Source organism: Aythya ferina (genome assembly GCF_964211825.1).
Source record: "Aythya ferina genome assembly, chromosome: 14".
Taxonomy (NCBI): Eukaryota; Metazoa; Chordata; class Aves; order Anseriformes; family Anatidae; genus Aythya; species Aythya ferina.
Genome location: NC_140312.1, coordinates 6,512,907 through 6,584,995, shown reverse-complemented (window position 1 = coordinate 6,584,995; position 72,089 = coordinate 6,512,907). Strand labels below are relative to the sequence as shown.

At 39.6% G+C, this 72,089-nt stretch overlaps 1 long non-coding RNA gene across 1 annotated transcript; it reads right to left on the bottom strand.

Annotated features, from left to right (window-relative positions):
* Positions 1-26,386: 26,386 nt before the first annotated feature.
* LOC311444363 lies at positions 26,387-66,490 on the bottom strand. The gene is made up of 5 exons (XR_014697847.1): positions 66,242-66,490; positions 66,059-66,119; positions 39,382-39,566; positions 27,188-27,302; positions 26,387-26,534 (listed from the first exon to the last, which is right to left on the bottom strand). It is a non-coding gene; the product is annotated as an uncharacterized lncRNA (long non-coding RNA).
* Positions 66,491-72,089: the final 5,599 nt, after the last annotated feature.

The following is a 72,089-nucleotide window of genomic DNA, read 5'->3' as shown; positions in this document are numbered from 1 at the left end:
TGCAGGTTGTCCTCTCTCCTTCCCTCTGTCGCTGTGAGATCAGGCATTTGTACACGCTTCCTGCTCTTCGCCCACTCTGAGGGAATTACCCCTTCAGCTTCTCCAAGAGTGATCCACTAACTTGGCGACATATGGTCAAGCACAACTCTGCCAAGTATGCAGAAAAACCACACTCCATAAGATTTTCTCCCTGAACAGAAGGAAGTTGCACATAAGGTGCTTTAGACTGGAGGTTTCTGCATCCCTTCAGGGATTAAAATCTAAAGAATAAAGAACTGCAGAGCTTCTTTGTGCACCTAGGAGCTGTATGTGAAAGAAAACTTGGACCCAGAGGCCTGTGGCTGCATGTCTGTGTGTGCGTCTTTCACAGCCTGTTCCCAGCTCCTTGGGCATGTCCACAATGTGTCCCCACATGGAACAGAGGCCCGGGTGATCTCTGTGGGCTCCTGGCAGGGATGGGGAAGGATTTGGCCAGACCCAAGTTTATCATATTGGTGTGGGCTCCTGCAAGGCCTCACCAGCAGAAGTAGTGCTGGTGGTGGTTGCCATTTTGAGCTAAAGAACTCCTGGATCCAATGGCAGCCACTGTGAAGCAGCAGAAAGAGGTGGAGAAGAACAGAGGGAACAAGCAGGTGAAGGTGACTGCCTCTGTTTTTTAGTTATGTCTAAAGACTAAAACTAACTGGTATCTCAATCACTAGCACCTAAGAATATCAGTTCTTGTGTTCAGCTGTGCTGCCACATTGTAGAATGTCTCTGAGTGACACATTTCAGAAGTCTGAGGTTTTGAGAAGCCTTCAGAAATCCTGGGCTTTCTTGAGGCAGCAGAAGATACCGAGGGCCCCATCACTTATCTTCCTCCTCTAATTAGCTCCTATGTCAGCATAGCTTCCTCTGTTTTTCAAATCCTCTCCACAATCCCAAGATCACTGTCAAGTTAGAGCAGCATAGAAAGTGTGTTTGTCCTCTTAATTTATGTAAAACTGAGTGGTTGCTTCTCTGCAACATGATAAGGGAGCTAAAATGCTAGAGGTTAGAAACAAATTGAGGGCACCCCCTGACTTTTCCACTCTGCTGCACTAAGGAGCAGGAATCCATTACCCAGCACACCAAAAATATCTCACAGTCCCACACAGATTAATTTTAGGTTGGTCGGCTCATTGCTTTTACACCTTGTGTGCAGGTGTAAAGCTTGATCTACAGCATTTAAATTTAAACAGCCTGTATTGCCATTTCCTGTAGTGGTACTGATAGACACACAGGATTGTCAACAAATAGTCACATTACTTTTATATCCAATCCAAACACATCATCTTTTCTGACTTCCTCCCCTTAACCAGATCAAAAACCAACCTTTAAATTTTATTTTTTCAAATGGCAGGCTGCCAGTATTGTGTATGGATCTGATTTCTATTTCAGACTCCAAAAGGGAATTCCTGAGATGCTGAACAGGAGGATGAATTTTAAAAAAAAAAAAAAAAAAAAAGATATAGGATGTGGTATGTGAAGTTGACTGGAGGGCATTTATTTTATTTCATGGCAAATCTGGAGGTTTTGTTTAACTCTGGAATAAGTACTGAAGACCTTTTGAATGCAAAAGCCAAACTGAATGCAGCCAGTGGGGATATATTTTAACAAGAGGACATGTGCTAGCTACCCATCTGAAAAAACAAAAACCAACCAACCAATCAACCAAAAAAAAAAAAAAAAAAGACAACTCTAATCTAGCAACTGCAATTTCTGTAATCCCAGACCTCAGCCTGAACCACACGGCTCCCTGACTGAACGAACAGCCCTTTGTAACTTTTTGGACACTTATGCACCAACAAGAAATCCCAAGATCTTCTATAAGATAGATGCCTTGAATCCATGCTCTTCCCTTTTGGGAAAGGGGTTAATCACAAGCCAACATTCAACTATAGCTCCAGGGTAATCTGACTAGCTGGGCGACAGCTGCAGATGGGGGCTAATGTGTGTTGGGTTTAAAAGCAAGAGTGTGGCTTTACATTTTTACTAGATAACATGTCAAGGCTGTACTGTTTGGAGACTTTTTTTTTTTTTTTTTTTCCTGAGTTGAAATCAGCATAAGACCTCAAAGAAGCCTGTATTACAGGTTAGGAAAAACAGTTCTATGTCTTCTGTGCTCTATCCTGCACTTACTCCTCCATACTTCAGCATGAAATGTTACAAGCAATGCAGAATATGCAAATCTCAGTCCTGTCATGATGGGTCAGGGTGTCAGTGAAGCAAAAGAATTTTTTTTCTTGTTTCATCCAGCTGTAAGGCAGATTGTGACTTCTTTGCAGGGAAAGTTGCATGGCAGTGTCATCTGTAAACTGCCTGAAAAAATCTCCTGCAGCAAATCCCAGCTGCACCTCTGCTAATGTCTTCTTGCAGGACCTGGAAGTTCTACCAAAGCCTGTGGGAAGATCTCCTGGCTCTGAATGTTACAAGATAAGGAGCATGCAGGTCTCTTCACACTGCTGTCACAGCAGCTTCCTGAAGTGCTATCTGAGTTAGTTTTCAACTAACTGATCTGGGATTTAGTAAGAGAGAGCAATTAAAGCAGGATGGAGTTCAGCAGAGTAAATTATCCCTCCCTACTGCTGTGACCTGATGTTACCCCTATCCAAGGTATTAAAAACCCAGCACTCCTCCAGGACTTTGCAGACACCTGCAGTACATCTGTTGTTCAAGTTTAGGAATGCCTACAGAAACAGAGAGCTCTGGCTCCTAAACAGAAGCAAGCAGAGACACTTGCAGCAACCCTCCAGGTTGCTGTGCACGAAGGGCAGCAATGGACTTTATTTCCTGAGCTTTTCATCATCTTTTCCTTCCTATCCCTACTGCCATGCCTGCTAATGCCTATGCACATTAACCATGAAAACAGTGCCCATTTGTCTCCTTCTCCACTGTGCCTGAAGTATTTTTGGACTCTGGCCAACAGGAGTAGCGATTCAACTGACACGGAGCATTGCATTGAGCGTATATTCACAAGTGCGTGTTAATGCAATTACAAGCCCAAATGAAACTCTTCTCCCCTTCATAAATAGCTTCAACCCTGCAATCCTAAATCACCAATTCAGTAAATTTGGGGGAAACAAAAGGCTTCCTTAATAGGAAGATGCAGCTTTCTTTCTTATTATTTTGTTTCTTCAACTGTGTGTGTGATGCTAAATGGCTTTAAACAGCCATTTAGCCACCCACAGAGAGAAACTAGGTTTACAGATTTTCTTGTTGCATAGTTTTGCTACGTGTGCTCCCCAGAGTATTGGCATTTTGTTTGTTTTCCTGCTTAGAGAAATGGATGGATCCAATTTGCAACCCCAACAAAAATGAATAGAAGTTAATTCCTCCCTCCCCCCTGGTTTTACAGTCTGCTTTGATGGAGATAAAAAATAAAATAAAATAAAATCAATCTGAAACAGAAGATGCAATGTACAGAAGACAAAAACAAGAGGAGCCCTGTTATTGCAAGAGTAATCCTGGAAAGGAGGATGCCTTTCTTGTGAGTAAAGGAAAATAAATGAGAATGGCAAGAACAATCAAAGTGTAAGCAATGTGACCCTGAGGAAAGACCAGATGAGCTGAGGGTTTCAGCCTGAAGAACAGAAGATAAAGGGGTATATCATAACAGCCATTGTCCTTAAAGAAGCATTGAACTGTCCCCTTGCCTAACCCACACTAGGCAGGACTGGAAATGATGGGTTTACACACTGTAGCAAGGCAGATTTAAAGCAGAGATCAAGAGAAAAAGAAGTGCAATAGCAAGGACAACAATCACAGAAGTCTGTGGACCACCTGGAGAGCAGAGACACACTGAAGAAGGCCAAGAAGCCCCCACAGCAGCCACTCATTTTTCAAACACGGGACTGATCCTGTTTTGGGTTGGGGGAAGCTCCTAACATTGTCTTCCTGCTTTGGTAGGGATTTCTTACTAAAAAGATCTGTTTTTTGTGACCCTGTGATAAGAAAACACCTGAGAGCCTGCCTGTGGTTGGTGGGTGCAGCTCCATTCTCCTTCACAGATGTCTTTGCATGTAACACCTTTTTTCTCTCCCTGTGCCCAGATACTTTCTGTCTCTGCTGTTCATCATCCGGAGTTAAAAATTCAAGGGTTGGTTTGATTATCTTATTACCATGGTGACCAGGATGACTTTCATGCCCATCTGCGCATGGCAAGATGCTACAAACCTTTACTTCAGTGCAAACCAAGAGAATTGTTATCTGCATTTTTCTCTTCATAACTTAGGGCCATCTTAATGCAGTAGCTGGAACTGCTGCACAATGCAGTTACCTGGTAAATACCAGGTTTTTAGGGAGCACCAGAGAGCTAGAATCTGCATGGAAATCTTTTGTTTACCAGATGGAGAGCAAGATTTCAGTTTGAATTGACATTTCCTAAAAGCCGAAGTGGTGCCAGTCCCAAGGGATGAATATATCCCTATCCTTAGGGTCCTGCAGAAGAGAATAGTTTGTCATGTAAGGAAATATGTAAGCCCAAATAGGGCTAAGAGTTTTCTCTAAGTACAATAGAAAAAAAAAAAAAAAAGAAAAAAAAAAGAGAGAGAAAAAAAAAAAGACAAATATTAAAGAAACAACCATCAGGATTGTTATAAGATCTGGGAGATGGATAGGATTTTGGAAACAGCCTCCAAGCAGTGCTTAGAGCAAAGGGTTTAGTATCTGGCTGTCTCCATTTCATTACTGTTAATGGAATCTCCTATGTCCAAATGAAAGACTAATTTAAGTCTTACTTAAATATGCCTTGAGTCATTTTAGTGCATTTAAGTCTTAATTAATCTTCCTTAACTCTTTTTGTCACTTCCTTTGAAAGGAAGATGAGTTTAATTAAAGGAACTGTCAACTTTATTTTAGTCTTAAGATATTTTTTTTGTCTTAACTTTGAAAGGTCTGGTCGTTATTGCAGTCTAAGATCTAGTAGATTAAATGTTCCTGTATCTTAAGGACAAGTCAGTCCACCACTTGGAATACTTTCATTGTGCTTAGCTACAACATTTGGACTGACTTCAAGGCTTTGTTATGATAAGAAATATTAAGGTTTAATTAAAGCTGCATGCAGAAAATATCTTCCATTTAAAAACATTTTATTATTATTATTATTCCAGACTAAGCCCCAAGCTTTGTAGCACAGATACTTAATTCAGATGGATTTGACATGGGTAACATCATGTGTACTGTCTCCATATAATCAGGATTGGTCTGCTAGAGCTCATGTGTGTGGGGCACAAATAGGAGCACCCTCCTTTTCTGGAAGAACTATACAACAGTAACTGAGCTTTATGCTGCTTGTGTCATATGCAGAATCATCTAACTGTCTGTGGGAATGATTCAGCAGGTGACAGTACCCAGCAGGTCAGCAATAATCCGTCCACAAAAAGGGGTTCAGACCCCGAAGAGGAAGCACAGCATTGTGCTGCATCTGCCGCTACAGTTTTGATGCTGCGTGAGGAGACGAGGTCTGGAAATTCAGTCCTCCCAGCCTGTCACATGAGTAAACTGCTGAATGGTTGTATAGGCTGAAGTTGTGGTTTCACCAGTGCATTCTGCAAATTTGCTGGTTCTGCTGCAGTGTCTGCAGTCCCATCATGTCTTAGACCTGATAGGACAAAAGTGCAGTGCCATAGAGGATGGAACATGTTTTTTCATGGCCAAGTAACTGCCTGTCTGAGCAAGATGCTTCAAGAGAAGCAGCTGGAAAAAGAAAACTTCTTTTTACACTAGCAGCTTGTTTCATCCAGCTGAGAGAAATTCAGCAGAGGAAAGGAACCAGGCAGTCTCAGGGAGAAAGTCGTGGAGATCTGTGTAAAAGTACAGGTGAAAGACGTTGAATGTTACTGACCGCATGACTGGGAATTTCCTTCCACTGACTGCCTTCAAAGACTGGGATGTCCCTGCACCTGCAGTTTTGTGTTCCTCAGGTCTCAATCCTGGAGGAAATGAAGGATAAGTCCCTGGCTCCATGGGGCTGCCCCTTCCCTGCTTGTAGGCTTATTTCTCCCTCCATCAGCTGGATACATTTGTCATTTCCAGCTTCAGCCAAACAAATTCCAATCCACTCTTGTTTACTTTTGATTGCTTTGTCCTTAATGTAGCATACAAGGATTTTATGTGCTTCTGTTTCATCAATGTAATTCTTTTGTTGCTATGGCAATCAGCTTCAATTTTCTTTCGTTCTGGCAATTGTATTTTTATAGTCTCCTGCTCTCAAAGAGATAAGATGCCTTGTATATCACACAGACACTAAGTATTGCCTCTATATAGACACAGCCAACCTTTGCTTTAAGACTTCCTTGCTGTTATTTGCAACAGTAGTTTACTGTTGCTGATGTCATTTTTATTCCTTTTTGTGGGCTCTGTTTCAAAAAAGCCGTTTGCCCAAATTTACTCATCTGTGCTACTGCTGAGGAAATGCAGTAGCATAAGAGGTGCATTCCTGCTGGCAGTCGGTGACTATGGAGAGCACACGTTCAAACCCCAGGCTTGAAAAGAGAGATGAACACAGTAGTTACAGCAGAATAAGGATCACCCCAAATTCTCTGCAGCTTTTTTTTTTTTTTTTTTTTTTTTTTTTTTTGATTATGCAGAAAATAATAGCAGAAAGATTAAGTATCAAAGAAAATAATTCTTCAAATTTACCAATGCATCTTACAATCATATTTTCCAAAATATCGTAGGAGAAGTTTTGTGGGCACTCCATCACCTTGAGTCACAGAAACACTGCATCAGAGGTTCAAGGCTACAGCTTGTGATGGATAGCAGGATGTGAGAGTAGGAGGGTGTCTGGGCAAACCTTGCTGTGGGAAGAAGCCAGCCCCCAGGACAGACAAGTCCAGCTCTATGGAATGGTCCTGATTCCCCTCCACCATGTTAGACAACCTGCCCTCACTGACTCTTGATGGCCAAGAAAACACCAGTAACCATAAGAGGCCCAAGATTTCCACAGTGTTGTGAAATATGCTCAGAGGCTTTGTGCAGGATCATTTCATCTCTGTATAAACGTATACCAAGACCCACTTCCTATCCCAGAGAGAAAGGGGGAGAATCTAAGCATGGGGAGCTTTAATAGTATGCCTAGGTCACACAGAGAAAACATTGCAGGAATAGAAATTAATCTGAGATCTCTCAAGTGCCAACTGTCCCTAGTCAAATATACAAATGGCTAATCAGCACATTTTTTGCAACCTGCTGATGTGTTTGAAAATCTGTGCCTATTTTTTTCTCCCCTTAGAAAGCTAGTGCCATTCATTGTTAGGCTCTGGAAACGCTCCATACTAAAGTTATCAAGTCTGTCATCTCTTCAACGTGGTGAAACCAGCCTCCTCACTATCCTCTCCACCAGGCAGAGGGTGGAATAGGAGACAGAATTAAGAGAGTCATTCTGCCAATATGCTGAACTACGTATTGCATTTGTTAGGCCATATGGCTTTCTGATCATCCCTAATGAACATTAGGTAGTGCTTAAAACTGGATAACATATTAAGGAGCAGAATCTGAGAAATCACACCCACTTGTCTCTGCAGCTTCCCTGTGGCATGCTAAGGCTCTTCCCTGCTGACAGCCATGGCTTCTATACGCACGCAAACCACTGAAAAATTCATGGCATGACAAAGTGGACATAGGAATCAACATTGGCTGGATCGGTCCTGTTCCCAGCAATTTAGAGTGACAAGGTTTTACTATTTGATAAGCTGCAGTCCTATTATGCAAGAAGATGTCCGTTCATTGGAGTGAAGTCCATTATAAATGACATGGAAGTATTTTTTTTTTTCCCTACAAAAAACCTTGCAACCCAAATGCAGGGAATAAATCATGCAGTCCCTGGGGAGATGATTTGCCTCAAACAATCAGGCTTCCTAGGATCGCCAGTCAGAAGTGGTTAGCATATGAGTAGCACTGCTGTGTGCCTGCTCTAGAAGAATATTCCCAGTTGCTTTGGGAGAGAAGGGGCTGCACCAGATGGCAATTAATTAAAATGGAGCACTGAGAAGCTGATTGAAGATCTAATGAGTGCTATTTTATTGATTTGACTTTTTTTTTTTTTTTTTTGTAAATTAAAATTATTATTATTATTTAATATGTTTTTGTACTTTTCAAAGAAGCTGCATTCTTCAACATCCTGTGAGGGAGGAGTTATTATCCACTTTCTCAGACAGGACCCAAAATAACTGCCATTAGTTTAGAGCCAAGAGAACTGGACACTTTCAGACTGAGAGTTTCAAACCCCACTCTAAAACAGGGACTTGAAACCCACTACTTCTAGATCCCAAGTGGACTTAAGCAGCAACTGCTCTGTTCCAAAACCAGGAGCATGCTGTCTGTGCTGAGCATACAGACATGTTCACGGTCCCATTGCTGAGGGTGTCATTGCTGAATGCATCCCAAATGGAAATGGAGAATCAAAGCTCCCTGTCCGTGAATGCATGTGATGTGGGAACACATCTCCCAATGACTACAGTTATTGCAAAAGGCTGCTCGTTCTCCTTTTCGGGAAATCCATATCCATAGCTAATCATTGTTAATTTTTTAGAATTGAGCAAATGAATGACCACCATTTCAGTGATGTCCATCTTCATTTCACTGATTTAATCACAAGTGGCTGAGCTTCCATCTGTTCAAGCTAGATAATGACAGAAGTCTGAGATATAAACTCCCTTCCTACTCCTCCCCCCCAAAATTATTCCTATAAGTGGCTCAGTGCTTCAAAAAAGGAAACATTTCCCTTCATTAGTATTTATTTTCAGATTAATACAAATTCATGAAAAAAAATAAGAAGTCTCACTACCTGTACAGCTTGTCTGCCTGCGTTGGGATGAAGCATTAACTCATCATCCTGACTTTGCATGTAAATCTCAGTGCACACGGGGTAACATTTATGCCTTAGTTCAGTCTAGCACCACTGTCTGAACCTGGTAGGAACTTTAATTACTATTTTTGAATCTCAATTTTAAGACTGATTTATTTATTTATTTATTTATTCCTTGATTCACTTCCCAACTAGAACGTGTCAGGTTTGGAACACTTTTTTTCCCTGATATAGAAACAAAATTACTGATGAAGAAAAGGTCATGTATTTATTTATTTATTTATTTATTTATTTATTTTGGTGGAAAATTCAGAATTGTCAAAAATGTCTTGATATCTCCCATGCCAACTCTTTGACCTATACCATCTCCATCTTACAAAAAAAGAGAAGGCCAAATTTGAAGTTTCACTGCTACTGTGTGGTTATACTACCCAGGCCTTAGTTCTGAGTGCAAACACCATCATTTCTGGTTTATGATTTACTGCCAGGCTGTTGAGGTTTTTGTTGTTGTTGTGGTGGTGTTGTTTTTTTTTCTTAAGGTGTTTTAGGAGACTTTTGTAGTGATAATTACTCAATGTCATGTTAAGCTTTCATCCAGTCACGTTTGTAATGTTTTAAGCCTGCTTTATCATCCCAGTTATTGCACTACATTGATCTGTGCAAACCAAGTACATTGCTTTAGTATTGCTGTCTTTCAATTCCCTGTAGAAATGCCTCACATTTTAAAACCATTTCCTATGGCCTCAGGGAAGTAATGGATTTATAATAGTCTAAGTACAAATGCACACAATCATTTAATAAGCGTATAACTATAAGCACAACTCATGCAGACTGTAAGTGTCAAAGCTACATCCTGAAGTGTATGCTACCTGCAAGAAGTAGAGGAAGAAGAGAATTGCAACCACATACAGCTCATGCAGCAAACAACAGCCTTTTCTCTGATGGTGAATTGTTGTCAGACTGATACAGGTCTTCTCTGTAGGTCTTTGCTAGATGAAACTGCCCCTCACCCATTTTTAAAGAAAGAAAAAAAAAAAAGAAAAAAAAACATCATCCACAGAACTGTACAGTGTCTATGTGTGCAACCTCAAGAGCCCCTGAATTGGGCTGCTGAGCTGAGACTGTGATATTGGGTCACTTTCTCTTCCGTGTTGCAAATGACTCATCTGAAGCTCTCAACTCTCCCTGCTTGCTGCCTCAGCTGTCTGCATCCCTTCCAAAAACCTCTCTGTATTTACCAGAGTCATCTACATCAGGAGGCAAGTCAATGAAAACAGCTAAGGGTACTATAGGGCACCTTAGCATCATTCTGGTGATGCTCTGCTCACCTCATTGACTATAAAAAGTAGCTCAGCACCTTACTGAGCTCCAGTCTGCCAAAGCATCTCTGTCCTGAATTTGTTGTGGTACCAAAAAACACGTGTCAGTAGTCAACAAGGGAATCCATTGGAAACAGCAAGCAGATCCATCATTCAAGAAGGAAAAACTGTGTTCAGTTTTGGGCCCCTCGCTACAAGAAGGACATCGAGGTGCTTGAGCGGGTGCAGAGAAGGGCGACGAAGCTGGTGAGGGGCCTGGAGAACAAGTCCTACGAGGAGCGGCTGAGGGAGCTGGGCTTGTTCAGCCTGGAGAAGAGGAGGCTCAGGGGCGACCTTATCGCTCTTTTTAGGTACCTCAAGGGAGGCTGTAGCGAGGTGGGGGTTGGCCTGTTCTCCCACGTGCCTGGTGACAGGACGAGGGGGAATGGGTTTAAGTTGAGCCAGGGGAGTTTTAGGCTAGATGTTAGGAAGAACTTCTTCACTGAAAGGGTTGTGAGGCACTGGAACAGGCTGCCCAGGGAAGTGGTGGAGTCACCATCCCTGGAAGTCTTCAAAAGACGCTTAGATGTAGAGCTTAGGGATATGGTTTAGTGGAGGGCTGTTAGCGTTAGCGTTAGGTTGGAGGTTGGACTCGATGACCTTGAGGTCTCTTCCAACCTAGAAAATTCTGTGATTCTGTGATTCTGTGAAAAAAAATCTTTTTTCTATAGTGGCTAAGAGACATATTTAACAGAGGTTCAAGTCCATTACAGGATGATCAGGAGGGCATGTCAGAGGGGAAAAGAAAGGAAATCAGAGAGTGAACTACAAATCTATATATGGCACAAAGGAATCTGGCGGCGGAAGGTAGGGAGAGATAACTCTCAGACATACTGAGCAGCAGATGTTTAGATGTGTTTTAGTTTATGCTAGTGTAGAAATATCACTCAAGCATTTAGGTCTGGCTGAAATGTTTGAGTCAAAGGAGCTCCTTCCAGATTACTTCTGCACAGAGCCAGAAAAACATACAACTTCAGCTGATCTCAGAGATGGTCTTCGCCTGTGAAAATAGCAGCAACGGAGTTATGCTACAGTGATTTCACTACTTCTGGCCTTGCCCAAATTTAATCTGAATGTTAGCAACTCTGTGAATTTAGGGGAAAAAAAAAAAAAAAGACTGGATGGAAAAGGCACTAACATTCTTTGAGAAAGATAGTCTCATGCCATGAGGAAAAAAAAAAGAGAGAGAGAAATCTGAGAAGTTTTAGCTAGCACACATGCACAGCAGAATGCCAGCAGGTTCTGATCAACAGGTTGTAATTTCCAGAAGAAAATGTGGGCGGGCAGTCAATTGTCAAAACATCCCATGGTAGAAAAAATTATAAACATGATTTTTTACTTTAAAAATGGTATTTTTTCTTTTCACAGTTTTCTTGATTTCCTCAACCATTTTTTAAAAAAAACTTTTTCCAAGTAGAATAGGCAAATCTCCAAACTGAATGTTTCTTCATTTAAATTTCCCTAGAGCAAAGGAATCATGAAACTCTTTCTTGACAAAAAATCCAGCTCCTTCAGTGATATCATTTTTTTATTTTTTTTTTGCATGTCTTGGTTTGTGATCCAACTGGAATATGTTAAGAGTAATAGCACTAAACTTCAAGGATTAGCTCTAAGTTGGCAGTGATGCATTATGTTCCTTGGTTAATTCATTCATAACATCAATATGTCTGAAACAAGAACAGAGAGAAACATAATTACTTATGGCAATATTTGGTTGAAGTGAGACTCATTTGTGCTGTACAGATTTTTTGCCCTTTCTCTTGCGGTAGGACTTACATTGTGATGGAAGGAATAAAGAAGGAAGAAAGTGAAAGAGGGAAGAAAAGGGTTTTTGATATATTCTGATTGAAATGTTTTCCAGAGAAAAGTAGTCAAGATGCTTTTAAGTAATTCTTGAAAGAGTGGCAGCTGTATCGGATATCCTCCCTCTCAGAAGTGACCAAGATTCGTTGTTGTTGTTTTTTTCTCCATCTCCTGCTGAATTAGAATATTCCCCATACTTGCTTTAGCCATCCAAGCTTCTGCCAACATTGCCTAGGCTTACATTAAAATTTAGGGGAGGAAGTGTTGCTCTGCTCCCTGAGGATTTGATGGAAATTTTGTTTTTGAATCAAACACTCTTGGCAAAAAGCTTCAGATTATTTTCTAGCTTCATCATTAAAAGCTTTGTGATTCTTCCACTGTAAACTGATTTTTACCCAGAAGTAGCACTTCCTCCTTTGATGATGCACTGACATAAGAACACTTTATCAAAGCAGTTAGGCAATGATGTGTTCCTGCGTGGGGTAATGATAGCACAAGGGTTACTTTTTAAATGGAAAAGATTGAAGGGCAAGGGATCAGTCACAGCTGAAGTTCAGTGAATACAAGGAAGCATCCATCCTGGTTTTCTTTCCTGCATTTACTACTTGCCTTGGAAAAGGAGGAAAATAGAGAGATTTTCTTTAGGGGTCAGGTTTCCATGAAAGGAAATGGAGCTGCAAAGCAGGCCCAGGTGCAGTGATGTTTTTCACTACCGCCTTCAGTGCATTTTCCCCCACGCTAAAACAAAATGTAAGTCTCTGCTTTGGTGCTCTTCTGGACTGACATTTGACCAAACATTAACCCTGTCCCGACAGCCCTATCAACCAGCAAAGCATGTCTTGCCTTGCTTTCACATTTCTGTGCTTATTTCACCATTTAGCCACGCTTCCCTCACAAAAATGACAAGGTTGAGTATTTCCATACATACAAATGTCTCCTAGTCTGCACAGAGTAGTGAAAGTAATGCTAATGGAGAAATTGCAGATATACTCACGGTGCTGATACTCGTGTTTGGCATCACAGGCTGTGATGGACAGCTGGACCCTGTCTCCTGTGAGCAGCACTGCCATGGGGCAGCTGAGCTTGGGTTGCAGCCATGGTCATCATGGGGAAGCTTTGTTCTGAGGGCTAGCTGGGGCCTCCTGAAGCTTTCTGGATTTGAAAGGCGCATGAGCACTTGGTGCATGCCACAAAATGTCTCCCGGCACCCACCCCTTTCATCTTGCTCCACATCAGTTAGCAGCTGGAAGGAGAAGATGGAGATTTTGTCATGGCAGCCAAAGCAGAGGGGGGATTCTGAGCAGCCAGACGGGGAGATGTTATCTGTACGAGCACTGTGCTTCCTCATCCCTTAGCACTTATTTGCAGCTCCCTGGTATCCAATAATTATTGTCTTGGAGCCTTTCCAAGAGCACTTTGCTGTGTGTGAAATTCAGCTAGACACATTCTGGATGGCACTGTCCCCCGGCTGGATGAATATCACTTGTCACATCAGGTCTCTGGCAGAAATTCTGAACTCCAAATTATTGTTTCTAACAACTCCTCTGAAACTTTGGCTTGAGATCTGCCATTCCACCCAACTTTCCTGCAGGGCAGTCCATTTGCAAGAATATGGAGGAGAGGGAATTCAGAAAGGATGCAAGAAAAGTATGCTCACCTAGGCCTGAATTTCAAAAAAAGCACTTAAGCGTTGGCCTAGAGTTTTCAGTAGGATTTGAATGTGCCTTCTATGTTGTCCGGAGTAAGAACCATCAAAAAATTGTTCTTAAAACCTTTACAGTAGCATTTCTACAGCTCTCATTGCTCTTCATAAGTGCCAGAAAAATAAAGGAGCAGTGAGGGAGAGGGAACACTGGGACATGGAATTTTATAGAGAAAATATAAATAAATTATATTGTCCTGTGCAATTAAAAAAAAAGTTATTGCTAAATAATAAATAAATACTAAATAATACATTATTTTTTTTTAAAGGTTAACAGCTGATTTCTGTAGGGAAGCCATGAATTAAACATCACGCAAAACAATTAAACTCTGGGAAATAGGATTTCTGATATAGTGGTCAACAATTAAAAATGAATGTGCTGTTTCACTCCAGGGAAAAGCAGTAAGATGTCATGCTTTCATGCCATGGGGAACAAACGTACCATGTGTCTCCAGCTGAAAAGTTCTGCAAAATAGAAAGAAAATACACAATGAGTGGCAGAGACTTAATCTGAGACACTTCTACACAAAAGGTGCAGGCTGCAGTCGTTATTTCTGAAGGAGAGACGCCACTGAGAGACACTCACTCCTCCCAGCAGCAACCTTCTAAATTCTCCACCTGCACTTGCAAATGCAATTCTTAACAGCATGGGCATCTTTACAAGCAAATCCTGATTCAGGTCCACCAGTTGTGACAGGTTTGTTGAGAAATTGATTGCTGTAAGTGTAACCAAACCGCAGCCTCCTTTCATAGACAACATCTATGGCCAGAAGACTGCAGTAACAGCCCAGGAGAAGGTTTAGCTAAACACATATAAGAATTCATGTGTTTCTTTGCAGCTGTCTCTGAGCAACAGAGTATGAACACAGTATGAAAAGCTGCTCTAATGTAACCTTGCAGCTTCTGAATGGAAGCCTATAACTATCCCCTTTACTTTTTATTCTATTACATCTCCCCAGAAAGATGTTGCTTGGGCATCATACATATTAAAGAAATTAAAGAAATAAAATGCTATTGTTTAAGCTAAAGCTAAATATCTTCTGATACGATCATTAATGCTTTCTTAAATTCATTTCTGCTGGAAGCACCCTGGAGAGAGTTCACTTTGGTGCCAACAACGTGTTGTCCACTGCCTGTACCCAAGCTGTGTGAAGAGACAGAATCTATTACCAGTTGCCTCCCCATTCCCATTGCTTGGGGAATAGTGTGAAATGTTTATCATGGCCACTGTGCATTTGAACAGATGGTAAATATCTGAGTTCCTGCCAACAAGAGTTAAGAGAAGCCACTAAAATCCATTTAGAACCGGAAGCGAATAAAATAAAAAATACCTAGCTGAGAATTTACCCAGGTCTGTTGCAGGTGAAGTCTGTTGGCTAATGGGTAGTTTCAAAGTGCTTGTATGGAACGGTTCATTAGAAAACTTGTCTCTGCCTCCCGTGCTGATAGGAAGAACCCCAGACGGGTACTTCTCTTCAGTGATAAACAGGTTCTAGTTATAATCTGAAAGAAATTTGATATGTTGTAGGGGCAAGTTGAAAAGAGACACTGCATTTTCTATCTATTTTATATCAGCAATGCAAGCTATTATGGAAATTATTTTAGACTTGGCAGAGCTTTCCAGAGAGAAGCAATCAAGACATAAAAGCTCACAATGGTTTGGCTCGCACAGCCATTTCTTTCAGCTCAGGCAATCTCGTTTCTTTTCCCTCTCTACACTGTAGGGCTTCATGGTTATCAAATACAAACAAGTGACTGAAAAATGGGTCATCGCTTTGCAACACATCTATTGGAGATGCCAAGAAACTTTTCCAGGATCTTTCACATAGCCGTTGCTTGTGGCTTGATTACAGTGAGTCACAGGCTTGTACAGAGCTGGTGCCCCTGAGACAGTAAACTTCCACACGAGGCAATGTGAATGGTATATTCAAACGTATTTGTTCTCTGTAGGATAATCTGAAACACTTTAGCTCTTTTTTCCCTCCAGTCCTTGGCTGTTACATTGTTTTCACCTAGCTGGTTGGAAGATGGCTATGGGGAACGCACCCCTTCTTTTTCTGTCACGGTATAGTGCTCATATTTATTTCCCTAGACAGCAACATAGGGTTGGCGTATGCAACCTCACATCAGTGACCAATTCTTTTGCCTATGGCTTTGTCGCACCGCTTCCATCTACAACCTCACTTCTTGAACTGCTTTCTGGCCTCAAGTCCTCATATATGAGTGATATGATGCCACTTGAAGCCATCTACTACCCCTAGTTAAGAAAACTCCCCTCTCCATTTATTATTTTTCACTTAGTTAATCCAGAACTCCAAAGATGATTTCAAAGACTGGATTTGGAAAGCAATATCTTTTGCTCTGGTGTGAACATTATACCCCTTAGGTACCCATGGACAAAAGACTAATGAAACACCCAGGACTGAACATTCTCCAAGAGCTGGACTGAAATTCTCCTAAGTTATGGAAAAGAAAAAACAACACTGAAGTGACATTATACGACTAAATCCCCCTATTATTTTTTCTTAACCCATATTTCATCAGGATATCGATTGCTGATACAGACAAAGTTGTTATGGCTATTTAATCCAAATGAGAAAAACATCAGTAAAACTTCCTTGTTGAATTTACAGAGAAAGTTTACATCTCCAGGACTACTCCATGTTGAACAAAGGAACCTACATACAAAAGACTGGAGACAAATGAAAGAAAAAGAAGAAAAAAAAAAAAAAAAAAAGAAAAAAAAAAAGACTTTGTGAAAGGAACCATCTCTCTGACCTGATATTCTGTGTCCCTCAAACGCAGTTAAATATTTGGACAACATCAGTTTAAGCTGGAGTATGGGTCTGGTAGGGACAATCTGAAACCTGGAGGTTCTGCACTACTTCTGTCTCCATTAAAGAGCAGATGGATTTCACTACATCCTGGCAATAACAAAGACAGCATTACAGAACCAGCATTTTTTTGTCAGTGAATAATTTGCCACAAGGTGGCTATGATGTAGAAAACACTCTTGTATGTTCTCATCCTTGGATAAATACGCAGCAACTTGTCCCTAGGCCCAAATCCTCTAACAAGGCTCAGGCAGGTTCTAAATTCTTATTCCAACCTTCAATATTCCACTTACCAACACAGGCTGTATTTCTTGACTCATTACATTGCAGAAAAGATAGTCGTCAGTCCATTGGAAAAATGGTTGAGTGGATTTTGAGCCTGGACTGGTAGATTTTCATGCCAATTTTTAGGACTAGATTTACTGTCTTGACAGGGAGTAGGCGTAACATTTCTGTCTAGTCATTCAGTATCCTGTTTGCTCCTGAATTGAATCTAGCATCTTGCATACTCATTCTGTGACTAACTATGAGAGTTTGGCCAATTTTTCCATCCATTGTCCAATTCTTAATTCATACTTCTTTCCTGTATAGTGTAGATACACCTATTATTACTCTAAGAAGAACTTAAGTGTGGGACAGGCACTGGGGTCATTAGTATTTTCAATGTAAGCCTAAGGGGGTTGGGGAAAATAAGCCTCCCATGAGGACAAAACTTGGGCCAACAGTACATTATAGTCAAACAGAACTTCCTGGAAGTGAATTTAAGCAGCTGACTCTCAAAGCTGTGGTTTAAACAAGCTGCACCAGACCAGTCCACCCCCAGAACAATCTCATTTCTAGTTTTCTTTCAAAACAGGAAGTGCTTCTGCCATTTAAATGAGATCAGAAAACTGCTATCATAGTGTCAAGGAATTTACGATGGGATTCTCTGCTCTGAAATGTACAGTCTATGTAGTAAGTTTGTACAGCATAGAGAGATATGATGCAGTTCAGATGTGTGTATGGAGGTCAAGATTTCCAGTAAACCTTGCAAAAATTCAAAAGAAAGGTGACACAACCAAGTAACACTTGGCAGGAAACAAAGTACACGTGGTCTTCATGTTTGTTTTATTTATCTATATTTTTATTTTTCCTTTAACGTAGGCATTTGGAATCGTATCAAAATGGGTTCTGTAAGCAGCACTTTTCCCAGCATGTGTGCTTGGTGCCTCTCACCAGATGAGGTGTGCTTTTCCCTGTGGCACATCTGCCAGTGCTCCCTTCAGAGCCATTTCCAAACACAACTAGCATCCCCTTCCCTACATAGCAGGAATGGGATGAAACAAAAGGATACTTGAGCTCTTCTATGCAGCCAGCCAAAATCTCAGAGGAGCCCAACATTATTATAATGTTTAAATCTCACAGAGAAAAAATCTACAATCTTTTCAAGCTTTTATCCTTTTATCCCGAGTACTGGTGCTTAGAGTCACAGAATTTCTTACACTGACACCTACCAGGAAGGCCAAAAAGCTTTTCTTGGTCAATCTAGTTTTTAGATGAGATGGTCCAAAAACAATTCAGTTTTTATTGTGCCCAAATTCAGCCTCTCAAAACAATCAGAGCTTTGTTGTGAGAGATAGTAACTTAACCACTGTAAAGAATGATGCTTCTCAATGTATCATATTTGCAGAAATGTTTATCAATTTTGAATCAGCATAGTCTTGGTAATGGGAATCCCATATACACTCCAGATCATGTTCAAGTTTGTAGAAATTAAAAAACAAGCAAACAAACAAACACCTCCCCTGGGTTCACTGTAGCTCAACAACATATACAAAAATGTTCAGGAGACCATTGTTATCCTCAGTGTTTAGGCGAAGAAATCAGAAAATCATTTATCCTTTTGTTAAGTTTACATTATTTTCTGGTCACAGAGACAGGAGCTCTAACTCTTGTGTGCTTGAAGTCAAGGAAATAAGTTCTAACTTTAGAGTTTGATCTACCCTTGTGGTGTTACAGTAGGAAATCAATGTAGCAGCAAGGGTTTAAAATTGAAGAACTGGTGTCATCAGCTGAGCCTACTGACACAGTTGTTATAAACAAGGAATTAGGTATAACACCAGGCTTGGCCAGAACAGCCCTTCACCTGGTCGTCTACATACACACCACAGCTGCTATATCTTCCCCCTCCTCACTCATGCTCATAAGCACTGCAGGCATCTCAAATGTTCAATCTGCATGTCAGTTTGTGAACATTTCACCTCACAACTCCAATTAATGCCAATAATGCTAATAGAAAATACCTTATTCTCCGAGGATGAATATCTGATGCCCAAGTCTGTAAGACTATGCTTTCAAAGGCAAGATGTCCATATGTTGATTTTAGCTCTAAATGTCATAATTACACAGCTCCACACAAATGCCAAACCATTTGCTTATTATGGTCAGATTTATCATCTTCGGTTACATTCTCCCATTGCTAGGGCACCTTTGCAATCAAAAGATAAGAATCTCTTATTTGCAGGTCTCTTCTTCCCAGTATTTTAAAAAGAACCACTGGTAGCTCATTCCTTAACTCAGCTGTCTAGACAGCTTTATGCTCTCTCTTCTCCTGCCTGAAAAATATATAAATATATATTTTCCTAAGTTAGATAAATAAGTTCATATATAGGTTAATGTGAATGTTTCTCTAGATATGAATGTTGTGTGAACCTATTTACATTTCTCTGTCTGTCTCAACTATATATAAGAGAGGGTAGGAGCTTTGAGAATAAATAGAAAATTAATACAAGTGTCTAAAAAAGGAGATTGAATGAGAAAGAGTTATTTTCTCCCACATCCAACAGTTCTATGAGTGTTTCTTAGCCCGTGTACAGAGAACTCTCAGATATTCCTTACAGAGGCTGCACCTGCATTTATAGCCAAGAAACAGTGAACCTGCTTCTCCGGATGACTGTGTGTAATGGATTTTTAGCAGCACTATAAATACTTCCATATGAGTTCCCAGTCTGCAACCTGGGTTCATTTGGAACCCTGTCCTGTCTGCTTTTCTTTTGGTGTACGACTGCGACGGACTTCTGCAAGAGCTCTGGTTTGTGCCAGATTAAACACAGACTGGATCTGTAGCAGCCTCATGCAAAGGTTGTGCCCATGAGATGCCTGAGAGCACATGCCTAAAAGCAGTCCTGCAGTTTCATGCACAGCTACTGCTGCGGACCAAAGTTCCATCCTAAAGAGCCATGGAGTAAGCACTGAAATTACCTTCCAAATGCCTGAAGGGCAGCACCTCACCCACCAGAGGTATTTCTCCTGTTCTGGTCTTTGGCCCTATTCATTCTGGCTTTCCAGACTTCTGTCTGGTAATCATGGATTGTGTTGCAAATTGTTGGGCCAACAAGTCAAAAGTCCATTACTGAGAACAGACCATGGACGCTACAGTTTATCAAATATAGGAATAAAAGTAAGATGAAAAGTCTCTATATAATTAGAAATGCAGGGCATGAACATCAATTTTATATATAAATACATATCTATTCCTAAGTATTGAAGTAATTAGAGGTGCTTTCCATCACCCTGCCCATTCTCTCAAGTCTCTTGAATGTGCAAGTATTCTCAGAGTTCTGATTAATGCAGCTTTGAGAAAATACTTAAGAATCTTTAAATAAAATGGCTTTTCCTAAGTGCCTTGCAACACTTTCTGACAGGGACATAAATAAGCAAAGCAAAGAGGTGATGGAGTAGGAAACACTGGTCACAATGTCAGCCCGCTCTCCTCCTCTTTCTGCACTCCCTACAGATTTTAAAGGTCAGGAAAACGTAGAACAATTCCCATGTCCTAAGAAGAATAAGAAAGGAAGGTTAAAAAAGTTTTCTTACCAATGAACTTCAGGAATTTTGTTCCTTTTGCTTCACAGAGCACTGAGCTGTCTGGGTTACGTGAGACTGAGTACTTTACGGTTAACATTTGCTGTGATTGGTCGAGCCACTGTATAAAATTGAAAGGAAAGTTCACCTTTAAAATATATATTTTTAGCAACTGACCCATATGGTATAAAATGCTGTCCAAAATGTATTTTTGTTGCAAGAGGCTTTAAAGAAAAGATAAGGTTTTATTTGTTAAAAAAAATTCACATCAAATGATGGCAACATTTCCCAAGTGCTGGGCAACACCACTCTTCTTACCTCCTGGTAGGAGGAAACCTTAAAATCAGAGAAATGCTTTTTCCTCCTCCCTTATCCCCATACACATTTTCTCTACTTTTTATAACTTATTCCTGTTTCTCTGTTCTTCACAAAATAAATCTTCTGGCACCTCAAACATATACATTTTAAAGAAAGCTATTGTTTAAAAATAAAATAAAATCATCAGCCAGATGACATTGACCATAAAGGTTCTGTATCCACAAATCTGAAAACAGATACAACTATTGAACAATGGACTTTTCTTTATGCATCTTTACAACAGCAGAGACAATGAGGATCTGAACAGATTTGGGGTTGTACTTTAATCATAAATAAAGTAATGCCAATAAATATTGAAGTAAACATGTTTGCTTATACTGCTTGGGCACAAACCAGCTGGCCTGTGTTGCATACCCCAGTGAGCTGAAGTGACAGAAAGCCCCAAGAGTGGCACATACGCAGGAGATGACAACAACCTCCCAGGGTTTTAGTGATGGAGTGATGCTTGCCCATGCATACCTTAGGGTCCCATAACCTAATGGCAACCCCCATAGGCCCTGGTGCCTACCCTCCTGCAGCAGGGAAGGACTCAGGGTGCCTGGTAGCACCGTCACAGCACAGAAATACAAAGCCAGAAGGCACTTTAAATGAGTTGCCCTGACCATGGCTAGGGAAGGACAGACCAGCCATCCTTGAGAGATGTTCATCCAGCTGTTCCTGGAGCCTCCCCAAACAATCCTACCACTTCCCTTTGAACCTCAATGACAGGGAAAACTGATTACCGCCGCGCTCCTCGCAGCAGCTTCACATCACACCTCTCTGTTGTGGAAGCTGTGCTAAAACTGTTCCGAAGCTGTGTGTTGCTTAAGAGACGCGTTTTGGCTGCCCCTGTTCTAGCATTTATATCTCTGTTACCCAGCAGGTGTAGTGTACTCAGGCCCGCATCAGTCCTCTGTTTTGCCTTCCTACCAAGCTATCAGCCCCAAACTGCAGCTGCACTACCTGTTTGGACTGAAATTAATCCAAATCTTCTGTGCGTCAGTGTGGGGGCAGAATTGCCTTTGCTCAGCAGGCTGCAAATGCACTCTTCAGTCATTCAAAGCTCTGCCTACAGCCAGCTCTAATTTTACTCTATTTTGTTTATGCTGGAGTGGCTGGGCTGGTATTTTTTCCTTCCCTCCACTTAATCTACCTTTGTCTTTCTAATAACATCTTCTAATAATATCTTCCATCCTGATTTATTTATAGCTACTGCCCTTTTGTTCAGGTATTACTACTGAAAGTGGTCTAAAATTGAGTCCAATTACTGTGGAGGTGCCAGGGGTAAGTCACTTATTTGTAGGTTAAGTTTTAGATTTGAAATACTATTGAGATAGATGGATTTTCTGTGTTGTTCCTGCTCCTAGTCACAGTGCAGTCTGGATGGCAAGGGAATGCAGTGAGGGGAGCAGCGTGGGTGTGCGCCAGCATTTCTTTCTGAAAACTTATGATCTCAGAGGAACAGTGACTGATAGATTATCTTTATTTGCCTGGCAGGTGGTACTTAGCATAGGGAAGTTGCATTGGGCAAGCTTGGTCCTTTCACGCTCCAATTGAAGGAAATAAATGGTCAACAAAAAGCACAGAGAGAAATCCATTCCAAAGATGCTCTAACAAGCTGTATCAGTTTGCAAACACTACTTGCTTATTTCTCTCCTCTTGAAACAACAAATCTCCTTGTAAGATGTTACTGTGATGTGACAGAACAAAGAGGAGCCCTGCACACTGGAAAATGGCATCACTGGCAAAGCCCAGTGACACAGGGTGGCAAGCAATGTGATGCGAGCTGTGGGTATTCAGTATGTCCCCGTGCTGTGCCACCAATGCTGAAGATGGAAGCAAGGAGGAGCTGTATCCTATGGGGGGCTGAAGGAACCCCCCTGTGCCTACAGCTCTACCCAGGAAAGCCGTATCTCAGGTAGGAGTGGGAACTTCACATTGGTCTCACATCCAGGCTAGAAGCTAGCTTCTCCTTCTCCTGACATTGTGCTCCACATTTACCTTAGAGACGTAAAAGAGAGAGCATGAGGAACCTCGTGAGGCCTGTAATTTCTCCTGTCTCAAACACAAACTCTAATGAAACTGAATTTAAACATTTGCTTAGCCAGATCTTGAGAAACCTCCAGAGGTGCATTTTCAACACCCTTTCCATGTTTTCAGCCTATCAGTCTATTTCTATCCATCCTTCCCACTGGAATGTATTTATTTTATTTTGTTTTTGTTTTATTTTGTTTCATTTTTCCTCCCTAATACCTAACTACTATTGCTTTACACTACTGGATGTTGTTAGCTACAAAGTCAGCTCCTGGTCCTTACTTATGAAGCAAATTCAGCAGCAAAACTGTGTGAAGAAGTCATTTTGCTTCATCTGTTGAATTCCAGCATGAAACATTTGGCATGAAATAAATATATTTATTTTTTTAATTTTATTTTCCACACTGATGTATGGCATGTAGGCTACTATAAAAACTAGCTTTCATATAAAAATACTTAATTACTGCATAGCAGCTTCATGTCTGCCAGGGTCAGTCAGAATGAATGAAACAACATCTTTCTATAGAGTTTTGGCACTGGAAGTATGAAAAAGAGCCCAGAATTCCCATGTGGGGAATCTTATATTTCTGTTAACATGGGTGCTCAATTCCCTCTTGAAAATCAGTAACGAAAATAGTTCTTGCAGTGGGTTATACCAAATTGATTCTGTATATGTAAAGCACATAAGAAATTAAAACTCAAAAGAAAAAGAAAAAGAAAAAAAAAAAAAGAGTAAAAAAAAAAAAAAAAGTAGTGCTATAGATTGCTTGTGGACACTAAAGAGAAAACTGTGTGGGTGGAAAGCAAAGGAGAAATAAGGAACCAGCTGGCAACACAAGGGAGGTCCCAGCACATGGGGAATACAGTGGTGGGGAAAGTTTTATTTAAAAAAATAATAATAATTAAAAAAAAAAAAAAAAAGGAAAACTGAAAATAAACTCCACAACTGCAAGAATATGTTGGGCTGCCAAACTTCTAGTGAAAAGTGGCAACTGAATTCTGTCCTTGCTGAAGAGTTTGGACCAAGTTAGAAAGGAGCCCATCAAATAACTCCAGCGAATGCAAACAGATGTGGTGAGGCAGGAATTAGACATTTTCTAGCCTAGGGAGAGCAGAGCTCTTCTGGCATAGGAAAAGAAAAGCAGGGAAAGGCTTTTGTGTGGGTTCTACTCTGGCCAGCTGTGAGAAGCAGCAGGAGACACCACCAGGATGTAGCCACCATGACAAGAATCACAGTGCTCAGCTTGTACTGAGAGTTTCTCCAGGGGCCAATTCACCAAAAGATTTCTCCCCAGGGCCCCATTTAGTGCGTGCTCTGAGTCCACCAGTGGCAGAGGAGAGCTACCAGTCAATGCAGGTCAGCCAGCCAAAGCTGTCTCCTTGGAACCCCACTTACACTGGTGACAGCCATCACATGCCGACTGGGACTTTGTGTCTTTCTCTCCCTTCCCTTCCCCAGCACCTCATCTCTTCCCTCTTCGCTCCAAGTTACTGCCAGTCACTCCCAGGCAAGCATTTTCTTTTCATTTACAGGATGGATCCTTCTTTTCCCCATTTCTATGATTTTCAGTGTGATAAAATGACAATTCTGACAAGCAAACCTTCCTCTTCCCCCACCTCCCCTTGTTCTGTGGATGTTTTCTTTGCCAATTAATCTAACATAATGTACCATTTAGGTTTGAGAGGCTGGCATGACTCCTGAAGGAGACAGAATGTGCTGCTGGGAACAGAGGGGTGGGGGTGATGGAGAGGACCGCGAGGAGGCTCCAAACTGCCTGGAATTACTCATCAGGAGGGTGGCAACATGGGAGCCTGGAACATCTTCTTGTCTCCTTCATAACAGACATCTCAGACACACAGCTGTCAAAACGCCACCGAGTCATTGTGTCTGCATGTGATGAGAAGAGGGACAAAGTTCTGCTGAAACCCCATCAAGCAGGTATTATGGATGTGTCTATCAGACTCTCTGAAGATTGCCTCACATAATTAGCAGGTAGCAATGATGCAAAATACTAGCTGGCGAGGGATTGCTCTTTCCCTCTGAACATGCCTCTCTAAAAAGAATATCCACATTTTTGAGATCAAAATAAGTAATTTGATAAGAGAAAGAAAAAAAAAAAAGAAAAAAAAAAAAAACAAAAAAAAAAACACAAAACAGCATCCTTCCTTTCCAGTCACATATTTCTGCCAATTCTAAAAATCTTTATGCTAGAAATGCTACTGAGTCACATGGAACAACATATACAGAACACTTGAAATTGCAACTGAATTTCTGAAACAATTTTTCTACCTGAGTTCTGAATTTTTTTTTCTTTTGTTTGTTGTTGTTGTTTGTTTGTTTTCTCCCAGAACTTAATTCCATTTAGTTTTAGTTTGTTTTGTGAAAAGCATCGTCAGCTTGCCTTCAGAACATACTGCCCTATAATTTTTGTACTTTCAAATTTTGTTCCTGGGTTTTGAGTCTTTCAAATCCAACAGAAATGCTCTCCCCCTGCTTTATGTTAAATCTCATGGTCTCCCATAATCTTGCAGTTCTCCACATTGATGTAATGGGAGAATTAATTGTGAAAAAATCACAAGAATCAGCTCTTGAAACATGCAAAAAATGGTCTCTGACTTCTTGGAGCATCTTTTTTTTTTTTTTTTTCTTTTCAGGGTAAGACAGAAAAAAAATCCCCAAACCAAACAACAACAACAACAAAATAGTGTAAAAGCAACATTGGCTCATTGCCACCCAAAGCATAACAAGAATCATGGGATATTAGCAGTGTTCTCTTGGATGCCACGGGTTGTTTGATGATCCCAGTCTGATCGCTTTATGGAACTTTCTTGCAAGCAATACTGTCTTTAGCCCACTTAGCATCTGCCTGAGTGTAGTCCTGTCTACGAGACTCATAGCACTTCTGCTGTAGAGCTTCCCAATACTTTTTCTTTTCTTTTTTTTTTCCCCCCAGTTAGCTTACAATGGATTACTGAGTGAAAAAAAAAAATGAAGGATTGTGCGCTATTGTGTAGGAAGGAGCTTTAAGGAAGTGAATGCTAGCATGTTAAAAGACTTCACAGACTGTACTACAGTGGCATCAGCCTGTTGCACTGCTACCAGTTCCTAATATCAACTCGTCGAATTCTCTGCTCCTGGCTCCTCTTCTGAAATGACAAAAGATCTTCTGCTTGGTGTGTGAACCTTGAGAGCAATCTGGCTTCAAATGCAGTGGGAATGTCCTGTCCTTTTGCATTGGTACAGGCAAACAAAGCTGTGAATCTGCTATGTGTCTCTCTAGCTAAGAACTGAGAAGGATGCTGAGCAGGGAGGTGTACAACATTTTAAGGAGGAAAAGAAAAAGTGAAGTGATATTTTTCTAACAGTTTTGCAAAAGAGGAAGGACAATAAGTTAATCTTCACTTGTGTGGCTTAGAGAGATTTAGCTTCAGCCCAAGGCAGTGTGTTCCATTAAAATTAAAGAAAACAATTAACACTGTTGGCCAAAACATTGCTGCAGAATCCAACAGAAGATTTTCCTCTTCTTATCATGAGACATTGAATAAACAGACAGAAATAAAAATAAAGTTCTCCTTTTCTGTATTATTTTTGGCTTCTTGAAGGGGTTTTAAAGCCAATTTTTAAATATATATATGATGATGTTTAATTTTTGTGCACAACATTGGGAATCTGTCAAGAGGAATGGATGCCATGGCCTTTGCTCCCAGGTCCTGGAACAATGGTCTGTGAGACTACAGAAGAGCCCGGGTGACTCTGACATGTCTTTCATTACCCACTGCAAAAGAAAATAGATGTTGTGTAAACTAGAAGCTTGTAGGCGCTAATGGCAGATTTTCACATGGGATAAACATATGTTCGCTTTGCTAAGAGCAAGTGAATTTCCCATTTCACTACAAAGAAATAAAAGCCTTATTTTAGCTGATGAAAATTTTACCCTAGAACACTCTGGTAATTACTCACAAAACTCAAATCTCTGCTTTTGGATGTTCAAGAGGGTGATAAGAAGAACAATGCGAAATTCTGGCTACCTCCTAATATTACTATCAATCTTGAAAAATACCTGAAGCATTCAAGTTTTTTCCTTTTGTGGATTAAGATTCAATGTCAAATTTGAAGATTGCTGAAGAATAAGACATGACTAAAACTTGAAAGGATCAGCGCTTAGCTGGAGAACAAACCAAGGGAAGTCTGGATGTGAATTCCATTTACTTTTGTGCTGGAAGATAAAACCTGGTTCAGAAACCTCAGAAAAATAAATTCTCCCCTACCCCCTTCTGTTGTTTCAAAGACATCTTGATGTTTAGCCTTCAAACTGCATTACAACAATGCTTCTCCTGTACCAGCATTTTGGTTCCTGCACGTTAAGCCAACCCAAAATTGCACAAGTGAAAGAAGGAAAACAAAAAGTGGAAAAAAATTATTTTCTACATTACGTTCTCCAGGGTTTGGTCTGTTCCAAATAGAAAGGGGTGACAGCTTCTCTCTGGGTGCCTTATAAATTTTCAAATTATGTCCCAGTTATTCCCTGCATCCCTTAGCACTCCTGCAATTAGAAAAAGATTGAAAAGTCGGCACATCTTGGTGGTTATTTCTGAGAACAGTGTAACAGCTACTAATGCTGCCATTCAGTGTTTCACCCTGGAACTTAGACAGTTCACATGAACAAAGGCAGCTCCAAACTCCAAATTACTGTTTCAGACTCAAAACTCAGGCAGGCATCAAGATCTAATGATTTCGATACCCAGACCTTGAGACTCCAGTCCTGACAGAAACCTGGCTCTGCAAAATGATGCTCCAAGCTTTAACAAATATTTCGTAGCATCTTTTGGCCTAAGCTTTATTTGTTAAGTAACACACACATAAAGCTAGAGCCATTTAAGCATGGTATGCCGCAAAAACAGAACTTTCCTGTTCACATAGCAGCATTCAAAGCCTATTTTATGCCTGTGCAGTTGGAATCAGTAGAAAATGAGACCCAGTCACAAATAAGGTGAAAGAAAGTGTAGACTAGAGGGATTTGCTAGTATACCTAAAGCAAGCTTTCATTTCAGGGACTGACAGCCTGAAATTCTTGTGCCAATGTTTTTCCCCTTTATAATTTTTTTCATGTGGTTTCTCACCACAGGAGTTTTGTGACACACAGCAGACACTGCATGGCTGCCAGATTCAGCATGACACAAAACCAGCAGTGAATCAAACATCAACACATCCTAGTGTTCCTTCTCCCTGACTTGGCACATGGTCATGCTGAAAGGCATCTCACTTCGGTTACTTAATTCTTTTGCTGCATTCATCATTTTCTGGCACTGATTCCACACTCAGATTTTCTCTCTCCCTCCATCCTCCAACAACATATCCCCTTTGTTCAAAGGCAGCTCGATTTTTTTTTTCCTTTTTTTTTTTTTGACTATGCACCTGTCCCCTCTAGTTCTCCCATCTTAGAGCATTAATGAAAAAGAGGTACCATTGACTATTGCTTTGTTGCTGGAAGAGGCATCAGTAATGCCAAGATCTAATTTTGGGGAAAGTTTACTAGCTTTTAAAAAAAAAAAAAAAAAAAAAAAACACAACAAAACCTGAAATGCATTTTAAATATTTTTAGAAAACCATTGAGACTTGGAAGTGATATAAAAGCCCAAAGACAGATAAAAGGCAGAGCAGAATAGGAGGGAGAACTGCATTAATGATAATAAATCTTGTGTAAGAAATTACTTGAGTTGAGAAAACATTGAAGAATACCAAAAAATAAAAGGAGACCCTCTAGGTATGATTTTTACAATTTTAACTTAGGAATCAATAGCTAGTCATGTCATACTGCTAGCTCACGACATGTCACTGTATGTCTCCTACCATATTTCTCTTCATAATATACACTTGCCAGTTAAACAAAGATTTCCTTCCTGATATAAACGAGTTGCCGAAGCAGTGGAGTAAGTTTGCAGTCAGCGATGAGTGAGAATGGCATTAAAGTAAAGGCTATGCAGAGATGTGAACATGGAGCCCTTCAGTAGTACTAGCCAAATGGCAGATCAAAGAGGAGAAAAATAGATATGGGAATAAACTGAAAATAGGTAAAAACAAAACAAAACAAAAAGTTATAGTTGAATTGGGAAAGAGCCCTAGAGGATTGTAAGGTAAAGGGGAAGAAGGCGGGCTACTACATTTGAAGGACAAAATAGGGAGGACTCGATTCAGTATTGGAGCTGAACTAGCTTGTGTTAGCCCAGCAGAGCAAGAAGTTGGGTCTTGCAATGTGATTATTGATCTCTTCCTTTCATGCTGCTCAGAGCTGAAATGCCCTGAATACAAATGGGAGCTTTTAATGGATTCCAGTTATTTTAAAGAAAAGTTTTAAATGTATGGTCACTTCTGAGACACCCACATGAGCATCCTGTGAAACCAATACCAGCAGATATATCCCTATCCCCACGGAAAGGAAAGGAAAGGAAAGGAAAGGAAAGGAAAGGAAAGGAAAGGAAAGGAAAGGAAAGGAAAGGAAAGGAAAGGAAAGGAAAGGAAAGGAAAGGAAAGGAAAGGAAAGGAAAGGAAAGGAAAGGAAAGGAAAGGAAAGGAAAGGAAAGGAAAGGAAAGGAAAGGAAAGGAAAGGAAAGATGAAAAACATTGAAGAAAAAAAGACAGATTTCTTTGCTTGGCATTTGCTTTTGTTCTGACAGGACCATGTGCCCAAATCCCCAGATCCTGTTCATGACTGATGGAAAAGAAAATGCCTGATGGATTCTGACATGGAGGAACCATCTGGGCAGAGTTTGAACTGAGGCTCATAAAAGCCACATGAGAAAATGAAATTTAGATATGAAGAACCCCTGCTATTGCCACACACAGAGAATGACTTGCAAGACAAAAGGCAGTGACAACTCCAACAAAGATGTTTCCATAGCAGAATGCAGCAAGTAGCCAGTTGAGGAAAATTTGGGTTGAAAAGAATTGAGCCACCAGATTGGCATTAATTCAGCTTCAAGATACTCTTCAAATCAACTGTATCATTTTGAACACCTAATATATTATTACTATTCCATATGGATACTGCAATAGTTTTAAGACACTGTGGGCACTGGGAGCTGCATGGATTCATAAGGAAGCAATGCTCTCTGTGGGACCAAATTTAAGGATGCTGAAATGCAAAAAGGATAACAGAATATCAATTGGAGACAGAAGTCCACGACAGGTAAAATCCTCATCCCCACTCACTGATGAAATCACTAGAAAGTGAACCAGCTTCCTCTGAATTGATTCAAAGATTCTTCTTTATTTCAATGTTGTTTTGGTTACACATTTCCTGAATCTAATATCCTCATCTTTCTCTCTCTGTCTCTGGTGATAGAGATAGTTACATTGATGCACAGTTGGTATCATTATTTTTCTCTAGAAAGGCTTGACAAAAACAATCATTCTTTGCCATTTCCTGTCTATAAAATAGAGCTAACGCTGCTTGCCCTTCTGACTTCCTTTCTCATATCCATTTTCTTTTCAATTCTTCAGGGCAAAGATTTCCTCCTTTTATGTCTTCTGCAGCATTAAAACAAACTAATAGCTTCTATTGCCATGAAAATGTGCCTTAAATGAAGAAAACAGTAGTTATCTTCTCTTTTGAAAGGTATAGTAGGGATTTTGCTATTTTGTGTTGTTTCAATAAAAACACTTTGAGCATTAATATAAACTTTCCAGGTCTTGAAGTACCAGACAATACCATTACACATACCAGACCAGGCTGAGATCACGAAGTATTTTTGCAATCTAAGCTGTGTCTCTTATTCTGTTATTCTTCACCCCTTTTAAAAGCATCATTTGTTGTGTTTGCCAGCCACATGGAGAAAACAGTTTGCAACCTTGCTTCTTGGATTACACTTCTTCCTGCAGAAGTGGCTAAATAGCTCAGAAAACAAATTTTGGTTTTATTTTTTATTTTTTTTTGGCATGATTTCTACTTGTTTGAGAAAGTAAATGCTTTGACATTATTTCAGTGCGGGCACTACAGGAAATTACAGCTGAATGAGTGTCTGAGCATATATGCATCATAACATAATGAAGAATTGGCTGCCACAGCATCATTTTGGGGAATACTATACTTCAGGACTTAAAAAAAAAATAAAAATTAAATTAAAAATTATCAGGTCTTAACAAGTTACAGCTTCCAAACTGGCCAAACTTAAAACTTCCAAACTCAAATCCCCAGCATTTATTTCTTCCCATAGAAAAATTATTTGCAAATATCATGGGATGTTTTGTAGCGCATAAGAAGTTACCTATCTCTTGATAACTTTTCTCCTATTCAACCTTGATGAACATCTTCTACTACTGATAGAGTAGAATATTTTTACTTACAAATATAGATTCCCTTCTCTCCCCTTCTGAATAACCTTTGTAGCAAAGCTTTCAATAAGGAAGTAGTAGCCTGAGGTAGATGAACATCATCTTTTCTTCTCTGCTTGCCTAGTTAGAAGGCTGCACAGAAGAAAGAAAAGACCAAAGATCAACACTGTTTACACAGCCTAAATGTGGTATTGTTTATCAACTTCTCTTCTGAAGTCATCACCACCTTTGGGATGGGACTGCCAGAAGAATAGTAAAACAGATGGTAAGAATAAGGAAACAGAAAAAAAGAAAAAGGTAATTTCAGCAGAGGAATATACAATGCAAAAATTTCAAGCAAAGGTATAAGTACTGATTTGCAGGACAAAATGCTTTTCTACCTCAAGACACAGAATGGTCACTGAGATAAGCAGATACCAACAGAGAGAAAAGCAATACAGGTAAATTGATGGGCCTCAGAATTTGCTACATTATCACCTTTAAATCACAAGTTCATTTTCAAATGCTCTGATTGAGAAAGGATGGCATGGACTATACGCTTCTTTTCTTGGAAATTCTGCAAGTGCATCAGAAGAGGTTTAAAGGGAAAATAAGACTGACAACATGTTAAACTGGATGAACAAAGAATATTACTTTTGCTTTTGGTACCATAACCATAGATGAATTCACACACACACAAATAAATTATTCACTTATGGAAGAAATATCCAGAGATTACTAAAAGGAAAGACACCCTCCTAGCTCATAGTGATCCCAAGTTATAAATTTCTGGAAGCTGAAAGAAGCACTACTCTGTGCTTGTCATGCTTCTCTACTCAAAAGAGTAGAGTCCCTTGCTGTTCAACAGTCTACTTGACTAGTTGGACTTTCAGTCCATAGTTCTTACATTTTGTTATGTTCTTAACTAGCGGAAATAGAGAAAGAAGTTCATAAAGCTAAAAAAGTCACTTACATAAAAATACTATAAGCAAAAAGAAAAATAATAATAATAAAAAAAAAAACATCATTTCTAATACTTACTGGACTGCAAAATGCATTCTTGTTGGAATGCATGCCACGGTATGTGCCCAGAAGAGATTTCTCTGTAGAGCTCCCTGGGTTGGAAACTAACAACAATAGATATACACTTCTACATTATACCTGTTTCTAAAGAACATGTAGGTAGGGGGGAGAAAACAAAAACAAACAAACAAAAAAAAATCACCAATATTAATGTACTTGTTCTGTGTATTCCCCCATTACTGTTGACAGAAAAATCCTATATGCATGGAAGGAAGGAAAAATGAATCCTTTTGTTGCTAGGTAGTGGAGCTGAACAAATTATTTACAATGAATAATTTATCTGACTAAATTAGATGCTTTCTGCTTGCTGAAGACCAAAGTCTTCTGTAATATATATATTTGAATATCTGAATGTCAGACAATTCCTCTAAGCGTACGGTACCTACAAGCTGGTAGTGAGCAGCTCTCTGACAGTAATGGGCTACACTGGCTGAGCTCTGTACAAGGTCGATGCAGCCTGGTTGCAGGATGCCAGTTGTCCCATCCAGTTCCACAGGGAGCTTTTTTGGACCTGCAAGTAGGATGCAAGTGGGGAAGCACTCTGGGAGGCACGGTGTCTGTTCTGGCTGACTGCGTCTTCGAAGTGCTCCCAGTTTGCATATGTATAATTCAAGTCCTGTGTATACCAGCTGTGACAGTCTGGGTTACTATTTGCAAAGAATCATATTTGACTGGGAAATGATGAACTATTTTGATCCATCTGTACATTTTGATATATTGCCAAATGAAGAATTGAGGCTGGTCAGAAATGTAAATAAAAGGTCTGGGCCAAGGCCCAGTATTGGCTTATATTTGAGACAGTTTAATTAACTAGGTGATTAGCTCCAATGCTAATGTCCAGAAGCGATCAAAGAACCAAACGCTGAGACAGGACTTACTCTGTAATTCCCATCACCACACGAGTCCTTTCCAGGAAGATGTCGAAAGAGAGCTTGTCCCTGACTGTGGCGGCAGAGTGATGGAGATGGAGGGCAATGGGGTCGTAGGAGCCCGCGGGTCACGTCAGTGCACTCGGACAGCTCGGGAGCTTAGATGCACACATCAGCAAAGAGTTTCCAACTCAGTAAGCAGGGGATATGATAGATGTGATGAAGGACAGTGACTCAGGCTGCCATGTTTGGGGTGGAGAGAGAAGCAAAGACATGAGTCACCCATCAAGCCAGGCGGGAAGGGCCAGCTTTCCATCCAGAAGATTAATTTGAGACTGACTCATTTCCAGAAATCAGATTGAGGGTGGCAGGAGATAGCATTTCTAGAAATACGGGGTTTCAAAGCACGTGAGATGAGATGATTTCAAAGCACGTGAGAGAAGAATATCTAGAAAGACCTGAGATACATGAAACTAGAGATTATTTTGGAGGGGGAAGGGAAACAAAAAGGATGCACAGCCCCTTCACTCTTCCTCAGTAAAGCTATTTAAGGATTGGGAATATAAAATTTAGTTTGCTGTGTTTGTAATTTCTGCTTCACTGATGAAGTCCCTCATGTGATGATGCTGAAGGACTTAAGTACTTTAGTAAACAGCCGAGAGAGAAGCAACCTTGGAAGAAGACTATCTGAACCACAGAATTCATATAGGTATACAAAACATACTGCTACCATGAGATCAAACAAATGAGTAATCAGATTGCAAATCTTCTGCATGCTAAGTAAGTCCATGCTGGTGGGCAAAAGAGTCCTTGAATTGCACACTCCCAGTGCTGTATCCCTCAGCAATGGGACCACCAACCTCTCTGGACCTTGTGACTCCAGTCTTAGCACAGGAGGGAGCTGCAAAGAGAGTGCCTAGAAGTAACGATGGGCTGCTTGATGCTCTTTCTGTCTCTGTTGGATAGACTCTCATTTCATGAATGTAAGACTGGATTGATTTATTCTGAGGTGGTTCCAGTGATCTTCTCCCTCTTACAAAATGCAAGGCCAAGGCTAAGTCTAGCTCTGGCTCCCGCTTGAAGAAGAAGGAGGTTCCACCAGCAGCAGTCCCCCTATCTTCAAATTGCAGCAGGGAAGAGATGGTGCAAACACGATTATGTTACTGTGACCTAGAGCTTGGGAGAGGAGTAAATGAGAGGAAATCTGCCATGACCTTGAGACAGCCATGTACTGTCTGCATACAAGTTTCCTCCACTGTAAAACAGCATTTATGAAATTTTCCTAATTTATAAGGATATTCTGAAGGTCTAGTTCATCTGAAGACAGTGACTTGAAGAGGAGCATGTTTTCACCCTGTCAAACATTATAATTTGCCATAAACTGCAGGTTTTGGGGTTTAAAAATCCTTCTCAATATTCACAGACTGACTGTTCTGATTAAGCATGCAGTGAAGAATGCGGTGACTTCTGTTCAGAGCGTGCTTTCATTGGAACATCAGAACTATTATAGCTGTCTAAATAATATACAGGGTTGGCATACATGGTATCATTAATGATTTACATCTTGAGATAGTAATGATTTGAGAAGATATGCTTTCTGGTTTCTCCTGTCAATAGCATTTCACTGAAAAAAAAATAACAAATCCCTGATGATTTGTTTATATTCATCAATGCACATTTTAAAACATCCTGAAGCACTGACCAAAATAATTGTTTGACATCAAGAGGTTCCCTTTTAACTATGCCTTTTTGGAATACTCCAAATGGCATAATTTGCTCATTAGGAAAAAATCTACAAAAATTCTCCCTACAATCAGATTAGTGTTTCCTTTAACCAGGTGTTTTGGGACTTTTATTTTTCATCTGAAACAGGCCAGAGTGGAAGTCACAAGGACCACAAAGTGAGTGTGAGGCAGTCCTTAACGCCATGCAGATTTTGGTAGCTGTGACTAGCTGACAAGGTCTGTGATATTTCTCCTAACACCCTTGGTCTGTAACTGGAGCCTGACTCTAAGCAATGGAGCAGAGAGAGTTAAGATATTTCAAGGTGTTTAAAACTACTTCTAGATCCCATCCCTAGTTGAAATGCAGTCTAGCAGATGGAAATTCAACAAGAATTGACTGATAACCCCTGCCTGATCAAGCACATTATCAATCTCTGACACAAGCAGATCACTCCACATTTTCATCCGTCTCTGTTCAGTTCTTGCCTTTGCTGCTATGCTGGCCTGCACAGTAGATACTGTATTCTCAGCTCTCTGAACCAAGGTCTCAAACTGTGCCATCTAGCACCCTCTCACCACAACAACACTTGCTACATCTTCTCTCCCTTGGCTCCCTGACTCCTCGTCCCCTCACTTCTTTCAGTGGTCCCTGAAAAGCTGTCCCCTGGGACAAAGTGCTTACAAAGCAGCCCCCATTTCTAATCCTCTCCTAGCAGCCACCCAGGAGCAGGCTGTTGTAACATCGTGTTGACTGCACTCACGCCCATGGGCTTTGCCTTCTCTAGGGAAAATCATTTAAGAGATTAATCTGTTGTGACATGGACTTTGTTCGATAATCGCTATAAAACCTTGGCAGGAAGTGGGAGAAAGAGGAAGAATAGCCTGACTTGTGGTCATTTTTCTTTGGGGGAATTTCTTAATTTCACTAAAAGATACATTTTGTGTCAAGGGGTGGTTTAGTTTCCTTTTCCACCTTCAGTAGGCCAGAAAGGACAGAAAATACCCACATCCCAGTCCCTATAACAACGGAAGGTTTCCACACAGCTGGGATGCAGCTGCCTTGCCTCCTGTCGCAAGGATTAGGCACCTGCTTGTCTGCAATACATTGCAGCTCTCAAGTGAGGTCAGGATGGGTCTGTTTGTCTCCAAAAAAAGGCACTAGGCTGACATTAGACAACCAACAAGACAGAGTTTTATCTGCAAACAGCAGAGGCTGCTCCATCTCAGGGAGCTCCCCCAGCAGCAGCACAGAGCCAAGTTGTTTTGCTCTTCCCCACCTCAATCTGAGCTCATGGAGCTCACCCCAGCCTCGGGGCAGGATGCCAGCCTCACCTTCCCATCAAGTTCAGCTTTCCCAGTGGTGGACTGCCATGAAAACAGACAGAGCGACCCAGCTGTAGTTTTGCTGAGCGTAGCCTGCAGAGCCACATCTCGTTACTGAGCTGACAGGAAGAGGTTTGCTTGCTGGCAAGGATGCTGCACTACAACCTTATGTAGGCTGGGGACAGGGGACAGGTCAGGGGATGAATGAAATCCTCTGCATTAATCTGATAAAACGTGAACAAATGTGACTGCCATCTTCCCATCCGTTTCTTCTGCTCATGCAAAAAGGAGCAGGAATGCATGTGACAAATAGTACTGAATTTAAGTGAATATACTATAAAGAGTCTTTTAGTTCAGTCTGTTGATGATGCTTAAACCAGAAAAAAGACTACAGCTCCTTGTCACAGAGCAGGGTAATCTCAGCAGGCCTAACAGAATAAAAATTCATTTCTGCCAGTAAACTGAAAATGGCTCAGAATAAACATGGCAAGGAAATCTTAAAATAAAAAAGTACCATAACTTCTTGCTTCTGGATAAGGAGGAGGGGAAGATTAAATACTTTCATTAAATTAACTCTCATCCAAATGAGGCTTTTGTTTCATTTCTAAAATAAACCCATTTCTCTGTTGTCTTTTTTTTTTTTTTTTTTTTTTTTTTTTTTTTTTTTTTCCTGAGTGGTAAATATAATGCAGAATTCCAGAAGCCTCGTTTCTAAAGAAACAAATGTAATCAATTTCACAGAGCACTGAGACAAATCAATATGGAAGGAGTCAGAAAACTAAACAAAAGCAATGGGAGAAAAATATTACCCTTATTTATATGGCCATAATACATGGGAGAAAGAGATATTTAAAATTACAGAGCTAATTTCTAAAGCAGCGAACCACAGTAGTCAGTAATAAAAAATAACATTAAACTATTTCAGCTGAAAAATACAAGTCTATGATGATTGTAATAACCCATGTGATGGTCATTATTGTCTGCAGTATAGAAACATAAGCTATTTTGGCTTCTTTTTCTTTTTCTTTTTCTTTTTTTTTTTTTCATTTGTCATTAACAGAGTAAGAGACGAGAAAAATAGTGATTGCCCAATAAACCGCTGTGATATCATGATATCATATGACATTTCAGCTTCACTTTCAGCTTAAAACTTGGATTTTATACCCTGGTGAGTCTTTAAGAAATGAAAGATAACAAGACTTTGCTGAAACTGTGCATTATCTGACTCTACTGCTACTGGATGTTGTGAGATGTACATAATCAACTTTAAAGTGGCTTCAGCATTTCAGCATTTAGAACCTTATCTCAAAGTTTGATTACATCAAAGGGGAATTTATTTATTTATTTTAAATAAAGACTGCTCCTGTCTCCACTCTGCCTAGAAAGCACAAGCTCAGCAAGCCCACTAAGAACAACACACATACTTTTCAATGTATTTTAGTATGGTATGAGCCAGTTGGGTGAGCTTGGGAAGAAGTACCTTTTGCTGTTCTCTCTTAACAAACCCTAATTTACTTTTTCTTTTTTTTTTTTTCCCTCACACCTGGAGTAAAATTTACAGTTAATTTGATTTGTCAATTGTAAGCCAAGAAGTAATGTATGTAGAAAAAAATAAATAAAATAAAAACACAGCAGAATTGGGAATAGAATTCTTTTGACATCATGTTCAATGAACCAGAATGTAAAGAAAGTAGTACACATCCACTACTGCAAAGGAAGAAAAATTACAGTAGCTACCTACAATGTGTGATTACTTTTCATGCATGAATCTCCCTTCTGAGCCATTGGAAAACAGAAAACAAACAAACAAACAAACAAATGACCATAAAAAATATATAAGAAAAGTTCTATTTCAGCAATGAATTGAAAGTCTACAGTTAAATTAAACCAAATGTTAATCAGAGCACATACTCCTCCTATTTGGTTACAAGTGAGCCAGAAGTAAACATCCAGGAAAAAAAAAAAAAAAAAGCTAATATCCATCTGGAGACATATTAAATGAAAATAATCACAAAGTCAACAAACTTAAGCCCATAGAAAGTTACATGCACATTTTTATTCTGCCATCAACTCTGTTTTACCTTTAGGCCATTTCATATCTGCTTGAGTTATAACTGGTGTAATAAATGAGTTCTTAGGCAGCATATTTCTATGCAAATTTACATTGCCAAATTACTATTCTTATTCCAACTCCATCATAGAGGAAAAAATAGATTGAGGGATGCTTTAAAAAAAAATCCTTATGATAAAAAAATGAGGGTTTCAATAGACTTGTCATTTGAAATATTATTTTTTCACTTGCATGGAATAGAAATCTATAAAATTTAATAGGAGTAGATCCAAAAAGCTTCTAGAGAAATTATGCTAAAGGACCCTGAAAAAGTAACCCAGTCTGCAGAAGTTTTATTTTACTATAAAGCAAGTAAAAGAAACGCAGTCCCTGTGATTGATGGTCGGTCATCGACTGGTTTTCAGAGATGATCATCCCCATCCTGCTTTCCCTGTGTACTAAGATCACATGCGTCACATTAATTGTAAAACACATTTTTTCCCTTTGGAAAATTCCAACATCCAAATCAAACTAAAGTTCAAGTGAGGCATGTGTTTAACTGCACTTTTTAAAAGAGTCACAGCGACTTCAAAGGGACTGCGTAGGTGCTTAAAGTTGTACAAGCACTGAAGGGCTTTGCTGGATCAGAGCCCTGGAAAGCTGTGGAGGAGAAGCACAATGCAAGAGCTGAATATGGTAATTTTTTCCTGTGTTTGCACCATTCTCTTACTTTTTAAAAAGGAGGAAAAATTCAATGTATTCTTTTTGCAGTTCATGATAGTATAAAGAAGCATTTGCAACATGTGCAGCCAGTTGGCTCACTGAACTGGCTGAGAAAACCTAGCCTTATAATTTCGCCTATAGTAAATGCTGACAGAAATTTCTCTGATACTGTTCCACTGCAGCTGCCTCATTGTTCTGTTTTAACATAATCAGCACAGTGAAGAGGAAGAAAGGAGTGTTAATTTTATATCAAATAAACTTTAATTGAGTCTTTCATACTTTAGTACTGTATAATAAATGCATATAATGGTCTCTGGAGTTAGTTCTGGTTGTGATAATATGGAGTCTCAAGACTTGACTTGGGTACATTATGGCACCATTCAGCTTTGTGTCACTATCTTGCAGCCTAAGCAAGAAAAGTTCCTGAGACACCCTCAAATACCACTGGAGACATCCCTGAGAAATCTCACATGCACCCACATGTGCATATACATCACCATGTACATATACATGTATCTACATGCATACATACACACCCACCTGCAACCAGAGGCTCTCAGTAGTTCCTCGAAATGGTCAAGGTATGCATTACCAAAATAAAATAAAGAATGATGCAGAAGAGAAAATTCACTTGAGATTGGTGTGGCACATCAGAAGCACTCAGTGAATGGAGGTGATCCATGGAGTGACTGACAGAGACTTTTCAAAGTCACCGGAGAAGGAGCCTGTAACACGCAGCAGGGAAAGCATGGTCAGTCCAACTATCCTTGTGTTTTTGTATTTCAAGTCATGGGTTATTGCTGTTCCTGCTACAGAAATGAATGTCCTCACCTGCCTCTCCTCATTACAGGTGAGATGCTTTAACATAGGTTTTTTTTTTAGACATCTAAGCATTGCTAAAATGGGGATAGCTCTATTCAAAGCACGAGTACAAAGCAATGCAGTTATCTCCTACTTCCCCCCGCAAACTCCAGTCCTCTTGCTTTCTCATACCAATTTTAAGTTATTTAAGCCATGTTGCTTAGATTACTTTCAACGTTTAGATACTGTGGGTGAAAACAAACATCCTCACTGCTTTTTTTTTTTTTTTTTCCCCACACACAACTTGTACCCAAATCACAGATATGAAAGCAATGGGGATAAAGGTCATGTCACCCATCCTGTGTCCCACAGAGGAGTAGATTAGATTTAAGGTCATGCCTAAATTAATCTTAGAATCATCCAAAGGTAGAGATGATCCCTTCCAGGTTTCATTAACCTTGCAGCTAAATTATTTTTTAAACTTCTCAATATTATTTAATTTCATGGTAACTTTTCCTCTCCCAAGCAGATACACATCTTCCCCTGCTATTATTATTATTATTATTATTTTAAATTAAAAAATTATCTGTGCAACCCCTTTTCTCTAGAGGTTGAGCAACCCCAGATCTTCCCATTGTTCTGGTTGTTGAATCTCCAATCATTTGACACTAGTTAATTCTCATTCCTTCTAAAACATAGAAGTCCAAAGCAGGAAATGGTACCCTAACTTCCACATCAAACCAGGATAAAAATACTGTGAGAATGCCACATTTTATGCTTTCATTTTCTTATTGAAGGAGATGCTTGATTCAAGAATGACAAAAGCCTTCTGTTTAAGCACAAAAGAAAAATTATGGTTAAAGTTATTGTCTTCTCTGTGGTGATAGCAGGACTCATATAATGGCATTAAACCTTTTCCTGTCTCCTTGTAGCTTATAACATCTGTTTTCAAAGCAAGTGACTGTGTAATTTGTCCAGTAAAACCTGAGGAAAACTGCCTCAATTTGCAGATGTTGATTTCCTTGCAGACCTCTATGTTGCAGGTATCTTTCCCTTCTCTCTCTCATTCACAAAGCAGCAATTTGCAAAGGCTTTCCAGTATCAATGCACAAGGCATCGCACCTAGACTCAGTGCTGGTAGATCAGGAAAGACACCAATGAAGGTGCCAGCAGTGCAGCAGTCAATATAAAATCCATTCATCACTGATATTTATTATAAGACCTGGACAAAAAGAATAATTAATCTCATTAGTTTTGTCTTTGTCAGTACAATTAATTGAACTATTTCTCTGCAGATAGTTCTTGGTTGCTAGCATATTCCCAAGCACATTGCAGCAAGTATTAATTGCTTCAAATTCAATTTGTTTTGCTTGATTGACCAATCAGGTCACAGTGCATTGTGGCTTTGTGTCTGAGAGTGCAAAGAACCAGCTTCTCAAAGAAATGCAAGTTTGCATCACCCAAATATCCATCAAGCATCAAAACTTCAATCTTTCTAGAAATATGCCTACAATCTTTGCTAGAGTAATTGTAGGAAATGTGCAGTGAAAATGAAACAAAGGAAAAAATATTCTCTTGCTTTGCCTCACTACTGTATTGACTGATCTCATTTCTGTCTTCATTTTCAAAACCAATTCAGGATCTCACAGCACACTTCCACAAAGAAGTAAGTTCAATGGAAAAAAAATTATGAAGACCAAAAGTAAAGCTGAACAAAGTAAACAGCTGTTGCCAGTCAAGGCTGGAGAAGAGAATCAGAATTAACATGGAATTTGTAAATTTAGCAAATCTATTCTGAGAATTCTGAATGATGAATCACCCTTCCCAGCCTCCCTAACTTCCGATACGCCTTGAAAGAAAGTTCATTTGGTTTAACTTTGGCCTCTGTCATCTTTCCGCAAAAATATCCCACAAATGTTGTTTCTCCAAAGGTGAGAATCTAGACAACAGGACTAAAAATTTATCATAGAATGTTGCTTTTATTTTCAGGGTATTTTATTAGACTATTTGAATTATACTGTAACCTGCTATGCATTTACCATGAAGTATTCCAGGCTTCTCCCTTTGTCTCCTTGATCACTGTCAGACATTTAAATTTCCACGCCCTAGGGAAGATTTGCCAGGAACACAGGTCTGGACCTCTGGAAGGACCCAAAACTGGTCAATCTGAGCAGCCCTATGCACCCAGCTGGTGCTAAAGCGAGAGCATCCTCCACAAGCAGTGTTGCAGAATGCCAGCCCCATACAGCAAGCAGCCTGGGAAAGTAGAAGGGGATTAAAGATTTGACTATTGAGAAAAAGTGGTTCTGTTCTCTAGCTGGTTTTTGTCCCATCTCTTTATTTGTCATGCCTCGCTCTCCCTAGATTGATGTTTCCTTTTCCTGCAAGCTCAATTCTCTGTGGTATCTCTTCCTCTTCTACAAGTGCTCTTTTTAACCTCCTTTCTCCTCCCTTCTCTCTAACCCCTTTTTATTTTTTTACTTCTTACAGTCCTTCTCTGCCCGGTAACCTGCCACTTTCTGCTCAATAAGAGAACCATAAATCAATTGCACATATTGTGGTAGTGCTGGCTTTTTCTTTTATTTAAATTCTTGCCCTCGTACCAATCAATTAAAAAAATCCACTAGCTCAGCTGGAAGGGAGAATAAGTGCATGCAAGCTTTTTCTTCCCATACTGTTTGAGAGCAGTGGTACACACAGATCTCATTTGCCTGCACACATTCAGACACACGCACACCCAGATGGCACTTCAAACCACAGGTTGTGTGTCAAGATTCACACTGTCATTTCTTTTGAGGTTTTGGTCTCCTTTCACTGTCAAAAGGAGCAAAAGGAAAGGAAAAATAAACTTTTGCTGTTTCCATATTGTATCTTACACTCCTTAGAAAAACAATTTCCCTCCCAGAACATTGTGTCAGATGACAGAAATTATAATTTGTCATACAGCAATATTGATTTAAATGATTCCACAAATCTACTGAAAGGTCAGGCTCTGAACATATTACTCATCCACTAATCAGTAGACAAGTTTGGCCTCAACAGTGCCAGATAGCTTTTATTTTGGACAAGGAATATATGCTGTATCTATACGGCTTCCCCAGTCCTGCTACAGCCGGAGCCTGTGGCAGCAGCTGGGCAGCTGAGGGCACAGCCCCAGGTACCAGCTGTGGGGTGCTCAGGAGCCTGCACTGGACAGAATCCCCATCTTGTCCTCACAGCAGGACCCCAACTGCTACACAAACTATACCACAGGTAGTGTTGAATCAACCACCATTCATAAGAAAAAAGAAAAAAAAAAGAAAAAAAGAAAGAAAAAGAAAAAAGAAATTTGACTGAAAAAGTCCGTTCCTGTGATGGCAGTCAGGATGAGTAAATTCACATTCATAATGCATTAAGTCACCAGCAAAGACACCTCCCCTATTTTTAGCAAGTGAAAGAGCCTACAATAGCTAGGGTCTTAGCTGAGACGCCCCAGCTAAGCACCAAAACCAGGTGGGACTGTTCTGGGCCCGTACCCTTGCAACAGAGTGAATGAGTCAGTGTTAGCAATTGACAAGTCTTGCTCATTGGAGAAAACATTTTCCTTTTCAGGACTTTAAAAAGTTTCATTTTCTTACACTACAATTTCCCATGACAGAAGTCTCCATGATCCTAAAACCCAGGTGCATTTTAAATAATTATTTAGTACATCCTATTAGAAAGGCATCCAGTTGCTGTCTGGTGCCCAGGCTAAATTCTAGTTGGTCCTTTGATGGTAAATGAGAGGCATAAATCAATGGCAATTGATCAGTAATTATACAAAATTACAGTATGCTTTTGTGATGTTTTTAAAAGAAAGTGTCATTTTGCTACTCAGCCTGACTAATTTCTGGCTCATATTGAATCATTGTGCCATGTTTGCAGCTCATTAAAGCCATGCTCACAGATCTCTTACCACTTTTTAAAAAAAAAAAAAAAAACGTGGAGAAATGGTGCTTCTGAATTGCCTTGAGGCAGCATGGCTTTGTCAGAGTAAAGCCAGCTCTGCATGCTGAACTTAGAACAAGACAGCTCAAATTTCACCCTGGCAGGTGAAGCTAGGTCTCTTACTCAACCTCTAGGACTGTCACACTGAGGTAAGGCTTGTGGAAAGGAGCTCAGAAAGAACAAAAACACAAATATGTTTAAGTACCAACAGATTGGTTACTCCTAGTCTTGCTTCTTTCACATCAACTAGACCCATGAAATCTGGAGCTAGAGCACAAAGCACAAACACATGTACAAACACAAATCCACACACTCCACAAAATGACAGCACAAATCCTTTTTATTTTTTTTTTTTTAAGTTCCATATAAGCATTCTTTAGAACATATCTATGCTTTTTTCCACTTTTAAAGAATTGATATGGCCTTAATTTATTTCCATTTGCTTTTACTCTGCTTCACTGTTCTGGAAAATTTTGCTGGAGAAATAGAAAAAATAATCAAAAGTAACAAAACCCCCCAAAATAATGTTATCTGCTATCTTTTCTGTAATATCAAACCAGCACAAAAATAATAATACAATTAAAAAAAAAAAAAAAAAAAAAAAAGAGAAGATCCCTTGCTGTGTAGATCTAATGTCCACCGTGGATTTTATTATGCCAGCTCTGTGAATAACTATAAAATATTATCAGCAAAAGTGGGTATTGCAACAATCATTAAGCAGCATTTTCCAGTCATGCAGTCTTGCTCCATTAAGGCCAGGGTTAGACAGCAGGACAGCAACGCGTCTGAACAACATTACCATCACCAGCTGACTTCATCTGATTCTGCTGTTAAAGCAGTCACTGAGCCAACTGGAATTATCCAGCTTTCCAGGCACCTCTAATACCCACAGGGGCTCACTGCTATTCAACAGCTGTGGTCACACAGTTACAAAAAAATCTGGGGCAAGATCTGCAGTGCTAATTGCAGTGAAGGTAATGGGTGAAAGCAGTTTGTCGTTCGTACTTCTGCACTTCTGGACAAATTGATTCATCTTTCCCCTACTTCCATGATTATTCTTATTCCTGCCATGCCTAGAGGACCTGGCTTAGATTGGGACCCAATGATATTGGCACCCTGTGTCCACATAACAAGAGCAAGCTGCTTCTCTAGGAAGCTGGGAGATACAGAAAGCAAAGAATCTTTGTATTCCTGGAATCCAGAACAGAAGTCTGTCACAGAAAACAACCAAGGAGAATATTCGGCGTAGGATACATCATTTTGGCTCCTCCTTTGTTACAGTAGAGTCTAGTATTTCTCTTTCAGAATAAAGATTTAAACCCAAGTTAACATTTGGACTTGCAAGCCTGTTTTATTTTCTCAAGTGCCAAATGCCCAACTTTGGGTGAGATCATTGGCATCTTTGCTAAGCAGGATCATCATGCCCCCAAAAGGACTTAGGATCTTAACTTTGGTTAATCTGCTTGACAACTTTGAAAACAATCTACCATCTGGTACCCAGATATATCTAAAGAATAAAAAACTCTCTGGCTGTGAGTAAAGAAAGAAACAATAGTCTGCAAACTTCCACTTTTCTTCTGCCATGAATAGTGAATAATCTTATTGATGCATTTTAATAGTATTTTGATGGGCCAGAAACACTAGGAGTCACATGTCACATTAAAAAGCTAACAGAAATCTAGCAGAAGGAAATGAAAGCCTGTCTAGAAATATTTTGTTCTCTATTTTAATGAGAAAATTTAGCAATCATGATTTTCTTCCTGCCCTCCCCCCCACCCCCACCCCCTTTTTTTGTGTGTGTTTGTATGGTGTGTGTGTGCATGTTTCCTATCAACTTATTTAAGGAAATGCATCTTTGGCTGTCTTTCTTCTAGGTTTCACTGATACATAACCAATTCCAAGTACACGCTGTCATTGTTAACAACCCCTAACTTTAGCCAATTTAACATCTAAGTTGAATGACCAGCCTAGCTAGGATCCCTGCAGAGCTCAATGGAAAAAAAGACATATTCCTTTGGATGCCAATTCAGTGAAAACACCTAACCTACACATCCTTATTTTTTATTTTCCCCCACTGCTAACTTATTTAAACACTGGCCGATAGTCCTCCAATGCTTGCTCAAAGGTTCCCCCTCCAGCACCAGAGTGACTTAAAAATTTCTTGCACAGTTCACGGGGAAATAACCATGCAGCACCAGAGACACACAGTAAAAATACTCCCACTGCCCACATTACTCTGATTTACAAAGCAAGTAGTTAAATATAAAAACCGGCATTTCTGAAGTAACACTGTGGGTGCTGTCCCCAAGATATTCTTCCATCAATAAGGACACATGATCACAAATTAAAGAAGCGTGCTCCATGGCAACCATAATGAATAACATCACTTCAAGTGCTGCCAAAATGGCAACGTCTCAAATTTAATATTGCAATACGTTATCTGTTAATTAAAGAGCAAGGGCTAGTTTCAAAGGGTAACTACTAAGGTTTTAAAAATATGTCAGAGATAATATATTCCATGCATTGCTAATTATGTAGGCATCTTTTAAAACAAGCCAGAATTAATTATGTATCAGATCCACCCCCAGCATAAGGGAATAATTCAATTTCTTACACAAATTGGGCACAATAAGAGGCATTGTATGGACTGTATTCTGTGCCACGCTGCACACCGTGCTGGTAATGGGCTTCCACACTACACTTCACTCAATGGGAAGGCTGCTGCCAATTAACACTTAATACATGTTAATTTAAGATTTCCCTTTTCCAACTAATTGATATCTGATTAAACCCAGAATGGCTTTTTTTTTTTTTTTTTTTTTAAGTGTTCATTAAATAGCTAAAATTTCCTTACAACTTTTGTGTTTTATATAAGGCCACAACCACAAAATATGTAGTTCATGTAATTTCCAAATCATTATAGAGTAATTGGACTTATCAGTTACATGCTAATTAAACTTGGACTGAATGCTCTTTCTGCGATCAATTGACATTGGGTAGATGCACAGTACCCATCTCATTAAGTTCAAATGCAACAGCTAAAGCATTTAAAATACAGCATGGATGCTTAGAGCATAAAAGCACATCTATGCTGTTACACGAACAGCACCTGCACCTCTTGCAGCTGTAACAAACTGAAAAATCCAGCAAAGTACCCACAACAACCAGGCTTCGGGGCAGGCCACAAAGTGCAGCCCAAAAACTGGATTAACACCAATATTTTGCCTACACTATGCTCTGCTCTTACCATATTGCTACTAGTAACGATCTTGAATTGATTTATATCTAACTTTAGAGTATCCCAAATCCAGTAAAGCTCACAGCTTCCCAGCAATGTGGTTTACACTCACTAGCAGATCGTACATATGTTAGGACACGGGGCCAGCTATTTTTGGAGACCGACACTCGCTGCTTGCCTGCATTTAGCTCTTGCCACGCAACAGTTAAGAACTTGTAATTTCCACAGGAAATTCATCATCTCTGAAGAAAAGCAAGGAAGAAGTATTGACACTTCCCAAGTTTGGATGTACTTTCCTCACTTGGAGACATATTTTGACAGTGTGGCAGGACAGGGGGATAATGGTGCTGTTCCATGATGGGGAAAACAAAGTGGGGACCAAAAGCACTTTAAGTCCACTGAGTTTCATTGACTTTTATTCAGGAACAGCACAATTATATGTGGGAAATTTGGAGACAAAATGTAATGGAGTGCAACTGCAAATGTTCCTAGTAATTAAGAAGCTAGAAAATATGACAAAACAGCTGCTTTAATATTTTTTTTCAAGATTTTAATCCCCTAGCACTTCTCAGAAACTGTGCTTGGTATTGCTTCTCTGCTGGAATTGGTTTTGGTGACTGGAACCAACAAAAAACAACCCATGAGTAGCACGGAGCACACCTGGACCGAGCACCCAGAGCACATCCTCTGTTCCTTGCTGCGAAGCCTGCACAAACATAAGCAGATAAAACTAAAGGAAACACAGAGATTACCAACCCACAGGGACAAAGCCAGTGCCCAGGTGGTTTGTCGTTTTAGTTTGTTTTTAAAGTATGCAGAGTTTTACAAACAAATACTTTGCAGATATTGATTTATCAAGCTGATAGTCCTGTAGTGCTAATTTGCAAGCATTCTGTGAGTTCTGAGATGACAGCCAAGCTTGAGTTTTATTTTTCTAATGAAAGCCCGAGAATTAGTAGGACGATCTAGACAAGATGTCAGAGTCAATTACTAATGTGATACTCTTAAAATACAATTAAACACGGACAATGAGTATTTGCACTTATTGCAAACAAATCATCTTAAAACAGTTAATCTGACTGCTCAAGACAAAGCTAATTTCCATGGCCTATATGAATAAAATCCTTTAAAAATAGTTTTCCTTTTTTTTTAAAAAAAAAAAAAAAGAAAAGAAAAGAAAAATAATTCTAGAGCACGCCTGCAGTTATCATCAACTTCCAGCACAAGGAAAGTAATTATTTGCCTGAAAGCTAAAAAGCTACAAGCTTTGTGCTTCTTATTAATGCCATCAGACTAATTGTTGAGCCTTACAATGATGTAACAGTGACTACCCAACCTAACTTTCTGTATAAAAAAATTCTGCAGCTTTTTTGCTTTTAGACCAGCAGATCTAAACATGTCCTCTGAATTCAGCAAGGATCCAGGGAGGTGGCTTCTCCATGAAAAAATACTCAAGAGTGCAGACTACTTGGGGAAGCTGCTTCTACCTGGGGACTCGCTTGGGTTCTGGTGCTGATTTGCCTCTTTGGGACCACTGGATGTCGGTGGCTTGGGCAGTCCCAGCTCCTGGCCTGGCAGCAGTTAACAGAGACTCCTCATCTTTAAGCACGTGGAGAAAATCAGGTGGAAATCTGCTCCCTCCCTTCCCCTCTCTTGCTTCACCAGTTGCAGAACGAGGGCTATGGAAATTAAAGGAGTCTCTGAGTTTTAAATTGCATCACACTTAAAATTAACATTCATCTCCCTGACATATACATCACCGCAGCAGGAACTCCTTTCCATTTGTTTACATGTTTAACTGGAAAACTGGATTAGAGCTGACATAATATATTTTCATATGATTACCTCTGATTTGGGTGGCAAATCTGCAAAGAGCTACAAAAATAAATAGATTCATATATCATTATTATTATACTTGTGTTTTTTTTTAATTTATTTCAGAAAGATTGCCTTAATGGCACACTGATTTTATTTGTGTATTGAATTACTTTTAATTGTCCCTTGTTTTAATCTTGTAGGAACTATAGCCTTTTAAATCATTATATTTCACTGTGAAGCTCTAAGAATGTCATCTACTTATAGGTACTGTATGCAACAAGATGTATTGCTGCTATTAATGCTCTTATTAGGAGTGTATGTTATGGTGTAAATGTCAGTTGATGCATCTTACGGGAACAAGAAAGCAAAAATGAAACCACGTCTCTTTCCTTTCTGGCACTTTAGCCTTTCACTTTTTTTCTTTTTTTTTTTTTTTTCATTATTAATTGATTGTTTTTATTTGGATGAGGGGAAGATGGCATCCCCAGTAACACTGTCATTTTGGACTGTCTTGTCAAGAGGAACGTGACTTTCTTCAAGCCAGCTGGGGCCCAGCTAAGTGCAAAGCTGCAAACCTTTTAATTTGTTGGTCTTTTCTATATTTTGGAGCACTTCCTCAAGAACCCTTTGCACTTTTTTTTTTTTTTGGTAATTGGAGAACGAAATCCAACTACAACTGTCTTTAGTGTAGGGGAAGTTAGCAATGCCATGTAAAGATAAGGTTGACTGACATTTTTTGCTGATAAAACTTCATTTTCAATTGTCAGACAACCATGGGGACAAATTCTCTGCTACAGTTCAGCTTTTACATGAAGTTTCAGCTCAGGCTGTTCACCACTTTCTGAAGTTAAAATCAGGCAAAATATATTGCTACAGACAAGGTAAAATAAAGTTTAGAACCATTTCACTGATTTTTTTTTCCTTGTTTTTCCCATCTTTCCCCCTCCAGATCATTTTGTGAATAATAAGATCCAATAAAAATCTACATCTTAAATACACCACTAATCTGTAGGACTGCATGCTGTTTCCTCCATTTAATAAATTGTCCTTTCCAGTATGAATCTCACTACATTCAGATAACTTAATTTTCACTTGCTACTCTGCTGTGCAGAAACCTGGTTTTGCTAGAGTTTTCCAGAGCTCTTTATGAATTTGAGACCCATTTAAGTAATTCTGAGTTATCCAACTTTTCAAGGCAGGCAATATAGCCATAGGTGACAGCATGGATTCTCATCCCAGGTCTCCCTATTCCCAATGATAGGCTTCCTATGACAACGACAAGTTATTTCCTTTTCCCTTCCCCCTGCCAAGTATAATTTTTCCTGCCACACAGCATATAGAACTGACAAAATCCTCCCAGGATTTAAATTAAAGGTTGTTGCCAACATTTCACCTTCAAATGAGTGCAGCTTTTAATAAATTATATCAAATCTAGGAGAGGTACAATCGTGATTCACTCTAGAACATCTTGAGTGCTGGGGTATGCCAACAGAAATAATTAACTTCAACAAGGCTCTCTATTAAGATGCAGCATGCACGATTAAAGGAGTTGTAGTTTTGAACAAATGGTTCAACATGCTGGTGTCAAATGGAACTGTTCTCCCTCCTCCACTGCCTTGGCAGCCGTTGGACTTCATTAGGAGGAGCACAACATAAAAGCTTGCAGACAGGTGCACAGCAGCATTAAGGACTCCACTACAAGATCAGAGCAACAGCTTGGTTTTTGCTGTTGACAGAACAGAGACTGAAAAAGACGATCCAGAGCCACTAAAAGGATTCAGGGTGAGTATAATGATAATAATAATAATAACATATTTAATGAAAATACAAGCAATCCACAGTATAAGCACTGCCTCCAAAAATAAGGAAATTGCCAACATATACAAAGTGATTTATGTCTGTTGTCTCACTTAAGCCTGTGGAGATGTTTAAAAGGAAATTATGTCTAGAAATGGCAAAACAACAATTCTATTTCCCAGCTTAAAACAAAAATTAAGAATTTAGCTCTTGATACCTACTGCATAAAGACCAATTCCCTGATCCTGAATATGTATTTAAAGGCTTAATCTACATCAAAATCAAATTACCAAACTTCATCTCCTTAACCTATACTTTTGCAAGTGGAAAAAAATTATCTCTGGAAATGTATTAACAGACATTTACGACCCTCAGAAGCAAACCACTTAGAAAAAATGCTAGGTGTTAACTGAAAGTAGGCTTGTTCTTCCAAATGAGATTCATCAGAAGGCTTGATGCTATCGCACTTCAAGAGGTGAGCAAGAAAAGACATGGAAGTATTTAGGACGTGCGCTAGCTATTAAGCCTAGCTTTGCTGTGAAGTCTCAAGGAGCATGCACCAAAGCAGTCTGAAGAACCCTGGCAATATTCCATGGGTGGAGCCACGTGATAACTGCACATGGGTTGTGTACAAGAACACCGCAAAATCATCCATCTCACAAGTCAAAACATCTATTAATTGTATATCCATCATTGTGAGATGTACAAGGACACCACAAAGAGAAACTGATATTAGATCAAAGTCACACCAGGATATTACAGGAATCAGGATGCTGTTGTTTTGGGCAGCTGGCAAAAAGTTCTCATGAACATGTAGGCCCTGGCTGCAAAGGTTATGGAGAAAGATGCTACACAAATATCCTTAATACAGGGCAAAAGTAGAGATACTCCCCTCCCAAACACTGACAGAAATCCTCCAGCCATCAGCAGCTCCCTCAGTTGGCAGCATAAAGAGATGAGAAAAAAAAAATTCTGCAAGTGAACTTACACAGCCCTATCCCAAGCAAAAGAGTCATGATGAATAGAAGAGTACGTACTAAAAAAATCATGTTTACTACTTATACTTACTAAGAACAGCTTCTTGCCACTGTGAGAAGGGTGACACGCAGCTGAGGAAAGGGTAAGATAAACAGCCATGCCCTGACACACTGTGTGAGTTGACTTTTTGTTTTGCCTTTTTTGACAGTTAGACAACCTGCAGCAGGGCCCCAAGCCACACATCACCCCAAAAACTTTACCTTTATCTTTGTGCAAAAGATGAGGTCTCGGGTATTCACAGCTGCATTTGTGCCACTAACACTACTGGACACGCATTGACAGAAAAGTTCCTCCTTTCAGCCTATTAAAGTGTGTACATAACCACAGCTTTTCTGTAATGTTAGGGGGAAATCATAAAGCCAACAGTCAGCAGTTTTTCAGCTGGAATCTCTTCTCGTGTGAAGAAAAATGAAAACAGACACTTGGTCACACAGGGCACGTGGGTAAAGACCAAAATAGCATGCCTTCTGCTGCCCATAGGAACACAAATAATAACACACTAATGATGTTAAGTGTCATGTTTATTTTCCCCTTGCAAAGTGATGCTTGCCCATGAAGAATTGCCTTTCTTTAAATAAAGCACCTTTCAAACAAGTTCATTAGAAAACCATCTGAGCGCTCCTGACAGTCAAGCTGGTGTGTGAGACAATGTCAAATTACTCATCGTGAATAAATTACCAGATGAATATAGCCTCCTATTTTTCTTTTTCATTTTTTCCATCACTTGCTCATTTGCTAAATGTAACTACAGTGAATTTGTTGTTTTTCATTCATTAAGTAACCCATAGGATTATTTATTTATTTATTTATTATTCTGTGAGGTGTATTACTGTAGTACTTTAAGGTTGTGGGCAGAATGAGGGCCTCAGCAAAGGATGCTATAAAAACTGTGAACAGAGAATGATAACAAATGCCCAGCCCCACTAAACCTACAAACTAAATTTCCAAGACAAAGAATGGCAGGAAGGGAAGCGTAAAATAAGCAATACTTCTGGTCAAGTCAGTGACTGAATTAAACCTAGATTCAAGTCTTCTGGAAATTGCTAGGCTAATAATACAGGCTAGAAGAAAATTAGGGACAGTAAAAATGAGAGGTGAGAAAAAAAAACACATGGAGGATTTATGCTAGTGATGGAGGATAAGCAGCAAATAGAAAATTAGACCGCAGTGAGATTACACTGACTGCCTGATTTTCAGCCTTCAGATTATTTGCAAACTCCAATGAGGTATTGCTCACAGTGGGGTATGAGATTTTTCTGTTGCATTCTTTTTTACTGAAATGGTCAAAATATGACAGTGAAGAAAGGTGAAACAGCACGCAATCAGTGGATAACAAAAGAATTGCTGCAAAAAATAATGTCCAATATGCCAGCCTTCAGTATTCACATGAAAGCAGTAGGAAGAAAGACAAGAACAGCAGCAAAGGGTCACATGCATGCCTCAAAACAAGCTTACAAGATTGATTTTCACAATATCATGCTCACAGTGTTTGGCTCGTTGGCTCCAAGCTTCTCTATGTTTCTATTTGTTTTTCTTAAATGAGCAATTAGTCAAATCTGAGTTAATGAAGCTTGCTTAGTCATCCAAGGTCTGTAAAACTTTGCCAGGAGTCAGCATCTTTGCAACCTTTGAGATTCATGACAGACTTTGCTGACTGGCTTCTCCCAGCTTCTGAAATCCCATTTATCAGCTCATTTCAGGCATCTTTAGAAATGAAAGAGAGATGAAGAGGGAAGACATTGTCCTGTCAGGGTAGTTCATATCAGTTCCTTTAGACTAAAGATTGAGAGACTTAATCATCTCCATTTGAGATGACAGTGAAATATCATACTCTCACATCAATAAAGATCAGGGTCGGGGTTTGGGGGGTGAGGTTGGAGCAGATTAGGGAATAGGTCTGAGAAAATGCTGCTGCTCTCTATTGCTGTATGGCAATTTGGAATTGGGGTTAAACCCACAGGGAATTATCAAACGTCTAGGATAAAAACTGAAAGTGTTGTTCTGATCAATATAAGTTTGATGGCCTGGAACACTGAGAGGGAAAAAATGTTTTTCCTTCCTATTAGCTCCAACTGCAGGACTGAGAGGAGATGGAGAGGGCACATTTTGAAGCAAAAAGTATAAATACAGGGTCTTGCTCATAACAGCTATTTGTCAGTGCTCTGCACAGACAGGAATCTCCCAGGTAAAGAAGGAAAAACACACCTATTAGACTTCACAGACGTGCAGCAAACAATTTGTCAGCAAAACTTCACTTTAATGATAGAGCTGTTATAAAAACACCACCAAAGCATCTTTTGACATGGACTCTCAAGTAAAGCAAAGCCTTAAATCTGCCAAAGTTAGCATTAAATATTTTAAACAACACTTTAATTCAGATTTAAATAAATAAATAAATAAATAAATAAATAAAAATCTCTTGGAGAGAAAAGGGAAAAGGGAGAATGAAAACATTCCTCCAAACACTGCGTCTGTCTTCTCGCAGATGCTGGTGACATGTCTGAATGATTGGTCCCCAGAACTGAACCTGTGGACCTCTACATAGGAATTAAGAACTAAACTCTCAAAGTGAAGGCTATAGCAGACTCCTATTTTTAGTGCATTATTCATGGAGACATACAAGCAAGACACGTGGATTATTGGATTACATGCACACATCCTCTCTCCTGGGGAGACAGAGTCTGAACTAACGGCAATGTAATCTGCCACCTCCTCCTTCCCATTCCACTTTTCAGTCTCTGCATTTCTCCATCTGTTTCAAGGCCATATCTTAAGTCACCTTGTGTAGTGCCTTCTCTCATTTAAATCCTTCTACAAGCTGAAATGTATCTTAAGAAATCAATTAGCTCAAGCAAATTAACCATGTGGCCTCACACCTACCTTCTGCACTTACTCCTACCTTCTCCATTTATCTCCTACCTTCCCATGGAGCCAGTATCTCTTTCCTCCTGTGCAGTCATTGATCTCCTGAAACTATTTTAGAAATCTTGTCTCATGGGCTAGAATGATACAGAACATAATCAGGGACTCAAATTCATCACCTTTCAGCAAGGAGAAGAGCCTTTCCAATTTGGAGGTCTGAACAAATTTGGGAGCCATCTTCAGCATCTAACCAAGCAAGGTTTTGATGCAAGAAACACCTCTTGCCTCTCTTTGTTAACCAGAAGCATGGCAATTACAGGTCAATAACAGACCGTTGAATATACAAATAATGCCTGCAATGAACAAAAGATCAACATGCAGCGTGCATTTTGAGGAAAACCAAGAATCAGTGTCAATTCCTTGGTAATTCATAGTAGATGTTTGTTTTGTTTTTCTCTCTCATTACCAAGGATTAGAAAACAAGCAAAAGCTTCCAGATACATACTTAGAACAGTGCATTTTCCATCTCTCCTATAGCAGTAATCTTATTCTAACAGTTTAACAATTACCAACTGCTTACTTCCCAATGATACACTATTTTAAATTATTTTGCAAAATAATATGTAAAATCTGCAGACCTCTCAATTTGCATTCACTAATATACCCATTTCCCACTGCAGATATCTAAAAAGATATCTACCTACCACTGGCAAACAAGCACAAACATTAGGATCTACTATTCTTGTTGCAGCTAATTTATTAGTTACATGCCATCCTTATGGGCTATGTCATCCAGGAATACATCTTGGAGGCTAAACTGGATTTAACCTGATTTCATACCCAGGGATATTTGCTGAAGAGGGATACAAGCCCTAATCCACTGGCTTTATTTGTACACAGCAAGTGACTCTTTCCAATGCGTTTTTTGGCAAGTGTCTGCTGCAAGAGCCATTTCTCGAAACCCTGAGCATTTCTTGTAGAAGCTGTTTTCTACAAGCTGCAAGAGCCAAGGGATGATGAGGTGCAATAGGCATTGTAAGAGACCTTTGGGAAAACGCAAATCAAGCCTTTCTACAGTCACTAGACACACACTTAGCCATAAAACCGAGGAAACATGTCAGCAGTGAACACAGTTAGAAGAGTTCTTTCACAAGTCAGCTCCTTCAGATTCACTGTTTCTGACTTTTATTTATTTCTTTGTTTGTTATCCTGTCGCAGCTGGATAAAAACTCATAGTTAAAGCATTCTCTGGGGCAGCTGTACCAAAAATAATTAACTGAGCAAAGCTGCTATCCAGTGGAGGGGAGATGGATAGCAATGTGTTCTGTTCTTCTGCTAAGCACCCTCCGAGGCTGGGATAACGGCAGCAGAACTAAGCTGGCCTATTCTCCAGTGACAGGTGTTTGCAGAGCTTTTGAGAGGTTTGGGAAATGAAATGTGTTTTCTGAGAGCTCACAATGAAATCATACAAAGAAGGGCTCTTATTATACTGTCATCCTATATCACACCAGGTTTGAAAATGGAACACTTCTCCTGTGCCTCCAGAACAACAATATTTTTCTGATGCATCTTATATTCTAAAATGCCCTCCCTAATCATAGCTTCCCATAAGGAGTAAATCTCCAAAATTCATACATAGTACAATTTCAAAGTGTCAAGCCAATAGTAAATGAAATTCTGATATAAGCAGACTGCAAAGCTGGTAATGAACAGCTCTACCCTCTCATTGAGCAACAGGAAACACAGATGTCATGCGACTGAAATGCAGGTAAACACACTCACATTTTTCTCCAATCACTGGACAATCCAATCTCCCCCCCAGCCAAACAAAAAACACATCAGAAAAGGGGGTATACAGAACAGGTTCCCAGCCACCAAGCATAGGGGAGTGAGGGGAGCCAGCAGTGGACTTTGCACAGTTGTTCTGTTTGATCTACACCACAGGACTGGCACCTCTCTGTAAAACCTTCTTACAGTAGCTGGAAGCAAAGTTGCTTTGCAAAAGAAAATGGTTTCCTTTCTCCAGCACCTAGTCTGAGGTCTCATGTTTTTATTTGCTCTATCCAAATAAACATCATTGCTTTTACACCATGAAATGCAGAAGAATGGCATAGGTTTGTTCTTAATTCCCAATAAGGACGAGTAACTTTCTGGCACTAAGTGCTATTACACCAAACAATAAAAGCTTTAGCTCCTCTTTCTCAGTATATTACCTCTGATTATTTCATTTTCACTCCTGAATCACAAACCTGAAGAAATACCATCTTAATGCAGTGCTAGTCTGTAATCCATAATCTCATTCCTAGCAGCTGCAAGAAACAGAAAAAAAACCCTCTTCCTCCAAAGGTTTCCAGAGCCCTCAGAGCTATGGAGGGGTATTTCTGAAGCTTCATAGCTTCTATGCACTTATTATTTTGAATATTTTTATTTGTATCTGTTAGCTGTTAATGTCAAAAATTTTATTTTATTTTAGTTTAGTTTAGTTTAGTTTATTTTTTGTGATGAGAGTTTCTAAATATCAAAAGGCTCAGACACTTAAAGACTTCTGGCAATCCTGTTGGGCCCTATACATTTGAGAAAGAAAATTAGGGTTTTATACTGCCTTTTTCCTTTCCCTCCTCCTTATTGGCAAAGGAGAAGAGAGGACAAAGAATAAAGATTTCTTGTTGTGGGAGGTTCCTTTGAGGTAGCTAATTCAAGCATTTGCAGAAAATTTTGAAGAGTTTATTCTAAACAGTTTGCTACAGCAAATCATTCCCTCCCTCCTTTTCCTTCAAGGACATCTGGAAATACAAATGAAGAAAATCCTTAGCAAAAGTTTCAAAAGGTAGAAGAGGTCTCGTTGTGAGAAAAACAGTTTATGATGCTGTTTGAAGTCTCACTGAAAAGCACTCCTGCTTTTGCTGGGTAGATAACACTTTTAAAATGGCTGTATTAGTATGGCAGCTAGAGCCTCATATGAAAAACAACCATGTTTCTTCACAGCATATCTGCTTCTTGCACAGAGAGAAAATAAAATTAGAGGGGCACTAAAGCACAGAAAGTGCAAGACAGTTAATGAAGGGCGGGGTAAGTAGGAAGAGTGCATGAACACATCACTGAAGGGATTGAGTATCTGTTACCTTCTTTACCTCCAGCTTCCCTAAAAGCTAAAAATGCCAGAATCCACAATGTATACATCCTTGCCACACCCTGGAAATTGCTGTTGACACTTGGCAAAAGAGAAGCCCAAGCCCATAGATGCTGAGGGTTAGACTTTTTCAAAAGGGTAAAATCACAGCAGGGAACTGAAGACAGTCCCTTGAATCCTAGAATCTTAAGCTTATTTCTTCTCATGTACCAGCCAGTCATTCTGTGAGCTCTGATTTATTTCTTTTAGGAGGAAAAAAAAAAAAAAAAAAAAAGTCCAAACCAAACATTCATCTTGTATTGATCCAAATTCTTTCACTTAACTCATAATTTCACTCCCTCAGAGAAAATGTGTTTTTGTCCAGGTTTAGCCAAAGTGCTCCAAAAGATGTAGTCTAAACATATATTGTAAAGGTTGTCATATGCTTCTGATGCCTCTGCCTTTTCTATTTCAGAAAATTTAGAAAGAAAAAAAAAAAAAAAAAAAGAAAGAGGAAGATAGAGAGGAAGAGAGTGTGTCAGAAATTTGCACTCTGCTTCTGTAAACCCAAGGGATTTGACAATTCAGCTAGAAATGAGTAGTCATTTGTTTTTGTTGTTCTTCATTTGCAAATCTCTAGAATATTTTGAGCTTTAATCACATCACTAAAAGGAGACATTTTCTGCATTGTGATTTCACTGGATCATAAGAGCTTCATCTACATCTTTCTTTCATTTGGACAAAGGCTGTTCTTGTCAGAAGCCTCTAACCAGTATCATCACCTAAAATATGCAACTCAGGTGCTCTTAGGTCCTGAAATGAACACAGCATGCTATAGTCACCATGATTTTCAGGCTAGGATACCAGTTATTACCATACATATTATTTTACATCCCACATTATTTCAGGAAAGCACAATAGAAAGGTGTTAACAACATCTGGGGCTGTATTAGTAGATCTAAAAGCTGGGGAGAGGCAGAGCCTCCACCACCATTCATGGGAACGTTTAAAAGCAACCCATGAAGCATGTGCCTTCAATATAATAAAGATCAAGATTAACCATCTTCTGTGATGGAATTTTCCTTTTTTGACTTCAATAGCTCTTTGATTTCATGGATAACTGAAATGCATGCACATCAGTCGTATATAATGACGGGTTCAGTATGCAAAAAGAAAGAATGGGGGAAAAAAAGAGAACTAAAAGTTACTAATTCTTAAAAGAAAGTACTGAATAAAGAGTTATAGATTCCAAAAAGATAAAAGCAAACAACAAAACCATGAAGTCCTCCAAGCCCTGATGGAGTCCTTGAAAAACAAAGGAGCAAGATACAGACAGAGAATAGATTATGTTAACTAAATCATGATTCCTTATTTGAATCTGGAAATTTACTTGAACAGTGGAGCATTCATTTCTCTAATAGAATAACAGAAGTAAACTAAAACAATATTACAGTTAATGACATTTTCTCCTGACCACACAGGTATGTTTTCTTCATTTTTTTTCCTATAAAGAACACAAGAATTCTGCAAAGCAAAGCAAAACTGCCAGTTCCTTTGAATGATTGTGAGGGGATGGTACAATATGGAGAAGAAGAATATCCCGAGGGTACTGTATTCGATATTCGATCCAAAGTTTACTGGAAGAGGATTTCCAGTGCTCCTCACTTACAGGAACTACTCTAAGAAACCAGAAATTAGGGTGAGAGTCGATTTTATTGGAGTCTTTTCCAGTGCATTACACTATAATAGAATGCCTGTTCATTTGCAGAGAAACGCATTTCCTGGGCTCAGTTTCAAAGGGGGTCATGCTTCCCATAATTAAATTGTGTACAGAAGGCAGTCACTTAAATTCCACACTGCTAATTTTATGCAAAATAGAACCCTATTGATTTCCTGCACTTTCCCAGCATTTAGCTGAAGTTACACGCACCCTAACAACAATATAAAACAGATTTTTCCATTAGCATGAAATTTAAAGAGTGGTGTATAGCATTTGAGCATACAATAAGTATATGTATTAGGAGCGCAGAGAAAACAGGAATAGGACAGTTTAGTGAAGATCTTATGTTTCTGGCCAAAGAGTTTACTTGGTGGTCTACTCGAGAATTCACCCTGGCACATTTCTTTTTATTCAGTTCATGCGATTTGCCTGGTGCTGAGCAATTCTAGCTTGCCAAATAAGTCTTCTTTCTTTCCTCTTCCATGGAGATTTTAATGATCTCTGGAGTCATTTCTAACTCATCTCTCTCTCAATAATGTCACTACCACTAGAATGAAATGCTACTACACAAATGGCCAGCTGAAGAACGTACAAGATGTTTTGTGTTTGGGAGAAATGAGCACACTGGCTGCATCAGTCCCCTGAGTCTTCAGTACTGCAGACCCTATTGTGGCCTGCATTTTGGGTCTATACCCCATTCTGTGAACAGCCCAGACAATGCCTTGGACAGGAACCGCAACAAAAAGAAAAAAACAGTGCAAGAAAACTAGCACTAGAAAAAAACTAGCACTAAAAACTAGCACTAAAACTAGAAAAAAACTAGTGCAAGAAAAGCTCTGCCTCAGCCTGCAGAGCTCAGCAGTGATAGTTCCTAGGTGATTAGGATAGAGCTTGTTTGCACAGTAAAGTCCACTCAAGTCGAGGGAAATATTTCAATTAATTGAAGTGGGTTGCAGATTGGAGTTATAATTGAAGCTTATTTTTTCAGTGTTAGTGTAAATTGAATGCTGACCCATTACAGCAATCAACAGCAGTGTCACTAGTAACTACAATTATTTAAAACTATTGAAATACATCACCCCATGGAAGTAATTTCTTTTGTTTTAGGACATCTTTTAATCATAAAATATTCAGGGTGGGTCTCTGTTGCAAACATTCTATTCACTTCATTTCTCATAATACTGATGATAATAATCTGATGGTTATGCAAAGGGGAAAATGAAAATTTAAGTTTGAAATAAGTACTGTAATTCTCCCCTTTCCCTTTACAAACTCAAATTAACACAATCAGTAGTGATTTAAAAAATGCATATATTTTCCTTCTAAGAAAAGCATAAGGTATTTATTCAGTTATACACAAATTTCATGAGACATTACACATGCTTCACAAGAGATTACCTTTGCAACCAGAGTTGCAATGCAACAAATTTGCAAAATCAGATTTCAGGCATTTCAAATGGAAAACCTTGAAAGACTGTCTAACTTATGTAGTTATTCAAAAATGATGCCATGACAGATCACCCTTCTAGTGTGCCAGGAAGACGTGGACCTATGCTATATAGACACATAAGTCTGACTAAGAAAGTGTCTGAAGTCATGTTCTTTTCATGGTGTGTTTAAGAATAAAAAGTGTTCTGCCATGAAATAACTTGTCAGCTGAGCTGGGTAGGATATGCCATTAGGGTCAAGTAAAAACAACTCTTTTACCAATCTCAGGCCAAAACAAAAAGGTAGAGGTTGTTTATTAGTAGTAGTATTTTAAAGGCAGCTATAAAAAGCCTAGAAAACGTTATGTCCCCAGAATATTGGTTGATATAGCAGTGACTGAATGTTCAATGCCACATTTGACTCTGTCTTTGGAAAAAAAAAAAAAAAAAAAAAAAGAAAAAATTTGTCTTTTCTTTCTCATGGGCTGATCAGAATGATACCAATATAATTCAGATCTAATCTGTAGGATCAGCATCAGCAAAAAGACTGTTTAGCTTATCAAAATCTATTTAGGTTACCCAGAAGTGGCTTGGCTACAATGCATAAATATATTCAGAAGAAGATATCAAGTGGTAAATGATTATCCAACATATCAGAGGCACAGAAAGAATCACTGGATGAAAGAAAGCCTGATTCATTCAAATTAAAGCAAGCGTACTAATTATTTAATGACTACAAGTGAAACTGCTGGCATAGGCTAGCTAGGAAGTTTGTAAAAATCACTCTTTTAGAGCTTTATAAGTACTGATTAGACCAACATCGAGCAGAAATTGCTCAGGAGGAGCAGTTTCTGCTTCAGAGCAGGAAGATGGGCTTGTATTACTTTCCTGACATCCCTTCCAGCCCTTCTTTCATCAGCAGAGAAAGCTGTAGGGCTCTCAGTATTAGTTATGTCCAGCAGCATGCAGAAGCTCAGAGCGACATGTCCAGTTACCTCAAAACTCACTAAATTTGGGCAATTGGAATAAAATCAGTGCTAGTCCATTAGTTAGGTGATCTGCTCCAGTGTCTTGTTCAGAAACATCCAACTAGTTTCCTACTGTGTGAGGAAAAATTGCAAGAAGTCCAGTAGTAATGGCAGTATTTTATTCTAAAGGACTCATCAAAAGGTAAAAGTTTGTTTAAAGCATAAGAGCTGAGAAAGCTGTTAGATAAAATAAATTGCTAACTAGGTGTTAAAAAAAAAAAAAAAAAATCAACATACTGGTGGTACTGGTGGGGCAGAAGAAGCTAAGCATTAAAGCCACAGAAACTGGATGCCCCATCCCTGAAGTGCTTAAGTCTGGATTGGGCCCTGGGCAACCTAATCTATTGGGAAGTGTCCTGGCCCATGGCAGGGGTTGAAAGGAGGTCATTCTGATTTGATAATAAGAAGTAAGAACTACAGTTACTTGCTGTTACGGAAATGGAGCCATGAACTAGGTGATGCAACATACCTCTTGGAGATGCGAATTATCTATAAAATATTGAAGTGAGAGATGTTAGTGCTTGCTAATCTCTTGACAGTGGTCCAGTCTAGCAAGAGGCTGGCACAGGTGTACTTTCATTTCCAGAGTGCAAGAGGGCTACTCTCTCATGTCCTGGCACTTATATTCTGTGTGAGCAGACTCAGGAAGGACTGGACTCCACGTTCATTTGGCAAAGAAAACTACTTAGCCAGTCTGAGATTCTGCAACTGCAAGAAAAAACTCAAAGCCAAGCAAGGAGCTGCAAGACAAATTAGTATGTTTTTGATTCATTCTTACTGAGGAAGCAGTTTCCAAAAGCAGCAAACATTACAGAAAGTTGTCTGATATTATGCAATGCATTGTTCTGAACTCTATGGCCAGCAAAGCTTGATAAATAGCAGGGAAAAGGTTAACAGTAGGAAGTGTTTTCCCGGGCACTGCAGGACGTTTTTAGACAGTGGCAACTGCAAGACAAGGCTGGAGAACTGGTGCTCTTGGATTTCTTCTGATGCTGGGACTGGGGGAGCACCTCTAGAGAGCTGAATTTCAGGAAGTGAGATTGAATTTACATCTCCTGCTCGTTTCCATGAACAAAAATCAGGCTGATGAATGGGTAATGGCTACTCCCACTTCAAGAAGCCCTGCTCGAAGCACACCCTGTGGTGAAGATGCTCAAACCAGCATCCAATTCATGTGCAAAACATGTATCTTCTGTCCAAAGAGATCAGAAGAACAAGGATGTCATTGCTGATGGCCTCTGTGAAGCAGGCCCCTGGCTGCCGTGTAAAATGGCAACTCAGATGTAAAGGCAGGTTTCAGTAGAACCACATATTCATTCTACCTCCTCATCCAGTCGTGGCCAGAAAATAATACCACAGGTGACTGCACTCCTCCACTATCCATCTTGACCTCCATTTGACATGCCCAGCCACTTACAGATCCTTTCACAGCAGTCACCATAAATCTATCCTCTTGGGAAAAAAGAGGAATAAATCACCTAGTTTCATCTCTTCCCATCCAAATATTCATCTACATTATTTATAGCTAATGAAATATCAGAGAATTCTTTTCTCCCCTCATTGTGGATGCTGTCATGTTGTACTTGGTGCTGCTCTACCTAGTGCTCTTTGTTTATTGCACTGGAATTGAGAATCAGCATTTTGCCATTTAGTTTGTATTCTCCAGGGTGAAAACCTAAATTTGAAAAATGAAGGAAGCACTACTCTTAACCTTAAAATGGGAACAATTTAATCTAGTCTTAAAATACTGAGAAATCTTTTGCAGTTAAACTACTGATCCTGATGAGACATTGGCAAAGCACAGCTAAAAATGATCTGTCTGCTTCAGTGTCTAGGGGCTGCAACCTCTGCTGCACATTGCGAACTCCTGGATAAGCTGAAGTTAAAAACTTTGTGCTTTGAAATCCCACAAAACAGCACTGCAAGCATGTACTGAAAAAAAGAGTAGAATCTCACAGGCACAGAAAAGGCTAGCAATACTTAAAATACTGGACAGATTTTCTGAGCACAGGGTGTATGTGGAGTTTTGAGCTCCTTTGAAAAATTTAGCCTGTGTTTGTCCATGTTTGCTGGGATCTCACTGCCCAGTTAAGCACCTGCACTATTCATTCAAACCTCAGGTATTCTTATTTTAAACATGGGAAGCAGTATCTAACTTGGTCCATAGAGAGCAGATTTATAGCAAGGTTCACAGGCTTCAAAGTTCAAGGCAGAATCAAGAGCTGAAACAAGATGTATCACAGAAGAACTCATGGCCCCATCCTCACTCACTTGAGGATCAACAAATTTTTAGAGCTTTAATGTATCTAACCCTAGTGGAAGTAGTGGAACTATTCCAGCACTGAACACTGGAAAAATAGCTACAAGGAAGATGTGAGGATGCTTTGCAAGTCCCCTACTTCAGGGAAAATTAAGCACAGAAAAAATCTGACTGGCCAAATATTGAAAGCCTGGAAATCTAGTTTGAAAACAGCAGATTTTATGTGATTTGTAACTGTGCACAGTATACTCAAGTTCAGTCATGTGGTAGTGGGCAGTTAGTCTGATCAGTGCTTCATACTCTCAATTTTAATTCTCGCTCTTTCCCCCCTCCCCAGTTTGTAGTAGAAACAATATCCTTCATCACGCACCACCCATCTTATTCTAGATGCTTCACAGCCTTACCTAGCTTCCAGCAGCAATATACAACTAGCAATAGTGAGGTGGGCGAAACTCCTTTCTAGTATCATTATTCACACAGGATTTAAGCTGTGCTTTCAAGAACTGTGTGTCAGTAAAAACTCCAGTCACAGCACAGCCAAGAGGAAGCCGAAACAGGATGCTCAGGTGCAGAACTGAATTCACTTTAAAAAAGGCTGAGCAAGTACTTTATGGAATAGTTTAGGAATTTACCCAGACTCTACAAAGACTCTAAAGATTTGCAGCAGGAGAAGTTAGTTTGAAAATAATGAACTGAAATACCAGCCCTTCCTAAAATGTTCTCCAAAAGCCCCTTATCCTAGCTTCTTCTAGGATTTTCACTTGCCTCTTAATAGCTGCAGAAAACATTCTGTATAAAATCACATAAATGGACAGAATCCATGACTTGCGGAGATTAGGAATTATTTTTTAAGCCTTGCAACCCTTCAAATTCATCACAAAGTATATGAAAAGAATAACACTCCTTGCAATGACTCTGCCACTGCTCATGAAAAACATCTTTCCTGATCACTGACATGGCAGATACGCAGCTGACATCTGCTCAGCAGTTTAAGAATGTTTTGCTGACACTTAAAATTGAGTTTCACTGTGAAATCAAGATGATATCATTGGCTATTATAATAAGTTGTTAAATGCCCATGGTAATACTTTTCCTTCTTTTACAATCAAGCAGTTATCTTTTTGCTCTCCTCCCTTCCTCACAGTCACTAGCTGAGAGTTTGTATGCTTAACAGAACAGCCATAGAAAAAGTATTTTTGTTATGTTTTTAAACTGCTGCTGCTTTCGATAAAATTAATTAATATCCTGCAGTAAAACAGTTCCCTGAGTCTCCTTAGGTTTCAAATGCAGCTGACCTATGCACAACAGGGTCTTCACTTGAGATTGAACACACTCATTAATGTTTTCTAATAAATGAGACTACCAGGTGGGGCTGTTCGTTCAGCCTCCCAGAAGGTGCTGCAAGGAGGGGGTAGAATTAGGACAACCATTTGATTTGTGTGCCCCATACCCATGCTCTTTTTCCCCATTCAGCAACAATTAAAAGCTGAAAAAAGACTGAGGAAAAAGAAATGAGATGTATAGAGCTTTGGGACTTTCTTGCTTAAAAATTGAATTGAACCATGGAGGCAAGAGCAGACATCGTGGAGACTGCCTGCATCCCTACTTCAGGCACACACATACCTTGATGACACTTTTTTTTTTTTTTTGCCTTTAACCCTGTAGTATCTTGGGCCAATATGGAGAGAAGCAAGTGAGAGGTCTTTTTCCATTACACCTACTCAAGGCTCTGCCTAGACCATCATTGCATTTAAACTGGAATGAAGGGAAACCAGTTAAGTTGTCTGTCGCATAATACAGAGTTCAAACCTCTTTGCACCTCAAAATGGAAGGGATGTTGATCAAACAAGATTTCTCATGCTTAATTGTACTTCAGCAGAGTCAATACAGTCAAATTCCTGAGCAAAGGAAACACCCCCACACTCTGTTTCTAAAGGTGCTAATCTTCTGCCTCTGTAGATAATTGAGGTTAGCTGAGAAATTAATGAGACCTTATTAACACCAAAGACACCCTAGGTATTTTCAGGTAAGGCAGAAACATGGGTACCCCTTGTGCTTCAGCAACAAGGGCTGATAAATGGACTTTTGAAATGGATAAGTGAAGGTCAGAGCAAGGTCACCTAAAGAAGATCAACCACAGCTCCAAAACTTACCTTTTCTCTAAGGGAATTGTGTAGCTATAGAGAAAACATTTGCAGATCAAATGCTTAGGACCTGTTAAAAAAAAAGGTTCAGAAAACATACAGAATAGCTTGAAAAGTGTTTTTTTTTCTTTTTTTTTTTTTCTTTTTTTTTTTTTTTTTTTTTTTGTTTGTTTGTTTGTTTGTTTTAATTACCTCCTCACTCTCCTGAGCAGCATTTGTTCAAACTTTGCTAGAGGTTATTCTACTCCCTCTGCTTTGGCCAAAATCTGTTCTTGTCTGGATTTCTTACATCTAGGGTGCCCAGCTCAAAGAAGACCCTGCCAAAGGACTCTATCTATACTCTCTGATATGATAAAAACATCCACTTTTCTAACCTCAATGCCATCAGCACTTTTTCTTTCTCTCAAGAGCTCACCATGCAACCCCTATTAAATTAAACCAAAAAAGTGCTTGCTCATGCCTTTTTAAAGCAGCAGATTACCCATAATCTCCTCCCTAGGAATTCAAATTTTCTTTTCAATTAGAAAAGGGCTCGGTCAAGTCACATCTAAAAAGATACTGCTTAAAGACCTGCCATGCAGGATTAAACAGTAAATAAAAGTAAACTCTTAGTAAAAATATCTCCTTTAATTTCCTTAGTGATGAGAAGAAGCCTGCAACAAGATGGGTGCCCCCTTGCTAAACTACATTTCCCAAGAGGCCACAGGCCTCACTTCAAATTTCAGACCTGATTTCCTGATCTAAAAGGCATTGTGGCTAGTTAAAGGATTTTTTATGTGATTTGGGAGGGTAGGAATGTCTTTTTGTACATGGCTGTAACTGATTAGGGGAATAAAAGGCAGCTGTCTTCTTATTTATTGTTCTAACTTTTGCAGGGATTGACAGTTTAGCTTATTTCAGAAAATATATATGTTGTCATTATTTAAAAGAAATTAATTTTAAGTTGTCTGCATGTTAGCAAGACTAAAATGTTTTGTTGTTCAGCCTTTTTTACTGTAACAGTTGAGTTGTTCAGGTATGGAGGAATGAAAAAGCAGAACTTGTATTTCAAGAAAAATCCACAAGCTATTTACAAACCAGTGCAAGTACCTGTGTTGCTTCAGGCTACTAATCAAATTATGGTGCGGGCCAGCTAAGGATTCAGAGGTTCATGTATTTGTCAGACTCTACTTGAAAACAGAGCTAGCATCTGCATTTGAAAATTCCTACCAGATTTGTTAAATGCTCTGGTAAAAGGAGAAAGAAAACTGAAGCTAAATAGAAAGGCTTTTAGATTTAAATTTAAATTTTAAAATCTTTAAATAAAAGACTTATTAATATCAGAGAATTATCTTTTCCATAGATAATATTTAGATTGTGTCCAACATGCTTATTGTATTTTGTGTGGTTTTGGGGGGGAGACTGGAGAGCAGGGGAGGGCAGATATTTCATCCTGGATAGTGGTTGTTTTGTTTTGTTTTCATTTAAATTTGGTGCGTGGAAAGGAAAGAAAAAAAATGCTATTTGAAATCTGGGACTAGGCTTATATTCTCGAAGACACTACGGTGCTCACAGAATTAAATATTAATACTTTGAGCTTTTAGGGCCTAAATACTAAGGCAGATGGTATCTTGAAATCACACTACTTAGCCTTCTAGCTTGAAGTGTAAAAGTCTCTTTTGTACCACAGAGATTTACTATTACAAGTGATAAAGAAATGCAAGCACACAATTAGAGTTAGTTTTCACCGAAGGCTTCATAACAGCAATCTGCCTCCTATGTTCCTTATTGTTTAACAAGGCACCTGCTGGGAATTTTTATGTGTAGAGGTTAGGTATATTTAGAAGTAGAGTCTGATTTAAATACATGTTGTTTTGATGTGATCTATGTAATTATAAATGCAAAATCAAGATATAAAAACACAGCTCCTCTCAAAGAGCTAATATCTAAGCTTTAATTTACTTATTTAGCGCTCCCAAATATACACACTTAATTAAGGCATCAGGGAAACCTCTTGCAGCCTGCAAACAGGGATCTTCTACATCTTTCTCTCAAATGTGCATCACTCCATTTGAAATGTGTTTCTCGGCTGAAGGAGACAAGCATTTTAATGCTTCTGGTTTTACAGATCCAAGGGGAACTAATGACCAGGGTGTTTTACCCTTCCTCCACAAGGATGAAGGATGCTGCAGCTACCTCTCAGCTCATTGCTGCTATGGTTTTGCAGAAATAGGGGGCCTAAGAGGGTTCCAAGGAGCAGCAGCCACCTCTGCTGCTGTGCCCGGAGCGAGTGGAGCAGCAGCCCGGGCTAGGAGGGATGCGCTCCTGTGAGCCAGCACAGTGCATGGGCATATGCTGTCAGAAATGAGTGCTAATTGTCCTGGCAGAGACAGGCCAATAAAGCTGATTGGTTTTTAATTTCTTGGCACTGAGAGTCCAGCCACGTGCTGCACAAGCGGAGCAGTAGTCCCAGGTATTGCTCAGGCTGCTCAGCATGGCTGATGGCTCTGCTGCTTGGAGGTTTCCACTGGCCCTGCCAAGATCGCTCCTTCCTACATCAGTGTACCCAGCTGTCCCTGCACACTGGAGGTATCTCAGGAGCTGGTGTTCATTTTCCCTCAGAGGTGGGCTCTCATGGAACACAGCAAGTTGGTCATCATTTCTGTTTTCTCTTTTCTTTCTCCTTTGATGGTGCTTCCCTCGTCCCTTTAGCTTATAGCATTTCCAACCAAATACTTCTTGCAGGAAATGGTGGACAAAGGAAATGTTATTTGGGAAATTCAGGGGAAAAAGCTAAGTCCAGGGAGAGGGGAGCTGCTGCTCACTGTTCCAGTTATTGTAAGAGCAGGGAAGTGTTCAGGAGATGGAGCTCACGATGCAAAGGCAGTAGTAAGCAAGGATGACAAACTGCAGCATTATCTTTCTGTGAGATAAACAATAACCCAGGGAAGTTGTCCTTCCATCTGTCTTCCTCCTAGTTTGTTAAAACATTGCAGGTGGGAAGAAGAAAGCATCCTGTCTGCACAGCACTGTGCCCTGGGTTAGCACAATGCAACTGACTTTCTAAAAATTCCCTAGAGAAATACAGCTAGGCGTCTACCGTCAGCACCCCTGTGGAGGTTAGCTTAATTCTAAGTTATCATAGGCTCTAACTTGGAGTTTGCAGTGAAGAAAGAGATACAGAGTCACTTTGAGGTGTTCAAATATTTTTCCTGGAATCTGAAAGTCACCTTCTCTGCTGCACATTGAAACCTGGATGGATGTTGTAGAAAATAAAACACCATTTTTTGTGTGGCTTTTTTTTTTTTTTTCCTCCATTCCGCTGGCTAAACAGCTCATCTTGTGTACACTTTGCAGTTGGAGAAGCATGGATTATGACTATTTGTATTGTTTGGACAGAGTTTAAAATCCAGAATTAATTATAAGAGGAGGTAGAAGATATTTAGCTAACAGAAAGGGCCCGGAGCTGGCATGACAGGGTAGGACAGCTAGCCAAGCAGGTCTGGCTCTGCCAGTTCTGAGTGTTTTACTGACTTGTCCAAATCTGGAACAAGGCTTTTGCCTTTTCTTGATATGCAGCTTTACTTAGTGAGTTTGTGTCTCATAAATTTGTCAGAGGTTTGAAATTAGTGATCCTCAGCTTTTTCTGATTTAACTTACAGACTGCTAAAAGCTTCATAAAAAAAGGCATGAACTGCTATATTGTGGCTCTAGGCCACATCTAGGTGACAATAGATATGTTCCTGCTGATTTACTGCTTGCATGCCATCAGAATTAGAAGAGAGATTTCAAAGAATCACCAGAATATAGGTAAAAACCCACAGTCCCAAATAGTGCAGGAGGAAGATTTCATTTACTTAGCATTTTATAGGCATCAGCAACCACATAACCAAGTTCTGTAAGAAATATGGGAACTCGTGAACCTGTCTTTATTTTCAGGTGACCATTTGAGCTTACCAGTGGCTACCTAAATCTCCAAGTCTTTTAAAGTTCTGAGTTTAAAATCTAGAAAACTTTGACTAAATTTTCTTAATCTCTTGAGCTTCTGATGCCTGTGGAGATGACAAAGATGTCAACGAAGCTTTTGTTCAGAGTTATCGCATGTGGCCATGAGATAATCCTTCTGAGCTGAAATACTTGCAGTGCTGCTGTGCATTTTTAACATTGCTGACTTCACTTTTGGAGCATTTCCGTGACAATCTTTCTATAAGTAGGGCTGAGGAAGTAAAAATAAAAAGATCATAGGATAATGAAAGGGACATTTGGAGGTCTTCAAATATAGGGACCAATAGCTGGGGTGCAGGAGCCCAACCTGCCCAGGGCGCCAGAAACCCCCAAAAGAGCAACCCTGGTGGGAGGAACCAGCCCTTCCAGCCTCCTCCATGCTTTCTGGGGTTTGAGGACCAGTAAGTACTATTTCTCCTGGAAGCATGTTGCCTTTCAAGGAAGGTTTTGACTTTTGGTTGGAAACTTACAGTGGTAACCAGAAAGCAAATTCTGCTGAGGCAATAATGAAAGCAATTTTAGGCCAGGGCAATTGCATGCATGATTTTGAGTACCTTAAATGAAAAGTCAAATGCACTGCATGAGGAGAACAGATTTTCTGGCCTGTTGCAAACCATCTGCACAGCAAGCTGAACTGCTTGAACATCACAGAAATATCTGAAACCCTTTGTATGAATGAGGTGAGGCTACAGCAGCTGTAAAAAGCTTATTCTGGCACTTGGCCACCTCCCAGACATAAATAACAAAATGTCTCATCCATCTCCAGGGTCAGGAATGGCTCTGCTGGTTAGCCTCAGCTTAAACCTTGGGAGTTTAATTTGGCTATATAGCCCCCAGCAATATAACTAGGCTGAGGTCAGCCAAGGCACCGTCTGGTTACGCAGGCAGTCTGTAGTTTTTATAAAACTCCTTGGAATCCATTTGCAATGACAGATGCCACAGAGTGCATCTGACTGATCGTTCACCACTGATAATAGAGCTGGAGATAGCTCAGTGAACCTCTTCATCATGAATTCCCATTTTCTTTTATAGTCTTTTTCTCACTATCTTTGTCTTGGCAATCGTGTTGTACTTTTGTTTCTATTTTGCTGTTTTTGAATGCTTCCATTTTTAAAGGCTAATTATTATCCTCTTTGCTAAGCTCAGCTCCTTAGAAAAAGAAAAGATAACTGAATTAATAAACTAAAAACATTTTTTTATCTTGTCATTCATATGACTTCAGAAGGTGGAAAGCTACAGATATCCTTGTTGTTTGTGTGTGAAACTGCACTCATAATCAACTGCTCTCCTGTACTTATTTTATTTTACATCATTTTACATTCCTTATTCAGAAAAAGACCCTTAAACATTTGAAGTCAGTAGATATTAGGAAACAGTAGCTGTTCAGTGATTTTCTCTGCTTTTCATATTTTTATACCTAGCATTACATGAAAAGGGCATTTTTCTGTTCTCACAGAGTACTATGTTGGAATACAACTCTTCTTTGCTCCTGCTGAACTCCTGTCCCTAACCCTATTAATTTTGGATACATCCTTATGTTCACCAGATATTGTTCCTCCATCTCTGTCATCACTAACTTCAGTTCATCTGACAAACTCGTCTTTGGAAAAGCTTACAAATAAGATTGCATGGGCTTGATTCAGCTTGACAAGTGGCAGCAGCTTTGTGTTTGCTTTGCCTTGGTGTGTTGGCTTTCCTTGCTCAGTGGCACAGCCATTTCTTGTGCAAACCTCCGCCTGCTTTCATTCACAGTCTGAGATAAACAGATGTTTGGCAAAGATGTTTAGCATCTGAAATGATTAGTCTGCTCAAATCTTTGCTGCTACTTCGTACTGCTTGTTTTTTTATTGTTGTTGGTTTTGGTTTTTTGTTTTTAGTTAGGAAGAGAACAACTTCAGTGTCCCATTGTGAGTTTCTCACTATTCAAGCAGACAGCTTACACACAACAATAGGGTTGTGAACAATGGTCCATCAGTGCTACCAAGAGCAGGAAGCAATTTAAGATGTATTGGATAATGAAGAGCAAATGTACTCTCATCACCACAACTACATGGAA